This window comes from Cololabis saira, chromosome 6 (genome assembly GCF_033807715.1).
Source record: "Cololabis saira isolate AMF1-May2022 chromosome 6, fColSai1.1, whole genome shotgun sequence".
Lineage (NCBI taxonomy): Eukaryota > Metazoa > Chordata > Actinopteri > Beloniformes > Belonidae > Cololabis > Cololabis saira.
Genome location: NC_084592.1, coordinates 6,724,199 through 6,796,287, shown reverse-complemented (window position 1 = coordinate 6,796,287; position 72,089 = coordinate 6,724,199). Strand labels below are relative to the sequence as shown.

Here is a 72,089-nt window from a genome sequence, read left to right as displayed (position 1 = left end):
ATGCGTTTTGATTACATTTCTAGCAATATATAAATGTAGATAATCTCTCGCTTGCTCGTGGTTGCAACGTTTTTTTCAGATCTCGTCAGAATAATGTAAAACTGGAACGTTTTAATAACGTGAAATGGTTACATTTTTGGTTGCTGGACACGCTGTGAAAAAAAATCAATATTTTGAGTTAGTTTCTGCATAGAAATGCGTTTTGATTACATTTCTAGCAATACATATTTCACTTTCATCATATTCACTCAGTAAATGTATATAATCTCTTGCTTACTCGTGGTTGCAAGGTTTTTTCAGATCTCGTCAGAATAATGTAAAACTGGAACGTTTTAATAACGTGAAATGGTTACATTTTTGGTTGCTGGACACGCTGTGGAAAAAATCAATATTTTGAGTTAGTTTCTGCATAGAAATGCGTTTTGATTACATTTCTAGCAATACATATTTCACTTTCATAATATTCACTCAGTAAATGTATATAATCTCTTGCTTTCTCGTGGTTGCAAGGTTTTTTCAGAAATCGTCAGAATAATGTAAAACTGGAACGTTTTAATAACGTGTAATGGTTACATTTTTGGTTGCTGGACACGCTGGGAATAAAATCAATATTGTGAGTTAGTTTCTGCATAGAAATGCGTTTTGATTATATTTCTAGCAATACATATTTCACTTTCATAATATTCACTCAATAAATGTACATAATCTCTTGCTTGCTCTGGTTGCAAGGTTTTTTCAGATCTCGTCAGAATAATGTAAAACTGGAACTTTTTAATAACGTGAAATCGTTACATTTTTGGTTGCTGGACACGCTGTGAAAAAAAAATCAATATCTTGAGTTAGATTCTGCATAGAAATGTGTTTTGATTACATTTCTAGAAATCACTGGCGTCTTTGCATTAGGGGCCGGTGGGGCACGGCCCCACCAGAGTGCGCTGCTGCGCAGGGGAAGATTATGTGTCATTAAACATAAGTTCATAATAAATTTGTCTCCAATGAAATGTCCGCAGTTTTCATTTGATGCAACTTAATTTAATCTGCTGACACTTTTTGTAGTGTAACTGTGTGTAAATAGTTCGCCCTGCCTGATCCAGCCCCTCTGTTTCCGCTCGGTGGGGCACGGCTGAGATGTCCCCTCTGCCTGTAATGTTGTTAACTGGTGAACTGCTGCGCGCGCCTGCGCGTGTACAGCGCACACATTAGCTTCGACAGTGGGGCCGCGAGCTCAGGGCCCCAGAGCGCCTCTCATTGGCTGCTCTGAACCATGCTCTGAACTGAAGCAGACATGTTAAATCGGCGTCGGCCGGCGCTCAAACAGCTCACTCTGTGATTGGCTGTTCCCAGAATTTCCCAGAATGCTTTTCGCCGTCATTTGCGGACTGAATAAAAAAAAAACTATTTCTAGCGAGAAATAAATATTTTACTTTCATAATATTCACTCAGTGAATGTACATAATCACTCGCTTTTCTTTTTCAAACCGCGCCAGAATAAAGGCTGATTTATGGTTCTGCGTTACACCAACGCAGAGCCTGCGGCGCAGGTTACGCAGCGACGCGCGCCGTACGCCGGCTACGTACTTTGATTGATAGGTGACGTTTCATTGTTTCAAAATGAATGAAGTTGACTATTTGGTGCGTGTGCGATTTAGCACTTTATCAATTGAGCAGAAGTTGGAAATAAAACGTTTGGGACCACATCGACCGGATGATTTAACCATTTGTCAAGCCGGAAAAGACAAAACGAGGACATTTAATAAGGAATGGTTCAAAAGGAAACTCTGGTTAACCGGGAGCTCGTCAACGGTGAGTCTAACAGATTTTTATAGTGGAACTGACCATGTACTTATATTCTTTGAATTATAGTGGACTTTGTGTAATGCGCAACTGGCGATACATGTGTGGGTGTGGGTGTGGGGGGGACACAACCTCACGTGGGCTCCCCGACGCTGATGGAGCTGTTTACCTGTCTGTGGTGCTGAAATGGCTGTTTGGCTGTGGTATACTCTGTGTGGTGGCTTTGTATATTAATTGCTGTGTATTGCATGTGCGCCGTACACGCCATGCTCGTGCACGGTCGTGCTTGTGCATTGTGTTTTTATTGTTGTCACGTTGCTGTTTCGATCTTGAGTATTTGATATGAGCTCTTGAACAGTGCCCATTTGGTAGCGCTATTGATATGATAATATATGTCGTTAGATTGACACTGTTTGTGTGATGATGGCATTATTCAGCTGCAATTTTGTGGTCAAAGGTGCTGTGGTCCCTTCTCTCACTTGATACTGATTGCATAAGATTTTCCAGCATGGCCCCACCAAAATTTACAGACCAAAATCGCCACTGCTAGAAATACATATTTCACTTTCATAATATTCACTCAATAAATGTACATAATCTCTAGCTTGCTCTGGTTGCAAGGTTTTTTTCAGATCTCGTCAGAATAATGTAAATCTGGAACGTTTGAATAACGTGAAATCGTTACGTTTTTGGTTGCTGGACACGCTGGGAAAAAAAATCTATATCTTGAGTTAGTTTCTGCATAGAAATGCGTTTTGATTACATTTCTAGCAATACATATTTCAATTTCATAATATTCACTCAATAAATGAACATAATCTCTTGCTTGCTCTGGTTGCAAGGTTTTTCAGATCTCGTCAGAATACCCTGGCTACGTTGGTCCAAAGTGCAAAAACGTAGAGGGGTTACAATATTAGCCCTTGAAATGTATAACTGTTACATTTTTCTAGCCCTTGAAATGTATAACTGTTACATTTTTCTGCCTATTCGTTTTGCGTCCAAGTCACGTGACTTTTAAGATTCTGGCCGTGATACCAACAAACATGGTGGACATTTTTCATTTTTGAGTGAAAAAAATCTATATTTTGAGTTAGTTTCTGCATAGAAATGCGTTTTGATTACATTTCTAGCAATACATATTTCAATTTCATAATATTTACTCAATAAATGTACATAATCTCTTGCTTGCTCTGGTTGCAAGGTTTTTTCAGATCTCGTCAGAATACCCTGGCTACGTTGGTCCAAAGTGCAAAAACGTAGAGGAGTTACAATATTAGCCCTTGAAATGTATAACTGTTACATTTTTCTAGCCCTTGAAATGTATAACTGTTACATTTTTCTGTCTATTCGTTTTGCGTCCAAGTCACGTGACTTTTAAGAATCTGGCCGCGATACCAACAAATATGGTGGACATTTTTCATTTTTGAGTGAAAAAAAATCTATATTTTGAGTTAACAAACACGGTGGACATTTTTCATTTTTGAGTGAAAAAAATCTATATTTTGAGTTAGTTTCTGCATAGAAATGCGATTTGATTACATTTATAGCAATATATAAATGTAGATAATCTCTTGCTTGCTCTGGTTGCAAGGTTTTTTCAGATCTCGTCAGAATAATGTAAAACTGGAACTTTTTAATAACGTGAAATCGTTACATTTTTGGTTGCTGGACAGTGCTGTGAAAAAAAAGTCAGAATACCCTGGTTACGGTGGTCCAAAGTGCAAAAACGTAGAGGGGTTACAATATTCAACCCAGTCTCACAGGAAAACGTGGTACAGGCTACGTTGGTCCACATTGCAAAACGTGGCCAATGTTACGATTTGCCCTCCTAAAACGTGAGATGTGAACGCGTTCCGTGGCTCATTCATTTTAATAGGTTTCGTTAGGTTTCGTTTCTGTCACGTGACTTTCAAGTTTTCAGCTGTGGAGGAAAAATAAAATTGCTGCCATTTCTTTGATTCTCGGTCTAAATTGCAATATTTTAAGATAGTTTCGCCATGAAAAGCAGATTTTATCATATTCATAGCAAGAAATATATTTTGGTTATTTTACCCTCATTTAATGGATCTTATTGTCGGAAATGTATGAACCATGTGCTTGTTTTACTTCCTTTGAGTAATAAAACCACCAATTCTCTTGCATGGCCCCGTTATTAAAATATATGCCAGGCCCAGTGCTTAATTTCTAAAGTGGGAGGTCCCGGAGCGCAGACGATGAGTGGCTCCGGTGCGAGAGAAAAAAACACACACACACACACACACTGTTGAACTGTCCGTTTTGACGTTAACAGCGATTTTCACAATGATATCTGCAACATTTCTTAAGGCAGAAACACCACTGTATCATTGTTAATTACACAACATTAGTGGGTTAATTTCCTGCACACCAATTTTCATGTTTTTCCCTTCGATTGTGAGAAAAAAAAGGGTTGTTTCACGCTGAGAGCATCATGCCAGCCAATCAGAATCCTGGAAAAAACATCAACAAATGACACGTGTAACTTCCAGGCTGATTTATGGTTCCGCATTACACCAACGCAGAGCGGAAGTGATACTAGTAGCTGATTGGCTGATATGTGATCATCATCATCATCATCATCATCATCATCATCATCATCATCCTTATCATCATCTTTATCATCACCTTCATCGCCTTCATCATCACCTTCATCATCACCATCATCATCATCATCATCATCACCATCATCACCACCATCACCTTCATCATCATCATCATCATCATCACCTTCATCATCATCATCCTCATCATCATCACCATCATCATCATCATCGCTACCACCATCATCATCATCACCATTACCATCATCATCATCATCATCATCATCAGTCAAGTCAAATTGCACGTGCGAGGTCCCGTTCATCGCTGCTTGCAGCTTTAATTTATATACAACTATTTTAGCATTTCTAAACACAAAAACACGAAAGTGTCCTTGATAATTCAATAATACAATAGGTTCATGTTAAGGACATCCGTTTTAATTAGTTCTCCTTCGATTATGAGATGTTATTAATGCTCAGTAGACACAGGAGGTTTGTTATGTATTGTTATGAGGCCTATTTTGTGTCTATTTTTGAACAGTTCACTAATGCTTTGAGCTAGGAAGCTGAAATTCTAGACTCTGTATCAAGAGGTGAATTTCATCCACTGTGCGGATTTTCAGATCTGTGTGACCTTCGGAAGTGTCAAAGGTCACCGCGTCTGTTGCTTTTCGGCCTGCTAAGACTATTTCGTGTCTTTTTTTGCATAGTTCACTAACGCTTTGAGCTAGGAAGCTGAAATTCTAGACTCTGTATCAGGAGGTGACTTTCATCCACTGTGCGGATTTTCAGATCTCTGTGACCTTTGGAAGTGTCAAAGGTCACCGCGTCTGTTGCTTTTCGGCCTGCTAAGACTATTTCGTGTCTTTTTTTGCATAGTTCACTAACGCTTTGAGCTAGGAAGCCGAAGTTCTAGACTCTGTATCAGGAGGTGACTTTCATCCACTGTGCAGATTTTCAGATCTGTGTGACCTTCGGAAGTGTCAAAGGTCACCGCGTCTGTTGCTTTTCGGCCTGCTAAGACTATTTTGTGTCTTTTTTTGCATAGTTCACTAACGCTTTGAGCTAGGAAGCTGAAATTCTAGACTCTGTATCGGGAGGTGACTCTCATCCACTGTGCCGAGGTCCAGACCCATGCGACCTTCGGAAATGCCAAAGGTCACCGTGTGTGTTGCCTTTTTCGTGCCTTTTTTGTGTGTTTTTTGAATAATTCACTAACGCTTTGAGCTGCGAGACTGATTTTTGACTATGTTGCAATGCAGAAGGCCCTTTGCTAGGATCTTTTGGTCTCGTGGCTGTACGACTTCCACAGAGCTAGTTGGCATTGCAGAGGGTTTACAGAGTTGAGACTTGGCAAGCCCAATTTAAGCCCCATATGGAGGCCACAGGTCAAGTTTTACTTGGTTTGGTCAAATATTGTGGCAACGGTGTCCGTTCGAATGTTGGAAAAGGTGATGTTTCAAAGCCCCGCCCATCGAAAAGTACAGGTCTGATCTGCACCAAACTAACGTCTGTCTGATCAGGGGATGCCCCCAAACAACATATAGTGAATATCATGAAATTGAAATATGTATTGCTAGAAATGTAATCAAAACGCATTTCTATGCAGAAACTAACTCAAAATATAGATTTTTTTCCCAGCGTGTCCAGCAACCAAAAATGTAACGATTTCACGTTATTAAAAAGTTCCAGTTTTACATTATTCTGACGAGATCTGAAAAAACCTTGCAACCAGAGCAAGCAAGAGATTATCTACATTTATTGAGTGAATATTATGAAAGTGAAATATGTATTGCTAGAAATATAATCAAAACGCATTTCTATGCAGAAACTAACTCACAATATTGATTTTATTCCCAGCGTGTCCAGCAACCAAAAATGTAACCATTTCACGTTATTAAAACGTTCCAGTTTTACATTATTCTGACGAGATTTGAAAAAACCTTGCAACCACGAGAAAGCAAGAGATTATATACATTTACTGAGTGAATATTATGAAATTGAAATATGTATTGCTAGAAATGTAATCAAAACACATTTCTATGCAGAAACTAACTCACAATATTGATTTTATTCCCAGCGTGTCCAGCAACCAAAAATGTAACCATTTCACGTTATTAAAACGTTCCAGTTTTACATTATTCTGACGATATCTGAAAAAACCTTGCAACCACGAGAAAGCAAGAGATTATATACATTTACTGAGTGAATATTATGAAATTGAAATATGTATTGCTAGAAATGTAATCAAAACGCATTTCTATGCAGAAACTAACTCACAATATTGATTTTTTTCACAGCGTGTCCAGCAACCAAAAATGTAACCATTTCACGTTATCAAAACGTTCCAGTTTTACATTATTCTGACGAGATCTGAAAAAACCTTGCAACCACGAGCAAGCAAGAGATTATATACATTTACTGAGTGAATATTATGAAAGTGAAATATGTATTGCTAGAAATGTAATCAAAACGCATTTCTATGCAGAAACTAACTCAAAATATTGATTTTTTTTCACAGCGTGTCCAGCAACCAAAAATGTAACCATTTCACGTTATTAAAACGTTCCAGTTTTACATTATTCTGACGAGATCTGAAAAAACCTTGCAACCACGAGCAAGCAAGATATTATATACATTTACTGAGTGAATATTATGAAAGTGAAATATGTATTGGTAGAAATGTAATCAAAACGCATTTCTATGCAGAAACTAACTCAAAATATTGATTTGTTTCCCAGCGTGTCCAGCAACCAAAAATGTAACCATTTCACGTTATTAAAACGTTCCAGTTTTACATTATTCTGACGAGATCTGAAAAAAACGTTGCAGCCACGAGCAAGCAAGAGATTATCTACATTTATATATTGCTAGAAATGTAATCAAAACGCATTTCTATGCAGAAACTAACTCAAAATATAGATTTTTTCAAAAATGAAAAAATGTCCACCGTGTTTGTTAACTCAAAATATAGATTTTTTTCACTCAAAAATGAAAAATGTCCACCGTGTTGGTATCACGGCCAGAATGTTAAAAGTCACGTGACTTGGACGCAAAACGAATAGGCAGAAAAATGTAACAGTTATACATTTCAAGCGCTAGAAAAATGTAACAGTTATACATTTCAAGGGCTAATATTGTAACCCCTCTACGTTTTTGCACTTTGGACCAACGTAGCCAGGGTACGTTTTTATATGAGACTGGGTTGTACTAGCAAGGAAATCAACATCTGCAGAGGTAGAACCCAGGTCACTGGCCTTGACTACATCACTATCACTATTTCGCACTGTCGTAAGATAAGCAATGGCCTCCCTAAATTTAGCAATAACTTCATCAGACAAACATCTGCTAAAATAATACCTCCTATTTTGCACTTCAACATCAACCAAATTAAATTCAAACGTTATTAAGTAATGGTCGGATAGAAGGGAGTTTACAGGTGACACCAACAGATCATCAGTTTCAACACCGTAGGTGAGAACGAGATCGAGAGTATGATTAAAACAGTGTGTCGGTTTATCCACTTTTTGTGAGATACCCATTGATTCTAGAAGAGAATCGAAAGCTTATTTAAGATTATCGCTTTCAACATCCATATGAATATTAAAATCACCCACTATGATGAATTTATCTGTACTGATCAATAATCCAGAAAGAAAATCTGAAAATTCAGACAGAAACTCTAGATAAGTACCAGCAGGGGGCCGGTACACTACCACTAACACAACTGGCTTCTCTGATTTCCAGCTCGGAAATTTCAGACTAAGCGTGAGGCTTTCAAATGTATTATAATTGCACTTAGGTTAAATTTTTGTTTGGAGACTGGAGTTACACATTTCTGCAACTCCTCCGCCTCAGCCCGTGCTTCTAGGAATGTGATGATTAAAGTAGCCGGGCGGAGTCGATTCATTCAAACTAACATACTCTTCCTCCTGCAACCATGTTACTGTTAAGCAGAAAATATCACTCCTGCTCTCTGTAATTATATAATTTACTAACAGAGACTTAGAGCTTAACGATCGTATATTTAGTAATCCGCATCTAATTTTTCGGTCTGTAATTGGTTCCAAATGTACATTGGTTTTAATTTTTACACAGGGGTGGACAGTAACGGAGTAAATTTACTTGAGTACTGTACTTAAGTACATATTCATAGGATTTGTACTTTACTTGAGTATTAGATTTCTTTGGTACTTATTACTCTTACTTGAATACATTTCCAAGACAAATATTTTTACTTTTACTCGAGTAAATTTCTAGGAAGGCTGAAAAGTACTCGTTACTTTCAGGTCTGCTCTTTTTTCTTCTTCCCTAAAATCCTATTGGACACAAACTGTTTTTGTCAAAGGACAGTTTGTTATGCTCTATATTGCTATATTGTACTGGTACATGTCCTTCCTGTAAAGTTAAGTGACTTCAACATTGAGTTATTGAAAGCAGAGATGTAGTTTTTTGTAAAGCAGTGGTCTTTGAGGGGGATCCAGACTTAGTTGGATGGTGCAGGTTCATTTGGTTTCAGTTCATGATTGTTAATAAACTCTGCATCATCTGCTGTCCTCTTATGATCCCATTCATTTGATTGGTTTTTGGTGTTTCTGCAGGTTTTATATAACATTGTGGTTCTAAAAGCAGCACATCAGTGCAGCTGGTTTCAAAGAGTTAATTCTCAGAAACAAGAGTGAAAAGATCCTTAAATTAATTTAGAAAAAATATAGTAATTTACTGATGTGGAAAATAAGAAATTTACTCTTACTCTTACTCTTACTTTTACTTAAAGTAAATTTAAAAGCATTTACTTTTGGATACTTAAGTACCTTCAAAAGCAAGTACTTTTCTACTCTTACTCGAGTAATATTTTGACTGAGCTACTTTTACTTGTAACGGAGTAAATTTTGACCAGTAGTATTTGTACTCTTACTCAAGTACTGGGGTCGAGTACTCTGTCCACCTCTGTTTTTACAAGATTATTTTGGTCAACGCCTCTATAACGCCGCACCTGGTGAACTTTTGGAGGGCGGGGAACTGCAACCACTTCTATTTTGCTAGGCACCTGGTTAGAGTGTGCCAATATCATGTAATCCTACAGTTTTAGAGTCGCTAATTACATAATGCAATCCTACAGTTTTATTGGCAGGTGTTGGTCCTCGTGAAGCAGCAGAGAAGCGTGTAAGACTGCAGCTCTGCATCCTGGCCTGGACCCTGGATTGTCAGGGGAGTGTCTAATAACATTGGCCAGATTTCTAGAAATAAGAGCTGCACCATCCCGGGTGGGATGAATGCCGTCCCTTCTAATCAGACTGGGCTTTCCCTAGAACATCTCCCAATTGTCAATAAAGTCCACGTCGTTTTCTGAACACCACCGATACAACCAGCGACGGAGCGAGAGCATGCGACTTAACATGTCATCGCTGGTCAGATTGGGGAGGGGACAAGAGAAACCTACGGAGTCTGACATACTTTTGGCGTAGTTACACACCAAGACAATATTCATTTTAGTGACTTCCGACTGGCAAAGACGGGAGTCATTAGCTCCGACATGGATGATAACTTTACCCTATTTACGATTACCCTTTGCCAGTAGCTTCAAATTTGCTTCAATGTCGCCTGCTCTGGCCCCCGGAATGCACCTAACTATGGTCTCTGGAGTCGGCCTCACATGCCGGACTATGGAGTCGCCAATCACCAGGGTCGGCTTCTCAACTGTTGTGTCGCTGAGTGGGGAAAATCGGTTAGACACAAGCGGGTGGTGGTGTTCCGTGAGCCCTTTAGGACTACGCTTCCTCCGAACCGTCACCCACTGGCCCTGACTGGCCGGCTGCACGGGAGCTGCAGGGGAGCGGCTACCCTCAGCTGCTACAGGCCGGTCCGCCGCAAGCTTAGCCTGGTTAGCTGAGGAGGCTATCGGACTATGGTTTAGTTGGCCGAACCGGACCTCTAACTGACTGAGAAAACAATCTAAGTTTTAGACAAAAAAGTCGGGAGAGATCAGAGCCTGAGAACGCCGTGAGACGGCAGCAGACCGCAACACCAGGAAGTGACGCGATTCTCTCTCCATCCCGGCGAGGGCGGAGAGCGCGGTGCGCTGGTGGCTGTGCGCTGCGGTGCCGTGCAGGCTCTGGAGCCACCAGCCTGCCGCGGGACCTTTTAAATCGACGCAGAGCCAACGCCATAGGGTAAAATTGATTGATTAAAAAAAACCATAACATAAAATAAATGCAGCCTCAACAGGGCACAAGCCAGTGTCCTATTTGTGCCAGTCCCAAGCCTGGGTAAATGCAGAGGGTAGTGTCAGGAAGGACAATTGGGTTGGCATACTGTTGGTCAAAGAAGGAAAAGATAGATGAACTGATATGATGATAGCATAGTTTTCTATGCATTTCGGGGGTTTGACCCCCCAAAATTTTCAGCGTCTCCCACCCGCCATCACCCAGGTGACCTGTACCGGGAAGCCCCAACCCCACCGACCTCCACATATGCTTGTATGATGTTATTAATCGATGAGTATGTTGCCTCTCTGTGCTGAGGTGTTTTTTAGGCACGTTCATACTGTGTCTTTACACCGTGTGAAGATGTTTTTTTTCCCTCCTCTTTCCCAGTGTCATCCTTTCTAAGCTAATGATAAAGGCGGCGCCTACAGGCAGCTGACTCAGCACTTGTCTGCCCATGTCCTATGTTGTCACTTGTTGTGTCTCTTTTTTGTTCTCTTGGACTGGCCGTACTGGAACAAATTTTGCTGTGTCTGGCTGCGGACTCAGTGACAATAAAATTAATCTTAATGTTAATTATATGTTAATTATAGTTATATGTTATATTTAGAGATAAAGACAAATGTCTCTAAGGCCAGGTTTCCACTGTACGATTTTTGATGTTTTATGAGATTAATGCAAGGTACACTGTATAATTTGGACCTGTGCAATCTCAGCTGAGATGTCAAGAATGCTGTCCTCACACTGAACAATGATGTACACTTGTGTCTTAGGCTGTGGCGGGATGCAGGTTGCATCATCAGCAAGCACAGTGGTAAAAAAAAAAAAAAAAACAATTGAAAATGAACCATTCTGTAGTGGCTTGTATGTGTGCTGAAAAAGCTTCAAAATAAAATAAAAAAATCAGTAATGTAGAATGTGTTTCAGGTCATGCATTAGTGGAAGAAACACTCTTGACACTGGTCTGGTATAGGTGCCTCCCCCAGAAAATCTTTAATGAAGTAAACGCCCTTTCCAGCTTTCTGGTGAATTTAATTGGTTGTTAGACATCTAGAGTCTAGAGAGTGGGGACTCTGGGGCGTGCTCATCCATCACCCAAGCCGAGGTCACTGAGGTAGTTCGTAAGCTCCTCAGTGGCAGGGGGTGGATGAGATTAGCCCTGAGTACCTCAAGTCTCTGGATGTCGTAGGGCTGTCTTGGTTGACACTCCTCTGCGACATTGCATGGAGGAAGGGGACAGTACCGCTGGGGTGGCAAACCGGGGTGGTGGTCCCTCTGTTTAAAAAGGGGGACCAGAGAGTGTGCTCCAACTATAGGGGGATCACACTTCTCAGCCTCCCCGGGAAAGTCTATGCCAGGGTACTGGAGAGGAAATTACGGCCGATAGTTGAACCTCGGATTCAGGAGGAACAATGCGGTTTTCGTCCCGGTCGTGGAACACTGGACCAGCTCTATACCCTCCGCAGGGTGCTCGAGGGTTCATGGAAATTTGCCCAACCAGTCTACATGTGTTTTGTGGATCTGGAGAAGGCATTTGACCGTGTCCCTCGTGCCATTCTGTGGGGGGTGCTCAGTGAGTATGGAGTCCGGGGCCCTCTATTAAGGGCTTGTCAGATTAATCAAAGTCTGAATTAAGTTTGTTCTTATGAGAATCAGAATCAAGTCAAGTCAGAGAGCTGACTGTGTTTTAGACATGCTTTGACACACGCAGGAGGTTAAAATTGCTGACTTCCTGGTTGGTCAAATGGACCATTGTCTTTAGGTGCATCAGTTTCAAGACCCCCATCACATGCTCTAAACAGATAACAGGGCAGCCACTTCCTTGGAGATACTCAGGGGGGTCGACTGACAGCCGTCTCATTGTCTTTAAGGGTTAGTTGACCATCTCATGACAACAAAACCCCCTTGACCATCTTTTAAAAGGATGTCTGTTGCTCTGCACACCACAGATAAGTTACTTATTAACTGAAAAGTCATAGGTGTGACTTTTCAACCATCATCTGATCTGTTTGACCATCTGTTTCTGTCCATTGTCCATTCAACTATTTACTATTGGGTGTCTTTTACCCCCAACGTCTGTTATCTATACATTGTTTACCAAATATGGTTTTTCCTGTCATCCTTGCTGAATAAAAGCGCCAGCTCTGCAGAGAGCCAGTTGGGAGAAGGGCTGACGAGCTAAGAGGAGGGTCGTGTTGCCCCTGAAGCTCCTCAGACTTCTCTCCAAGACTTCTGCAGAAGGCCTTAAAAATCATTCCACAAGTCTCTGTGTCTTTCCTAAGTTATTAATTTATGTTGTGATGATTTAGGAACCTAACAGGCTGTCCGGTCTCTATATGATCGGAGCAGGAGTTTGGTTCACATTGCCGGCAGTAGATCAGAATTGTTCCCGGTGCATGTTGGATTCCGGCAGGGCTGGCCTTTGTCACCGGTCCTGTTCATTTTTTTATGGACAGGATTTCCAGGCATAGCCAGGGGCCGGAGGGGATCCGGTTTGGGAACCACAGGATTTCATCTCTGCTTTTTGCAGATGATGTTGTCCTGTTGGCTTCATCGGACCGGGACCTTCAGCATGTGCTGGGGCGGTTTGAGGCCGAGTGCGACGCGGCAGGGATGAGAATCAGCACCTCCAAAACCGAGGCCATGGTTCTCCATCGGGAAAGGGTGGCAAGCCTTCTCTGGGTGGGTGGAGAAGTCCTGCCTCAGGTGGAGGAGTTCAAGTATCTCGGGATCTTGTTCACGAGTGAGGGAACGATGGAGCGTGAGATTGACAGACGGATCGGTGCAGCGTCCGCAGTTATGCGGTCGATGTACCGGACCGTCGTGGTGAAGAGGGAGCTGAGTCAAAAGACGAAGCTCTCGATTTACCGGTCAATCTACGCACCTACCCTCACCTATCGTCATGAACTTTGGGTAGTGACCGAAAGGACAAGATCGCGGATACAAGCGGCCGAGATGAGTTTCCTCATCCTCATGGCTGGACGCTCCTTTAGAGATAGGGTGAGGAGTTCGGTCACCCGGGAGGAGCTCGGAGTCGAGCCGCTGCTCCTTCACATTGAGAGGAGTCAGCTGAGGTGGCTTGGGGATCTGTACCGGATGCCTCCTGGATGCCTCCCTAGGGAGATGTTCCAGGCATGTCCCTCCGGTAGGAGACCCCGGGGAAGACCCAGGACACGCTGGAGAGACTATGTCTCTCGGCTGGCATGGGAACGCCTCGGACTCCCCCCGGAAGAGCTGGAGGAAGTGTCTGGGGATCCCTGCTGAGGCTGCTGCCCCCGCGACCCGGGAACGGATAAGCGGAAGAAGATGAGTGAGTGAGTGAGTGAGTGTTAAGGCCCTGACACACCAAGCCGAAAATCGGCCGTCGGGCCGTCGGTGAGCGTCGGGCCGCGTCGGTCGGGCTAGTTTCCCCGGTGTGTCCTGCACGTCGCCACAGGTTGGGCGCCCGTCGGGACCTTTTCAGCCGATTCGACATGTTGAATCGGCGTCGGCTGTCGGTCAAACAGCTCACTCTGTGATTGGCTGTTCAGGTAGCTAATCAGTGCACGAGAAGAGAAACGGAAGTGACGAAAATAAACAAACGGCAAAGGATAAGAGGACCATGGATGTATTATATCACAAGAGGATCAGAATTCAGCTGTATCAGAATTCGCATCCCAACCTGGGCTCATTTTATCCAAATAACGCCTGAAATTTGATCCGATGTTTCGGGGATCAGAAGAGCCACTGGCCCCGGGCGCACCAGCAGCTCACGGCCAGTGACGTGATCACTGGGTCAAGCTGCCGTCGTCCTGGGGAGAAACCTGCAGCTCTGTGGAGCATTACCGCCGGCTGAAATAAATCATTTAGGAAGATAAATGTTGGTTTAATAGATGAAATCTAACAGTTGTAGCTGCCACATTAGTTTGTCTGAATATAAAGTGAAGCTTCATGTTTTTACTAGATATTATATCTAGTATATTACTAGATAATTATATCTGTGTATATATATATATATATATATATATATATATCTGTATATATATATCTGTATATATATATATATCTGTATATATATATCTGTATATATATATATATATATATATATCTGTATATATATATATATATATATATATATATATCTGTATATATATATATATATATATATATATATATATATATATATATATATATATATATATATATATATATATATGTATATATATATATAGCACTGACCAAAGCACCTGCAGAAATACTGCAGGAATGACATAGCAGCAGTTAAATGCATGCGTCGAGTCGCTCTCTCTGCGGCTCCTATTTCAGTTCCCGGACAACTTCTCTGTCAAAACACAGCAACGAAAAGTAGTTATATCATGAAAATACAACGAGCTCCCGATATATAACGTTGTCATAACACTTAAATCACCTTTATTTACCTAGCAAGCACGCTAAGATAACTAACAAAAACCTAACATACTATTAAAGACCTAACTTTTAGGGCAGCATTTGGCCGCCACTGAAGAGGCTTCGCTGTTTTGTATTGCATTTGTTTTCTCAATAAAGCTTTGAAAAAAAAGCGCTTCCCAGAGCTTCCGGTTTTCCCTTGTTTTTGAGTGAATACAGACTACCGCTGCCTGCTGGTATGGAGGGAAATTACCTCTCACGCATGCGCAGAACGTGCGTGCTAGTCAGGCCGTCGGGTGTCGTCTTTGCAGTGTGTTCAAAGAGCCCGACAGAGCCCGACACAGCCCGACACAGCCCCACACAGCCCGACGCGAGCCGACACAGCAGTCGGCAGAGAGCGGGGGAAGTCGGGTTGGTGTGTCAAGACCTTTAGACATCTATTTTTACGGAGCAGACATGGGCTTATACTTGGCCATACATGAATATGATTGTTTTATGTCATTGTTATATTTGGATGAAACTGAAAAAACTGAATACACACTTACTTTGTTACACAAAATAAAACATAGCAATCTTGTATTTTTAATGTAACCTCAATTTGATGTGACATAGGCACTGGCGGTTCTAGGATTCTTCTGAAACCAGGGCCATTATGGGGCCAAATGTAACCTTCAGGGGCCAACAGTATTACCACCATTTTCACTCAGAAATAGCGCTGCTTGACTGAACATCAATTGGCAACAATGCAATAAGCACATTATAGCAGATGGCGGTAAAACGTGTTGTCTGACTGAAAAAACAGGAAACATGCATCAAGATGACTTGCCATGCCAAAAGGCTGTGACATCCAGTGTTTTATATCTATGGCTGGAGTGTCCATCAACTATACACTAGGTTACATCCCTGAATACTTGATTCCCTGCCATTGAGCATTTTCTGGACTATGAAACAGCACTCTGGTCTGTGGATTAGTGTGAAATTACTGTGGACTGTGTGCCACAAGGCTGGGACTCATTCTTGAACCAATTTGATTCCCATCATAGTCTGACTAAATGTATCTACCCATCATAGCCTTATTGTAAACAATTTTTCTATTAAAAATGCCATATGACCATACCAATTTATTTATTTTAATACATGTACATAAAACACAAATAAAAACTAGATCCATATGGCATCATTACCTACAGGGATTACGGCTAAAGTTGAACATACTTAACTATATAGGCTACTTAATATTTGTATAGTTGTACAAATTATTTTTTTACATGTACGAACTTCGCCCTATGTCACAGAGTCCAGGGGAGGGGCCGCGGAGCCGGCGGAGTCCAGGGGAGGGGCCGCAGAGCCGGGGGAGTCCTGGGCAGGGGCCGCAGAGCCGGCAGAGTCCTGGGAAGGGGCCGCGGAGCCTGCAGGGTCCTGGGCAGGGGCCGCGGAGCCGGCAGAGTCTTGGGCAGGGGCTGCGGAGCCGGCAGAGTCCTGGGCAGGGGCCGCAGAGCCGGCAGAGTCCTGGGAAGGGGCCGCGGAGCCGGCAGGGTCCTGGACAGGGGCCGCGGAGCCGGCAGAGTCTTGGGCAGGGGCTGCGGAGCCGGCAGAGTCCTGGGCAGGGGCCGCGGAGCCATCAGAGTCTTGGGCAGGGGCTGCAGCAATTAAATTGTTCCAAATTTATAAAAGATAAAACATTTGAACAGTTTATAAGTATAAAACACACAGTTAACACTAGAACTTGCATTAATCTGGATTCCTGCCGTGATTCCTGCCGTGGACAGCTCCCTGATACAGTTTCCTCACCTGGATCCTCAGTGCTCAGCCATACACTTGTGTGAATTGTAGTGTGCTTGTGTGTGTGTGTGTGTGTGTGTGTGTGTGTGTGTGTGTGTGTGTGTGTGTGTGTGTGTGTGTGTGTGTGTGTGTGTGTGTGTGTGTGTGTGTGTGTGTGTGTGTGTGTGTGTGTCTGTGTGTGTGTGTGTGTGTTTGGGGGGGTGGAGGCAGGGATTATTAGTAAGTTTTATGTTTTATGTAAAGCGCTTTGCGTTGCATTTTTTATTTGAATGAAAAGCGCTATACAAATAAAGTTTGATCTCATTTGATTGTTTATTTCTGTAATAAATCTCATTTTAATATTCAAGCAATGAAATTGTTCCAAAATGTATAAAAGATAAAACATTTGAACGGTTTATAAGTATAAAACACACAGTTAACACTAGAACTTGCATTAATCTGGATTCCTACCTTTGCTGCTGCTGTCAGAGACTGATTCTGTCTGAGTCTCAGGTAGGAGTCTCTTCCATAATTGTCGTGGGAACCAGTTTCCATTGTTATCAGAAATGCCAATACTATTATTATACTGAGCTAAAGCATCCTGTATTTGGCGGACGGCCTTCCTGTTTTCATCACAGATCAGTAGTCCTGGAACAGTCTCGTGGAAGAGGACATCAACATCCAGGACAACATTCCTGAAAGTCTCAGACCACCTTCTCCCACCGGTTGAGTAGTCGACATCTCGGGTGTGATGCATCACAACCAGAATGATCTTTTTATCATCTGCTGACACCAGAAAAAAGAACAAGAGATGAAACTGAGGCTTCAACCTTGTTTATTAAAATAGTATTTATTCATGTTTATTGTAGCTGTTTAAAGTTTCGTTACAAGACTACTACGTGTATATGTATTTATAAAATTCATCCATGTGTACATTAACATGATGGTTTCATGTGAAAAAAAAAGTCCAACATGAAGTAATCTGTTGCATACCAACAGATAAAACAGCTGGAACACAGTACCTGAAACCTCCCTCATGGCTGCTTCCACATCTGACCCAACACGAGAGCTGATTGGACAGAAGACAATGATGACATCACTCTCCTCTGGGCTTGTGAAATTCACATGTAGCCCATCTGTCATTTGTCTCAGTAGACCTTCATCTGCTCCAAATGTTTCTCCTGTAGTGACTTTATAGACCTTAACTGGTGGTACATGTAAGAAAATATAAATCAGGACAAACATGTACATATCAGAAATAATTCCATTCCATTGTTACACATTCTCTGAAAATATGGTCCAGTGTTAGGACGTATTTTGGTTGGCAGAAAGGCTCTCTGCTCGCCCCTGTCTGTCCCAGCCACCTCTTCTCCCCATCCATTGCAGACCGCGCTTTTGACATTTGGAAATTGAATGGCATAAGGACTATGAAGGCCCAATTACGAATTAAATTTAATTTACCCCAATCCCATTTTTTTCGATTTCTCCAGGTACGCAATTATATTTAAGTTAATACACCTTCATTTCCCGATCTGCCTGATGAATCCACCATGGAATCTCTGTTCTCCTTCGAGCCCTCAAGAAGGGGTGCTATTTCCTTTATATACACGCACTTATCTAGTCTGCAAAACCCATCGCTGGAGTTCATAAAGTCTGCTTGGGAGGGGGATGTGGGGGTGGATTTGACATCGGAGCAGTGGGAGAAGGCCCTGGAGGGGGTTCATACAGCTTCAATCTGTGCTCGCCATGGCCTCATTCAATTTAGGGTGTTGCATCGCCTTCATTATTCTAGAGTAAGACTTTCTAAAATGTTTCCCAATGTAGATCCCACGTGTGACAGGTGTAAGGCCTCTTCGTCCTCCCTAGCACACACATTCTGGCTCTGTCCCAACCTGCACACCTATTGGAGTTAGATCTTTACAACGCTGTCAGAGGTCTTCAAAACTGTAATTCAGCTCTGATAGCTATCTTTGGTATAGCGGGAGGGGAGAACGATAATCTCTCTGGAAATAAACTCAAAATAACCAAATTTGTCACCCTGTTGGCACGGAGACTGATCCTCCTGAACTGGAAGAATCCTCAACCACCGAGCTGGACTCAGTGGCTGAGAGATGTGAGGCAGCACCTTGTACTGGAGAAACTGAGATTTGTGTTGCAAGGCTCCCCAGATAACTTTGAGAGTACCTGGAAACCATTTATGGATTACATTGAAACCAAGCTTTAACTCTCCCACTTTCCGGTATACATCTCCAGATCAGGCCTGAAATTTGAGACCACGGCCCAATATCTAGTTAAACTCTTTTAGCCCATCAAGTTGAGAAAAGCCCTGAACTGCCTGTCTGTCTGAGTCTGTATAGATTTTTTTTCTTTCTTTCTTTTGAATTGAAGTGTCTTGTAAATTTTTGAATGTCTGTTATGTTTTATATGTTTAAAAGAAAAAGCCAATAAAAAGAGTTTTAAAAAAAAGAAATAATAATTGAAAACTGTATATTTGTTTGAGCGAAGACACTCGCTGGATATTATCTTGTGCCACCCTAATAAGAAATAAAGCACTTTTAGATCATATTTAGATGCATGAAATTAACTGATGTGCAACTTGAATTTCCTGAATAAAAAGGTTGAGGAAAATGAAAGGAAATACTTGAGCATTTTATCTAATGTTCACACTTAATTCAGTCTCCCAAATAACTGCAGAATCTATCAAATTCTGTCGTGTTCACAGCAGCTACTTTCACAAAGTCCACAAAAATGTTGAATGTTAACATCAAGAAATGTTGGCCTTCATTTGAGATCTTTTTTTTTTAGGAGCTCTTCTTGTTTCATGTATGGAATAACACGTTTGCATGGTTTTTCTGAGTTTCTTGGGCCAGTTTGTAAAGAACACTGATGTGACACACTTTTAAATAAATGTTACAAAATGCGGAGTACCCGGCCTTCTTGGGGTCCCTGGGAGGAGTACTTGATAGTGCTGCAACTGGGGACTCCATTGTTCTACTGGGGGACTTCAACGCTCACGTGGGCGATGACAGTGATACCTGGAGAGGCGTGATTGGGAGGAACGGCCTCCCCGATCTGAACCCGAGCAGTGTTTTGTTGTTGGACTTCTGTGCTAGCCACAGTTTATCCATAACGAACACCATGTTCAAGCATAAGGGTGTCCATCAGTGCACGTGGCACCAGGACACCCTAGGCCGGAGGTCAATGATCGACTTTGTTGTCGTCTCATCTGACCTTCGGCCGCATGTCTTGGACACTCGGGTGAAGAGAGGGGTGAGCTGTCAACTGATCACCACCTGGTGGTGAGTTGTATGCGCTGGCGGAGGAGGAGGTTGGACAGACCGGGCAGACCCAAACGGATTGTGAGGGTCTGTTGGGAACGTCTGGCTGAGCCCTCTGTCAGGGACATCTTTAACTCCCACCTCCGAGGGAGCTTCTCTTGGATCCCGGGGGAGGCGGGGGACATTGAGTCCGAGTGGACCATGTTCTCTGCCTCCATTGTCGACGCGGCGGTTCGAAGTTGTGGACGCAAGGTCTCCGGTGCCTGTCGTGGCGGCAATCCTAGAACCCGGTGGTGGACACCGGAAGTACAGGATGCCGTCAGACTGAAGAAGGAGTCCTACCGGGCTATGTTGGCCGGTGGGACTCCTGACACAGTAGATAGGTACCGGCAGGCCAAGCGAGCCGCGGCTCGGGCAGTCCTGGAGGCAAAAACTCGGGTCTGGGAGGAGTTCGGGGAGGCCATGGAGGGAGACTTTCGGTCGGCCTCAAGGAAATTCTGGAGGACCGTTCGGCGCCTCAGAAGGGGGAAGCAGTACTCTGCCGGCACCGTTTACGGTGTGGGTGGGGAGCTGTTGACCTCGACTGGGGACATTGTCGGACGGTGGAAGGAATACTTCGAGGATCTCCTCAACCCGACTGACATGCCTTCCACTGAGGAAGCAGAGGGTTGGGGCTCGGAGGCGTGCTCATCCATCACCCAAGCCGAGGTCACTGAGGTAGTTTGTAAGCTCCTCAGTGGCAGGGCACCGGGGGTGGATGTGATTCGCCCTGAGTACCTCAAGTCTCTGGATGTCGTAGGGCTGTCTTGGTTGACACGCCTCTGCGACATCGCATGGAGGAAGGGGACAGTACCGCTGGAGTGGCAAACCGGGGTGGTGGTCCCTCTGTTTAAAAAGGGGGGCCGGAGAGTGTGTTCCAACTATAGGGGGATCACACTTCTCAGCCTCCCGGGGAAAGTCTACGCCAGGGTACTGGAGAGGAGATTACGGCCGATAGTTGAACCTCGGATTCAGGAGGAACAATGCGGTTTTCGTCCCGGTCGTGGAACACTGGACCAGCTCTACACCCTCCGCAGGGTGCTGTTGGGTTCATGGGAATTTGCCCAACCAGTCTACATGTGCTTTGTGGATCTGGAGAAGGCATTTGACCGTGTCCCTCGTGCCATTCTGTGGGGGATGCTCAGTGAGTATGGAGTCCGGGGCCCTCTATTAAGGGCTGTCCGGTCTCTGTATGATCGGAGAAGGAGTCTGGTTCGCATTGCCGGCAGTAGATCAGACTTGTTCCCGGTGCATGTTGGACTCCGGCAGGGCTGCCCTTTGTCACCGGTCCTGTTCATAATTTTTATGGACAGGATTTCTAGGCGCAGCCAGGGGCCGGAGGGGATCCGGTTAGGGGACCTCAGGATTTCGTCTCTGCTTTTTGCGCATGATGTTGTCCTGTTGGCTTCCTCGGACCGGGACCTTCAGCATGTGCTGGGGTGGTTTGAGGCCGAGTGCGATGCGGCAGGGATGAGAATCAGCACCTCCAAATCCGAGGCCATGGTTCTCCATCGGAAAAGGGTGGCATGCCTTCTCCGGGGGGGGGGAGAAGTCCTGCCTCAGGTGGAAGAGTTCAAGTATCTCGGGATCTTGTTCACGAGTGAGGGAATGATGGAGCGTGAGATTGACAGACGGATCGGTGCAGCGTCCGCAGTTATGCGGTCGATGTACCGGACCGTCGTGGTAAAGAGGGAGCTGAGCCGAAAGGCGAAGCTCTCGGTTTACCGGTCAATCTGCCTCAGGTGGAAGAGTTCAAGTATCTCGGGATCTTGTTCACGAGTGAGGGAATGATGGAGCGTGAGATTGACAGACGGATCGGTGCAGCGTCCGCAGTTATGCGGTCGATGTACCGGACCGTCGTGGTAAAGAGGGAGCTGAGCCGAAAGGCGAAGCTCTCGGTTTACCGGTCAATCTACGCACCTACCCTCACCTATGGTCATGAACTTTGGGTAGTGACCGAAAGGACAAGATCGCGGATACAAGCGGCCGAGATGAGTTTCCTCCGCAGGGTGGCTGGACGCTCCCTTAGAGATAGGGTGAGGAGTTCGGTCACCCGGGAGGAGCTCGGAGTCGAGCCGCTACTCCTCCACATTGAGAGGAGTCAGCTGAGGTGGCTTGGGCATCTGTACCGGATGCCTCCTGGACGCCTCCCTAGGGAGGTGTTCCAGGCATGTCCCACCGGGAGGAGACCCCGGGGAAGACCCAGGACACGCTGGAGAGACTATGTCTCTCGGCTGGCCTGGGAACGCCTCGGACTCCCCCCGGAAGAGCTGGAGGAAGTGTCTGGGGTGAAGGAAGTCTGGGCATCCCTGCTGAGGCTGCTGCCCCCACGACCCGGGAACGGACAAGTGGCGGACGATGAGTGAGTGAGTGAGTGAGTGAGTGAGTTACAAAATGCCAGTATTAAAGAGCCTAAAACTGACGATCCAGAATAAAGTTAACCCAAAGATAGTGTATTGTAGGAAGTCCAGATTTCTCTGTGAAACCCCTTTGTCTTCATGTAAATCAGATTCAGAATCTATTTCATTCACCACGTTTGTTCAAACAAACAAAGAATTTGGCCTCTTCCTCTAACGCTTGAATATTTAGTTATATATATGTCATTACTGATCCAGATCTGAGAGCGCAGAGGCCATAAACTCTGCTCTCTTTGCATCGATTGACAGTATTTTGTGCTATTCACAACAATCATTATTAAGTTTTATGTTTTATGTAAAGCGCTTTGCGTTGCATTTTTTATTTGTATGAAAAGCGCTATACAAATAAAGTTTGATTTCATTTGATTGTTTTTTTCTGTAATAAATCTCATCTTAATATTCAAGCAATTAAATTGTTCCAAATGTATAAAAGATATAGATATAAAGATAAAGATACAAGTATAAAACACACAGTTAACACTAGAACTTGCATCAATCTGGATTCCTACCTTTGCTGCTTACACAACCGACGAGTTGTGTAAACCACTTTATCCAGCCCAGGGCAGGGGCCGCAGAGCCGGCAGAGTCCTGGGCAGGGGCCGCAGAGCCGGCGGAGTCCTGGGCAGGGGCCGCAGAGCCGGCAGAGTCCTGGGCAGGGGCCACGGAGCCGGCAGAGGCACTTTCCTGTTGTAGCTCATTCGTCTCTTGGCTGAGCAGTTCATCATCTGCCTTAACTGTGAGTATTTGCAAGAAAATATGAAGCAGGTAAAGTATAAACACAATAGATAAAAACTAAACACTGCAAGAAGGATCTCATATTAGTGTAAATCTATAAGACCAGATGACAACTTGAGAGGTCCTTGACACAAAGGTGGAATTCTTTAAGTTTAAGTTAGTTTATATTTTATTTAGAAAATAATGTGGCCTCTCCTTCTGACACTTGAATATTTAGTTATGAATATGTAATTACTGATCCAGTTCAGAGGAATAAAATGCCACAAACTCTGCTCTTTTTACATCCATTTTGTGCCATTTACCAAAACAACTTGAAAAAATCCCTTCCATACACAAAACCAACATTCCATTAGTAAAGTGCTACTCAACACTGTGTGCTTGAAACATGATGTCAGGTTTCATGTCCATTGCGTGCTGAGTAAATTAAAACAATAATGGTGGAGGAGACGGTGCTGTCAGCTTTCTTCAACAAACAAACATGATCAGAAAGTTGTTGGAAATTCACAAAAAACTTCTCACTTACAGAACATGGGGGAAGTAAACCCTGGAAAGGGTTATCAGACCTTTGCAGCGCCTGACAGGTGTGTCAGTCATCAAAATCAACTAATGCGTTAAAGGGCTATTTAGATTTTTTAAAACTTTTGTCGGATGGATTTAAAAATAAGATAGTTTCACAGTAAAATAGTTGTATGTGAATGTCATTAGATATTACTTTAATGATTCCTAAATTAAATGGGCTACTAAATTATGATTTAAAGGGGATTTCCACCATGCATTTTGAGACTTGAGGGCTTTTAATTCAGAGTCCTAAATAAGAGAGTGTGGTGGACACTAATGGCCCTTTTCCACTAGTATCTACTCAGCTCGCTTCTACCCTCCACGCCCCCGTCTTGCGCTTTTCCACTACGGGCCGAGGCGGGTGTAGGCCTGCCAAGCCGATACTTTTTCTGTAACCATTCTGCCGAGGTTCTAACCGGGCTGAGCTGGCACTATATCTGACGTCATCACCTCCACGCCACTGATTGGTCGGGGGGCGGAGCTGACTCCCGCTTCCTGATTCAAATGAATCGCGGCGATTTTATTATACAGCGCAAACTTCCGTTTGGTGATCCAACTCTGAAGTGCAGATGTTCATAAACATGGTGGCTGACGAGAGAATTTATAAGGGATGTAGACGGGCGATAAGGAACGATCAGATCTACCAGGTGCTCTGTTTTATTCTCAGCCACTCGCAGCCCCAGCTGATTTCTCATCAGCGCCGACACGAACAAAGGAGTTGCGCAATCGAGTACGTCACAGCAGCTTCACCCCAACCCGCCCACTTCTCACTGTCAGGCCTTTGTCAGGCTGGTGTGGTGAGGACCCAGATGCAGGAGAGAGTGGGAGGCCAGAGGCAGGAGTTCTCAAAAAAACAAGGATTTATTCCACAAAAGGCAAAAACAAAGCACTGCTTGGCAGGATCAAAAACAGGCAGGAGACATGGAGGATAACACAGTACAGGACCACAAGGAGCAAGGGGATGACAAGACCAGGGGCCTTTCTCAATACCAAGAACACAAAGTATAGACTTGTGTTCTTGGAGAGTAGGTTCTTGCAAGTCGTTCTTGGAAGAATGAACTCGCAAGAACACGAGCACACGAACAGTTTGAGACGATGCATTCTTGCTGGTATTGCGCAATACCCGACGCAGCCTCCTAGCTGGGCTTTATCATCCAAAATAATAGTTGGTTTTGCGATATGTACACATTATATATATATATATACACACACACACACACACATGTGTAAATATATATATATATAAAACAGTCAATATACAATACTCTGATGCGCTGATGTAGGCTGCCACAAGTGTATACTAACAATGTAATGCCTATTTTTAATAAAGCAGCAACAATATCCTTTCATAGTACATGATATTTATTCTATATTGTTTTGTTTTGTTTAAGTGCTTTTAAGTCTCACGAGCCAAGAATTTTCTGTACATCATGAGCCAACGGCGGGGGAAAAAAAACCCGGTAAAGGTTATTGTTTGTGGATCGCGTTATTTAATAGTATTTAGAGAGCATATTGAATTGCATTGTTGGCAAATATGGAGCGGGCAACTATATCAGCTATCGTGGCCGTCGGCAGCTTCACTGGGAGCAGAAGAGGAGGCTGCTGAGCTGAGAAGAGCCAGGAGGAGGAGTTTGGAAAGATGTCGCGCTATCCTAGCGTCTCTGGCTTTGTAAGTTATCTCACAAAGTTTCCCTAAAGCAGCACTTTGTTTTCCATGATTATTAAAGTTAACGAAATTATTATGAGACAGTTTAGAAATTTTAAGGTGTGAAACATGATTAACATGATCCTCCCCGAACTGTGTAATAGTGATGCTTTAGATCCACCCCTTTCATTCATAAATTTCCAACTTTCAATCCAACTTGACATCTGACATTTGATATGTGATACTGTTGATGATGCCCCAGCACCACCTTGTGGTGAAATCGTGCAATATTAGCGTTTGTCTCTGGCTATGTAAGTTTCTTATAAAGATAACTTAAGATAACCTTCACACAGAAAGGCAGTTCAGAGAAGGATCCCTGCAACCAGGATGGCCAAGAATGATAAAACCAGATTGGTTTTATCTGCAAATGTGTCTGGACTAAAATATTTGTCTTTATACATCTGTACATATTTTTAAATGAAATATAAATAACCAGAGCAGTTGGAACAGACATTTTAATAATAGAGGCAATAGGAATAAAAGATACCTAACGTTTAATGAGACATTCCCATTACATAATATTAAATACATCTAAGTGAAATAATCATGAACAAATACAGTAAACAGTTAAGGACGAATAAATAAATGAATATTGGGACGTTAATTGATAATGAATAAATAATTCATAAATAAGTGGAATATATTAAATATATACATTTCTTTTTTTTTTTTTAAACAGGATCAAACTCCTCGGAGGTACGTGCAAATAAACAACGTGCAACGTATCCTCTGCACGTTCTTCTCTGAGGCCAACCTGAAACCAGCTTTTAGGTTCCAGAGATCCATCAACGTGATGGTCACAGAGTCACAGTTTGCAGGATAGTCCACAATGTAGTGAAGGGGATGATGGCCATCCTTCACTGAGTCATCCATTTCCCCAAGCCAGGAGAGATGGAGGAGGTGGGGCAGGAGAGATGGAGGAGGTGGGGCAGGAGAGATGGAGGATGTGGGGCAGGCTTTGCTCGCCTGGCCGGCCATGAGGCTCCACTGTGCGGCTGGTGCCATAGATGGTTGCCATGTCAGAATCCTCCCACCTGCTGAACCACAAAAGAAGTGCTATTTGAACCACAAGCTCTTCCCTTCGGTGTCAAGGAGTTGTAGAAGGAGTCCTCTACCCACCAGCTGCTGCTTCCTCCCCCTTGCCTGCAGCACCCCGTGACCCTCATGACCCCATACTGCCATCCTGTAGCAAGTAAGAAAAAACACAGAATAAATAGTTTATTACAGTTGTTACTTTGCATTTGCATTCCTGGATTTCCCTCGGGATCACTGAAGTTTCTATCCATCCATTTGAAACACTACATGTATTTTAGTGCTTAAAACCCACTAGAGAGCCATCTTCATCTTCCTCCGGGCTTTGGAGATCCGGCCTCTATTTGCCCCCAAAGTGATTGCTGCATCCTGCACAATCTGTCTGCTGACAGGAGACATCCAGGATCTGTGATGTTAAATTGTTATAAATATTGTTTTGTTGATTAATTTAAAAATATTGTGTATATAGTTAAATGTCCAATGAACACTGTTAAATTAGTTATTACAATCATTATTATAATCATTATATTAGCTGAATTATCTATGATGAAAAGTTATCAATTTGTTTTGTTGATTAATTAAAATTATTATTATATGGCTACTAACTGTTTTAATTTTCTTTTTACATATCTCATACAATGGCAATGAAAATTGAAAAAATGCCTCTATTAATCACCAGCTATTTTAGTTATAAAGAATCATGCCAAATTGAATGTCTGTCTCCAAGTTAAGTCAAAAAGTGTTCTATGTAACAGATGTCATTTTCAGAAGAATTCTTTGCTCTGACCACCATTATAAGCTTTGGTGCCTCACCTGAAGTTAACTATTACGCTAGGCTGAGTACAACTAATGTTACTTAAACTTACATTTTCTCAGAAATCAATGTAATAACAGTGTTACGAATATTAATAAAAATATATCTTACAGTTGTGGGTCTGTCTGCCTTCTGCCATCATGTGACTGTGGGGAAAACCAGACGGGTCTGTGAGCATTGGACTGGCCGACTGGACAGCGAGCTCGCCCCACAGGCGCTGCCTGCAGGCGAGCCACTTTAAGGAGCTTCTCAACTCCGAAAAATGTAGGAGCAAATGTTTGAATCGCCATCAATTTTCGTAAAACTGCTGATATTTGAAATCTACACAGTTGATTTATCACGTAAAGTGAATTCAGAAGTGAATTTAGTAATTTAATAGCATACGAAAATTGTAAACAACTTACAGCTTTTGTCCCCCGGTTCCCCGCTGTTCGCCGACTGCCGAAATGCATGCTGGGATACTTGTGTTGAGAAGTTCATACAAGTTACCCATAGATATATATAAAGGCTAGATGACTCAAGGCGGAGTCTCCAGTGTACGTAAAAACGTACTACTATATATATATATATATATATATATATATATATACATGTTATAAGGTAATAATATATGTATATATGTTATAATGTAAATATAAATATTACTAAGAATACTATTGAAATATTAATTTAATATAAATACCATGTCATACGTATCTGTTTCTTGTTATTTTCATACAAAAGTACGTTTTTCAATGTTTATAATTATTCACAAGTATGCAGTGTCATAACTACATCTCTGACGTTCATAACAAACCAAACTGTTTGAAAATCTGTTGAGAATTGAGCAAGTTAAGGTTGTTTAAGCAGTACAGGCACCATTAAACACAATGTTATGAGTGAGCGAGCTCTCCTGTGGCAAGATGGCCGCCGTGTGACGACGTCGCTCTGCATTGGCAGCAGCGCGGGCGAGTCATCTAGCCTTTATATATGTCTATGCAAGTTACCGAGCGATGCATCCTCGGTAAAAGTGGCGTGTCAAGAACACTTCCGGGAATTTGATCCGTTCTTGGCGAAATGCGAACTTGTGTATTGGGACAGTACTTGGGCGGCGACTGATGACGTTTCACAAGGACACAAGAACACAAGAACGGACAAGAACGCATATTGAGAAACGGCCCAGATATACACAGGGGATTAGGAAAATCCTCTCGCAGAGTGATGCAGAAAAACTAGTTCATGCGTTTGTATCTTCTAGACTAGATTACTGTAATGTGTTGTTAGCAGGATGTCCAAGTAATTTGCTGAATAGGCTCCAGCTGATCCAGAATGCAGCAGCTCGAGTACTGACAGGAATCAGCAGGAGAGACCATGTCTCTCCAGTGTTAGCGTCACTCCATTGGTTACCCGTAAAATTCAGAATCAAATTTAAAATTTTATTACTTGCGTATAAAGCCCAAAACGGCTTAGCTCCGCATTATTTGCAAGACCTGATAGTGCCTTATGTTCCTGTCAGAGCTCTCCGTTCTCAGAGTGCAGGTTTACTCGTAGTTCCTAGAGTATCCAAATGTAGATTTGGAGGGCGGGCGTTCTGCTATCAGGCACCACTACTATGGAACCAACTTCCAATCTGGGTTAAGGAGGCTGACACCACCTCCACCTTTAAAACTAAACTTAAAACATTTCTGTTTAGTAAAGCCTATAGTTAGTGTTTAGTAAACCTCTAGCTGGTGTTGGTAAATCTCTAGGTAGTGTAAACTTTAGTGTGTCAGAGTCGCTCCTGTAGTTTCTTGTGCTGGCCCCCCCTTCTCTTCCCTTTTCTCTCTTTTGTCCATGTTGCAGCATCCTTTGCCGGACACCGGAACCTGCAGTGTGGGAGTGAGGGGGGCAGGGTAACGGCCCCTTTTGGGCGGGGGAGAAGGTTCGTCCCTCAAGACTCCTCTACCTTGCCCTGCCCCTTTTCAACCCTTCCCCGACCCTGCACCCCAACCTGGGACTTGATGATTGGGCCGGAGCTTCGGGAGCTGCGTGCTGGCCTGCGGTCCCCACCCCTGGTCATCCCGTTGCTGCTTCCACCTGCCTGCTGTGCTGTTGCCGTCCCTGACCCACCAGTCTGGCCCTCGGCAGGAGGGTCCCCCCTTACAAGCCTGGTCCTGCTCAAGGTTTCTTCCCTCCTAAAGGGGAGTTTTTCCTTGCCACTGTTTGGCTTAAGGTTTTTCTCCCACTAGGGGAGTTTTTACCTGCCATTGTTTATGTAATAACTGCTCGGGGGTCATGTTCTGGGTATGGGTCTCTGGAAAGCGTCTAGAGACAACTCTGAATAACGAGACACAGGTGCAGACAATCAGGGCAGATGGGACACAGGCGGGGCAAAACAGAAACTGAAAGACTGGGGGGAATGTCAAACCCTGACACTCACCTGGCTGTGGAAAAACAAACGGGGACAAAGCGCGTAGAGGCAGAGCCGGATTAACGCAAAGGCAAACTAGGCTTGTGCCTAGGGCCCGATTGACAGGGGAGGGGCCCAGACAGAGGGACAAAAAAATAAATAAATAAATAAAAGAAATGAATAAATAAAAGAAAAATATTCAAATGTCCTATCTACAATTTATTTCAGTGTTAATATATCAATATTTATTAATTAAAGGAGCTTGAGGCAGGATTGAGGCAGGATTTATGAAAAAAATTTGTATACGTTTTAAGTTTTCTAGTAATAATGTCAGATGAAGCGTTCCAAACCAAAATCCGAATCCGAATTTCCCGCGCTGTCCTGCGGATGTGACGTCACATGTAGGGCTGCAACGATTCGTCGACGTTGTCGACAAAAATCGATAATCAAAATTGTCGACAATGAATTCCATTGTCGACAATTGTCACCAGACGTGTTTTTCCAACGGAGTGAGGCGTCTCACTTCAATACAATCTCTGCCGAGAGTCGCGCATGCGCGATAGCGTCTCTGCCGAGCGTTAGCGGGTAAACAGAAATGACGGCGTCCCGTCCTGTAGCAGCTGCATGTAACAAAACTTCTAAAGTTTTGGAGCCTTTTAGCCTTGATACGGTAAATAAAAAGATTCTAATTTTCTGAGACAGTCCTGTATTTTTCATTGAAGTACCCATCTTTCTCGTGTTTATTATCATTTGCCACATAATTAAAGCGACATACTAAATTTAAGAAAAAATGACTAATTATCCGATTAGTCGACTTATCGTTTCAATAGTCGGTGACTAGTCGACTATTAAAATAGTCGTTAGTTGCAGCCCTAGTCACATGACGCTGCATGCACGTTCTCCCCGTTCTCCCGTGCCGGCTTCACTGTTGGCTGCAGTACCCCCGACAGCCGTCGTGGCAAAGGGTGGCGCTAGAGAGTCTCATTTCTTAAAAGGAGCCTCATGCTCCTTTAACTAAAAATAATAATGTTGTTTACTTTAACGTTACGTTACGTCACATTAACGCCAGTCCGCCCCTCAGCCAGTCCGAGGGGAGGTCGGCGGTCAAGCGGAACAATTAAGGTATCAGGCAGCTAGGTCGTTTTTTGAGTAACATACATTGAAGATGCTTTCAGGTGCGGCAAAACGTAAAAAGAAAAAAAATGAAGAGGAACAAAAGAAGAGACAGCGGGGGACTATACAGAAGTTTCTGTCGGGCAGCCGTCCGACTGTGAACCTGCTCATGTCAGCAGATCCGGAGGCCAAGCCAGGCCCCGAGACGCGGCCCGAAGACGCTGTGGCGCCATCAACATCGGCGCCACAGCCAGTTGCCAGTAACTCACATATTGACAAAAATGATAGAAGAACAGCAGCCAGATATAAGACAGCCCAATATAGTTTTGACGGAGCCTCTAGACCCAGAAAGGGTATTGTCAAGCTATCCATCTGATCCTGCAAAGTGGGTCCAAATTGACGACTGGATGCACTAAACCATCCCAGTCAAAATATTGGAGATTTCTCTGCATCACAGACGATTTGGATTTATATGGATTTTTGAATATGGATTTTGAAGACATTATCGAGGACTTCGCCTCATCAAAACTCAGGAGAAAGCATCTGTAAATGTAAGTTTCTATTAAAAAATCTAAATCTGAATAAGTAAAGTGAATATTAAAATCAAATGTAAAATGCATATAAATTAAATGTAGAATATAGGGCTATACTTTCTACAATAATGAAATGAAATATGAGAAATAAAACCAAGTATATTCAAATCTCAAACAGCTGTCTTTCATCTTATGTATACATTTTATTATTTCTCCACAAGATCGTGATAATCCTGTCATGACGTGTTTCTGCTGCGATGCTGAAAGGCTGAAGATTATCCCTGAGTGGAGTATGTTAAATGGTTTCCTCAGTAAGTGCAGCTGGTTTTATGTATTATTATTTATTGTTGGACAGTTTCTAAATGGTCTTGATAAATGTGAAAGGTTCATGTTTGTCTTCTTGTTCTTGTACTTAATCACAGGTGTGAATATGGGCTCCAGGAGAAGGGACAAGAATTTTTATTCACCCAATTTAGGCCCGTTTTCCTTGGCTGTCTGAGCAGGTTAGTAAAGAAAAGTGGGAAAAAAGTGTTCTTGGTTCAAACATAAGGTATGGATCAAGTTATTTAACGATTGCTTATTTTTCTATGATGTTTCTGTGATTAAATCTGCTTTTATGCAGATTTTTTTTTTTAATGCAGTCTAGTAAAGAACACCGTCCAGAGAAACATCTAGACCAGTGGAGAGAACTGCTGAACAGTCCAGACCAGGAGCTGAGAGGTGACGCTTGTCCATGAAAATAAACATCTTTACCACTACAGCACACTTTGTCTTACTGCAAATTTTATTGATCTTTGTATATTGGACTTCTTATTTAACTATTCAATTTAATCAACACATTTAATTAAGATTTTCTGCAAAATGCAATAGCTTAAAACTTATCTTCTTATCTTATTGTGATGTGATTTAGTTGTAGCTGTATTTTATATCTACCACTAGATGTCACTACAGTCTACGCTTTGTGTTATGAAGCAGGGGCTTCTGGGTAATAGATAGAGACTGCGTTAGAAAGCTAAGTCACGGCAGTTAATGAAGCAATGTTTTGTGTGCTCGTCTGGAATTTAATAAATGGTTGAATTAACCAGCGTGAGTCAGTGGAATTCATGACATGGTGTCAGAAGTGACCATTGTGGCCGTCTGAGTGAGAAGAGACAAGATTGGAGCAGCGAAATGGCGAAGTTTCATGCACCAGAATCGTTTGACTTCACCCAGCCATCGGCGTGGCCGACCTGGAGACAGCGTTTCTCTCGCTATCGGATTGCCACGAAACTGGACCAGGAGAATACGGATGTACAGGTTAATACACTGTTGTATGCTATGGGCAAAGAAGCGGAGCCGATATTCAGCGCCTTCACATTCACAGCGGAAGAAGAGGAGGATGAAGATTATTATGAGGAAGTAGTCAAGAGGTTTGATGAACATTTTGTGCCAAAGCGGAATACAATACATGAACGCGCATGTTTCCAGAGAGTGTCGAAGCGTTTGTAAGACATTTGTACTAACTGGCGGAGCATTGTGACTTTGGAGCAACCAAGGATGAACAGATACGCGATCGCATCGTTATCGGGATTCCAGACAGCGACGTGTCTCAGAAACTGCAACTGGAGCAGGATTTAACCCTGGAGAAAGCCATCTGCATTGCTCGTCAGTCTGAACTCATTAAAGGGGCCCGAACTACAGACACTGAAGTAAGTTACTCGCAGATTCAAGCAATACAGACCGTTTGAGAAGAGACACGCTAAATTCAGTGGAAATCAACAATATAGAGGAGCATCAAAAACAACACATGGGAAGGGCTGTTCAAGGTGCGGGAGGATGCACGAGTTTGGAGCTTGTCCTGCAACAGGAAAACGCTGCCGTAAGTGCAATAAGACTGGTCACTTTGAAAGTGTGTGTAAAACTAAGCTTGTTGGGGCAGTCAAAACTACAAATACGGATAGTGATGAAGGCAGTGAATGGTTCCTGGGAGCTGTTACAGAGGACACAGATGATGAAGACAAATGGTTTACCGATCTGCAAATTAATGGCATTACTGTGCAATTTAGGATTGACACAGGCGCAGATATAACCGTAATATCAGAACGTACATACCGAAGCCTGCCTCAGCGCCCTCTTCTGAGAGAGACCAAAGCAGCTTTCATAAGTCCTGTTGGAAAGCTTGTTTGCAAAGGCAAATTTCTGACTGAATGTGTGAAACAGGGACAGAAATACACATTTTGGATGTATGTGATGAAAGGCCCATTTACCACTAACCTGCTGGGACGGAAAACAGCAACTGAAATGGGACTTGTACGCAGGGTGGATGGACTTGAGTCGTTTGAGGGTGTTTTTGGTGACATTGGACTATTGGACTGTACTCCTGTGAAAATTGAGCTCCGGCTGGATGCTCAGCCCTACAGCATTGCAACACCGCGACGCATCCCTTTTCCCATCCTACCGCAAGTGGAAGAGGAACTGAAACGAATGCAGTCACTGGGCATCATAGAGGAGGTGAAAGAAGCCACTGACTGGTGTGCCCCCATGGTGCCTGTTATTAAAAAGAACAAGAAACCCAGAATCTGTGTTGATTTAACGAAGCTCAACAAAGCGGTTAAACGAGAGAGGCTTATCCTTCCCACACTAGAGGACATTGCACCGCAACTGTCAGGCGCAACAGTTTTCTCCACTGTTGATGCCTCAAGTGGATTTTGGAAAAAATACCACTTGACCCCAGTAGCAGGAAGCTTACCACTTTCATTACACCAGTGGGGCGTTTCTGTTTTACGAGGCTCCCCTTTGGTATTACGTCTGCCCCGGAAATATTTCAGGAAAAGATGAGCACACTCCTGAAAGATCACACAGGCACTGTGGTGGTGATGGACGACATCCTGATTTTTGGCAAAGACAAAAAAGACCACGACCACAACCTCAGTGAAGTGATGCAGACCATAAAAGCTTCAGGACTGAAACTGAATAAAGACAAGAGTCAGTTTGCAAAGTCTGAAATTCAGTATTTCGGACACATTATCGGGAAAGACGGTATCAAACCCAACACTGAAAAGGTCAGAGCCATCACAGAACTGCCCAGCCCCACTAATGTTACAGAGCTGCGCCAGTGCATTGGGATGGTTAACTATTTGGGAAAGTTCCTCCCTGACCTTTCAACTGTTATGCACCCCATTAGCAGCCTCTTAAAGAATGATGCTGTGTGGAGTTGGGGAGAGGCGCAGAAGCAAGCTTTTACAAAAGTGAAAGCCATGTTGACAACTGCTCCAGTCTTGGCGTATTACGATGCCTCCAAGCCAACAGTGGTCAGTGCTGATGCGAGCAGCTACGGCCTGGGAGGTGCTCTGTATCAGGAGCAGGGAAATGGACTCAGGCCAGTTGCCTTTTGCTCACGAACACTGACTGAAACAGAACAACGATACTCTCAAATAGAGAAAGAGTGCCTTGCGTGCGTTTGGGCATGTGAGCGGTTCGTGAGGTACCTACAAGGCATGGAAAAGTTCTGTTTGCAAACAGACCACAAGCCGCTTGTCCCGTTGATGAACTCATACGATCTTGACAAAGCACCTGTAAGATGTCAACGGTTGTTAATGCGCCTGATGAAGTTCAACGTCGAAGCTGTCCATGTCCCGGGAAAGCAGCTCATCGTAGCAGACACCTTGTCTCGTAACCCTCTGCAGGACTGTGTTGTGTCAGAGACGGAGCACGATGTAAAAGCATATGTGCAGGCGGTGATAACAACAAGACCTATAACAGGTGACAGATTGGACATTATTAGAGAGGCTACTAGCCAGGATGCTGACCTTCAGTTAGCTGCTCGCTACACCCACACAGGCTGGCCCGCAGAGCTATCACAAATACCACACGTTCTGCACAAATTCCATGTCGCAAGAGCTCATCTGTCGGAAGTTGAGGGACTCCTTCTGTATGACGACAGGATTGTCATCCCCCTTTCACAGCGGGAGAATGTACTCTCACAGATACATGAGGGTCATCAGGGCCTCACAAAGTGTCGTGGGCGGGCCTGCAAGTCTGTTTGGTGGCCAGGGATTGGACGAGACATCAATGACATGGTAAAAACCTGTGAGTTCTGTCTGAGGAACAAACCCACTCAAAGGAAAGAACCACTTATGACCACGCCACTGCCGCATGGACCGTGGCAGAAAATTGCAGCAGACATTTGTGAACAAAATGGTAAACAATACCTGGTAGTAGTGGATTATTATTCACGTGACATTGAGATTGCACACATGCCTACCATGAGCAGCCAACAAGTTATTTCTCGCCTGAAAAGTATGTTTGTCAGGTGGGGGATCCCATTAGAGCTAATGACTGACAATGGCACCCAGTTCACCTCAGCAGAATTCAGACAATTCAGTGAAGCATACAACTTTGGACATACAACATCCAGTCCTCATTACCCACAAGCAAATGGGGCAGCTGAGAGGGGTGTGGCCACAGCTAAACGGATCCTGAGGCAGCCGGATCCTCATCTGGCTCTGATGAGCTATCGAGCCACCCCAAACACTGCAACAGGTCTGAGTCCTGCACAACTGATGATGAATCGACAGATCCGGACAACAGTCCCCATTTTACCAAAACAACTGCACCCCAGCCCTGTTGACTATGAGAAAGTCAGGCTTAAGGACCAGCAGACCAAAAGTGCATATCGATTCTTCTATAACAGACGGCACTCGGCGCGACCTTTATCTGCACTACAGCTAGGTCAGAGTGTCAACATCAAACTGGATGGAGAGAAAAGCTGGAAAACTCCTGCAAAAGTCATTGCCATGGCACCGGAGCCCAGATCCTATTACGTGCGGACTGAGCAGGGCACGGTTGCCCGCAGGAACAGGAGACATATCCAGGAAGTTCCAGGGTCATCGGTGCAAGATGTACCAAAAGAGACTGGTGACCGAAGCTTTGACTCTCACTGTGACGCGGGCTCCCCTCCTACTCCTCCTGGTGCCCATGTCACTCCAGTTCCTACATCCCCTACATTACCCCGCAGCCTGGGTTCTACTCCGAAGAGGACATTGGCAGGGAGAACGGTTAAAACTCCTGTCAGGTTCAAGGACTATGTTCCAAAGTAGGACTTTTGTGTTGATTTTACGTGTCGTATTTATGTGACAGGTTAAGGATATTTCATTGGTTATATAAAAGAAACCAAAGTTCAGGTGGGTTGTTAAAGAAAAAAGAAAAGAAAAGAGGAAAATAAGAAACAGTTTCTGATATATGTTTGTTTTAAGACATCGCTACGATCAGCAGTTAATAACTAGAAGTTCGCTTTACTTTGTTTGTTTACTACTTAAGTTTACTTGATGCTTTAAGCTACATAGAAATATTTGTTTATTATAGGCCCCTGGGAGAATTCAATAAAAGAGGGAGATGTGATGTGATTTAGTTGTAGCTGTATTTTATATCTACCACTAGATGTCACTACAGTCTACGCTTTGTGTTATGAAGCAGGGGCTTCTGGGTAATAGATAGAGACTGCGTTAGAAAGCTAAGTCACGGCAGTTAATGAAGCAATGTTTTGTGTGCTCGTCTGGAATTTAATAAATGGTTGAATTAACCAGCGTGAGTCAGTGGGATTCATGACACTTATCTTATTTGCTCTGTTTACATAGCAATGCTGACACCTATTGTTGATGTACTGGTACTACTACCTTAACATGACACTGGCAATCGATAAGACAAGGATAATTTAATTTAATAGAGCGGTGTAATAACGTAAAATAATAAAAATCAAAAAATAGTCTGATAGACTGTTTAATATACAACACATGACTTATTTTGGAATACAAACAACCAACTTGACTATGACTATGCTATGTGTGAGGGAGCGGGAAATCATCCCCCTCACTAAGGTGATCAACACACTCTTAAACACATTACATGTGTTCAGTTGGACAAACTGTTTAACATAGGAAGTTCTTTTTTGTTGTTTGTTGTTGTTTTTTGTATTTTTATTTTGGTGACCCTACTAACCACTGTCTCTTTGAGGTCGACTTCCGGGTGGGCGTGTCCTCATGGTGCATACATGAGCATGCAGCCACAGAACTCCAATTGATGGGATCCAGCTGTGTCAATTAACTACCTGGTTAGGCTGTACCAAGTAGACCAGGACCAGAAAGGGGAGGAAGTAGAGGGTTTTGTTGAATTTAGCTTCTGTTGGACATTTATTCAGTTTATTATGTATTTTGTTTAGTCTGTGTTATGCCGTATGCATTTGTAGATTGTTTGTGTAAATATTATTTGCAGGATTTATTGGTAAACATATTTAAACTTATTTGGGTGTGTGTGGGAAATGGTAGAGGCCGTCAGTAGATAGGCCAGGTGTGAGAGCAGGTGGGGTGGCAGAGAGAGGGGCGTCAGGTTGGGCTTCACCTTTGCTGCCAGGATCTGCTGCACCTGTAAGCCTGTGCTTTGTTTGCCCTGCTCCATGTATGAAAGAAACGTGACTTCATGCAACTTAAAGTAAAGAAATCTAGATCTCTGGAAAATCCCTGCTGGTCTCATGTTCTGTCATTGCTCGCTCTACACCTGAATCCCGCAAGGTTTTATCCTGCATGTAAGGGTTACCATCTCCAAAACCTTACACTATGTAAAATGTAAATTAACTTTTATTAGTAACTTTGGTAAGTTTAAGATTTCAATTCATAAATAACATCGATGGAGGGGGGCCCAAAAAACACAGTCTGCCTAGTGTAGTCCATGTATTTAATCCGGCTCTGGGTAGAGGCGTGACGAGCCGTCCCGAGGTGAGTCAGGCTGAGTAGGTACTAGTGGAAAAGCACCATAAGATGTGTGCGTTTCACACCAGAAGGTGGACTCTTATGGCCCTTTTGCACTAGTACCACCTCAGCTCGGTTCTACCCGCCACGGCCCCGTCTTGCGCTTTTGCACTAGGGGCTGAGGCGGGTAGAGCCGCTCCAAGCAGATACTTTTTCTGTAACCATTCTGGCGAGGTTCTAACCGGGCTGAGCCGGGACTATTTCTGACGTCACCACCCTCCGCGGTGGGGCGGGGCCGTCATCACCCTCCACGCCACTGATTGGTCGGGGGGCGGGGCCGGCAGACGTTTGAATCAGGAAGCGGGAGTCAGCGCGAGGGCGACTCGCGGCGATTTTACTATAAAGCGCAAAAATGTTTGGTGATCCAACTCTGAGGTGCAGATGTTCATAAACCTGGTGGCTGACGAGAGAATTAAAAAAGGGATGTAGACGGGCTGTTTTACTCTCAGCCGCTCGCGGCTCCAGCTGATTTCTCATCAGCGCCGACATGAACAAAGCGGTTGCGCAATCGAGTACGTCACAGCAGCTTCACCCCAACCTGCCCACTTCTCCCCTGGCTGTGGAAAAACAAACGGGGACAAAACGGGTAGAGGCGGGTAGAGGCGTGTCGGGATGAGTAAGTACTAGTGCAAAAAGGCCATTATTGTGAAGCGACAGGAGAGCAGATATATAGGAGGGGGTTAAGATGGTGGGGAGAGTTGTCTTGACCGGGTTGAACAGGCGCAAAATAAACAATCGGAAATACCTTCCATGTCTTCTGGCTGACTTCCACAATAGGGTGGATCCAGATGGAATCAGCTTTATTTCCTTCCGAAGCTGGAAGACGGACACAGTCAGAGAAAGTAATGAGGAAGGAGCTGTGTTACTGTAAAGAAGTGATCCTAATCCCGATTTGGTGTGATTAGTTAGGGAAAACAAGGACATGGTCATTGTCCCTTTGTTTGCTTTCCTTATTATAAAGCACCGCGATTTATCATTATGCATTTTAACAATAAAATAACCATTTAACACAAGACTAAGTATTAATCTGGAGTCCTACCGTTGCTGTGTTGTTGCAGAGAAGAACAGACTGAAGCAGCTGAATAACAGCCAGGGGCTGTTTTATAGAGAAATATTTTACTTTCACTTTCGATGTGAGACACTCTCAGCTGCTCTGCTCTGCTGACTTATTTTGCTTTTAATATTCATAAGCTGGGCAGCAAATATGGAGTCAAATCAAGGCAATAAGTTTTGCTAATTTGTAAATGAAATTGTTATTGAAGAACTAATACTTGAACCTGAAATTTAAAGTTTTCATTATGAACTTATTATTTTACAGTTTCAGATCTTTTTTTCAGTATCAGATCTTTTTTTCAGTTTCAGATCTTTTTTTTCCTTTTCACATCTTTTTTTTCAGTTTCACATCTTTTTTTCAGTTTCACATCTTTTTTTTCAGTTTCAGACTTTTGGCCCTGATGTGGCGTAGGGGGCGTGGCATCAACTGAGAGGGGCGTGAAATCATGAGTGACAGCATAACAGAGGAGGCTGGGGACCTTCCTCAGTCATGTTGCCTTCAGGAAACGTAGGTTGCAGAAGTTATCAGTAGAAGTATGATTCAACAGTTTATTATGAGGGGCCGTACAAGCCATAATTCATTCTGACCCTCTCACACACATACATTCTCCTTTCACATACATATATTTTCACTCTCAAAACATACATTCTCCTTTCACATACATATATTTTCACTCTCACACACATACATTCTCCTTTCACATACATATATTTTCACTCTCACACACACACATTCTCCTTTCACATTCATATATTTTCACCCTCACACACATACATTCTCCTTTCACATACATATATTTTCACTCTCACGCACATACATTCTCCTTTCACTCTCACACACATATATTCTCCTTTCACATACATATATTTTCACTCTCACACACATACATTCTCCTTTCACTCTCACACACATATATTCTCCTTTCACATACGTATATACTATTCACACATATACTTTACTTTTCAACACATACATGTATTTTCACTCTCACATATATTTACACCCTAACCCTGATACAGGAAGCTCCTCCTTAAGCAGGAAGTCACTCTTATTCCAGGAAATACGCGCAAGACTTGCTCATCTTATCCTAACCTGATGCTAAATAGCATCATGCATAACAATCATGCTAATAATATTTTCACTCTCAAAACATACATTCTCCTTTCACATACATATATTTTCACTCTCACACACATACATTCTCCTTTCACATACATATATTTTCACTCTCACACACACACATTCTCCTTTCACATTCATATATTTTCACCCTCACACACATACATTCTCCTTTCACATACATATATTTTCACTCTCACGCACATACATTCTCCTTTCACTCTCACACACATATATTCTCCTTTCACATACATATATTTTCACTCTCACACACATACATTCTCCTTTCACTCTCACACACATATATTCTCCTTTCACATACGTATATACTATTCACACATATACTTTACTTTTCAACACATACATGTATTTTCACTCTCACATATATTTACACCCTAACCCTGATACAGGAAGCTCCTCCTTAAGCAGGAAGTCACTCTTATTCCAGGAAATACGCGCAAGACTTGCTCATCTTATCCTAACCTGATGCTAAATAGCATCATGCATAACAATCATGCTAATAAAAGTCATTGTGTTTTTGTATCTAGTGCAGTTTTGCATTTCAGGAGTAAGTAGCAATGAGAATGACATTCGCAATTTTTTTTTTTTTTTTTTTTTTTTTTATCCCCGATTTTTTCCGGCCGAACGTAGCGCGTGGAAGGATCACGTTATTCCGGCCAGATCCTCCCCACCCCATCTGGCGCCCCGGTTGGCCAGAGGGGGCATGTATAGCCCAGGACTGTGTGCATGTTTTTGTGAGGGTAGCTAACATTAGCTACCCAGGGGAACACGGGGAGAACATGCAAACTCCACACAGAAAGGCCCTTTCACCAACCCCACCCATGGTGTGGGCACTGAAGTCATGGGAGAACTAACACGCACTTCAGCACCCACAGCGTCCCCGGCGGGAATCGAACCCAGGACCTTCTTGCTGTGAGACGGCCGCACTACCTGCTGCGCCAAGGACATAGCGCATTAGTCGATGTAACTCATCCAGAAATTATCAAAATCACCCGCGACATCGCGAGAGCCAGCACGGGAACTGCAGGAAAAAAAGCCGTCTCAAGCGGGAGTTCGCGAGTTCGAGCCCAGGGACTGCCGATAACGAGAATGTGTTTTTTAAGAGTAAAAACAAATGAGAGGGTAGAAATAAAGGTTCATTCTACACATTTTGTTCCCTAAGCTATGTCCAATTTGGGACAGTTAGCCTTGTATAGATTCTAAAGGATCTTATCCTTTAGAATCTATAAGTTTATAACAATGGAATAAGAGGAAGAAAGTCATAAAATCACTCATAAACTTACCATTTTATTGAAATAATAACAATAACAAATAACAACAACATAACAAATAATAATAACAACAAATAATAACAATAACAACAATAGAAACAGTAATAACACAATAAATGCTCACTCATATTTATAAACTTCTATTAACTTATATAAATATATATTTACATGGTAAAATAAAAGCAATAACAACAATAACAATCGTAGCTGTAACGTTAAGATGTAGAAAGGCACTCATTTATATTTACAATACTAATATTTTACAATAAGATGTAAAAAGGCATATAATGACTAATATTTAGAAATAAAAAAAGAAAAACACCCATAGCAATAACAATATTCCCAAAAGGATGAAGGTTTAAAAAAAAAAAGCTGCTAAACCCAAACACAAAAACACAAAACAGCAAAAAAGTTACCACCAAATAAACTAAACCCAACTAATTAACTTTTAAGAAGCAGGAGGGTCCTTGCTTTCTGGTTTTTTTGTTGCTTTTTCTGTAGCCCTTTTTCTCCAATACAGCCCTCCATTGATCATATGATTGCGTCTCTGTTTCTCCACAGTACCAGTTGCCGAATTACTGCCTGTGTGATGGCGTTTTTTAGCTTTCTTTGCACTTGCTGCAAATAATCACATCTGTCTTTCTGGTGTATTTTCTTTTTCCTTGGGCTGTGTGCTCTTCTACCTGTTTCCTACGTCCGCTTTCATTGTGTGCTTGTGTCTGGGTGGATGGTGATGATAATGGTATATATGAAAGTATGTATTGTGAGCGTCCAGGTGCAGCCGTCACCTGTGAGGATGCAGCCCCTGACGGGACAACGTAGCCAGGTGGCAGTTGTGACAGGAAGTGCAGCTGTGGATGGGGCTGTGGAGTTGGGAAGATGGCTTGGGGTTGTGGCCTCCCTTTCAGTTGTGCTTCCCCAGCAGTATTTGGTGGCAATATGAATTGATGAAGCGGCAGTAAACTGGCTGAAAACAGGGAAGGACCTTTCTGTAACGTTGAAGGTTTTTCTGGCCAGTCATGAGTGGGTCTGGAGCTGGGACGCCCCGGAGCAGAATTTTTTGTTCCTGTCCCCTGCTGCGCCTGCTGTACCTGTGTAAAATAAATATATAAGAAGATAAGTACTTTCTTTTCAAGGCTTTAATTACCTGGGAAATGCAGGTAAATGTGAGGTAAAGTGAAATCTCTGTAAAGCTGTCAGCAGCAATAAAGGTGAAAGATAACACTTGATTGTTTTCATTGTAAATCCATTGTTTTGGTGCAAAATTGTACAGATTCTGTCATTGTTCAAATTCTTCTGTACTGAACTGTGTATGAAGTATGCTGAGGTACTCACCATTGTGTGAGTGTGGCAGCGTTTACTCCGGGGAGCTGGATGGTGGTCTCACTCATCACTCTACCGTTTGTTATCAGACACTCCCGGATGTGCTTGTATAAACGAGCCACCACTGTGAACCGGGACACCTTTTTCCCATCACAGTGCACAGCATTTGGGTAGAGAGGGTCAGGAAGACGCCTCCACCACCCTGTTACAGTCACTGAGCTTCAGGAAGACGCCTCCACCACCCTGTTACAGTCACTGAGCTTCAGGAAGACGCCTCCACCACCCTGTTACAGTCACTGAGCTTCAGGAAGACGCCTCCACCACCCTGTTACAGTCACTGAGCTTCAGGAAGACGCCTCCACCACCCGGTTACAGTCAGGACACTGAGCTGGACTGTGGGCCCCGATGAAAGATCTGAAAAATACAATCCCATGCATACTATTAAAACACGACTGTTTTCAGTGTTATTATTTTGTAATGAGATATTTTGAATTGTTAATATATTTTTTAAACAGTCAAGACCTTGCTCTTGCTTAGTTTATCTACCTGTTGGTGCTCTGATTCTTCTATGGTGTCAGTTAAGTTCAGGCTTCCATCTGCCCGTCTCCTAAAACACAGCTCCACTAGATTCAAAAATAAATTAAAAGTGTATGAATAAAATGCAACACTTGAACATTTGGAACATTAGTCACACAGACACATGTGTGTGTAACTGTGTCTGTTTATTAGCAAATACAAATGTAAGACTGTAGTGTGGATTATCTCATGCTAAACAGTGAATGAATGCCTGCAAGTACCATCATGATTCCCCCAGGGGATGGAGAGTTGTAGTTTATTCACATTCTACTAATTATATACACTGTATTTACTTATTAATGCTATTGTAGCAACACTATTGTTGTTAATATTAAAAACAGGGATTGAAAATATCTATGGTTTATAACAATAGTTTGTAAAGATTTATTTCCAATTTGGAGGAAAACTTCTTTATGTTTTGTTTGATTGATCTACAAAGCCAAATCATGCTCATCTGACTTACTCCTATATCCGATTTTCAATCATTATAATTCGCCAAGGTTTGTTCATAAAAAGTTGATGATCCTTTGTTCCCTTTTTGCACTGCATTTTATTGTTTATCCGTAACTAACTTTACATTCACATGATTGAGCATCCGTCCCAAAACCACCTTTACGAGTGGTTTTGGCGTCGTTTTGACGCAGAACCATAACTCAGCCCTTACATCACCGTTAGTAGCATGTACGTTACAGAGCTACGGCACAGATCCTCCTATAAAAATGTATTTGCACTTACTTCTGAAACGTCCGGAAAATGTTTTGGGGGAGGATTTGCTGTAGTCGGAACAATCTTCAGGCTGGTTTTTCTGAACAGCCGCAGCGTAAAGCGGAAAAAAACATCCCCAGCAGCTCCGCAGTGGGCGGAGCCTGTACTCGCTCCTGATTGGTCCATTTCTGGATGTCGCCGGGGCATCCAGAAATGTACCGAGCCCTGATTGGTCGGAGCTGTCAATTCTTGGTTAATTCTTGGATAGATGCAGGAACGCGATTGGCTGTCACAACCAGGAATAACCAAGAATAACCTAGATTTACAAGTGGCCAGAGGCGCCACCGTGCCCCCTAATTTTTTTAATAACGTCTTACAATGTATTGAACGACTGCAAAGAGAAGCTACAGATTCTTTTGTTCGTGAGAGGCTGTATGGAGAACTTCGTGACCACTTTCAAACCGTATCTGGATTTCTGTCAATGTCAAGATTTGTTGAAGATTCAAGAAACAGAGAAGCAGTCAATACATTAGAGTCCTTGTTTAGATGTCTTCAGTTTTTTCTGACTGCTCATGAAACCAGACAAAGAACCGACAACAGTTATGTCCTGCTGCCTCCACCTGTCATGACTGGACATCAAGGCAGACCTAGCCTGGCCACAACAGCAGCAGTAAACAGAAAAAAATAAACCAAGGCCTAAATTGTCATGCTAAGACATATGATCCGCATTTTTAGGGTTCAAAGTTTTTTACCCAAATCCAAGTCACTACTGATTATTTACACCACCTGACAGGTACCAGTACATAGGTAGGCTACCAGTGTACCTATGTAATTACATGTCAGCCTAAAACTGTCCTCTAAGTCAGTGGTCCCCAACCTTTTCTGAACCGCGGACCGGTTTAATGTCTGACCATATTTTCACGGCCCAATCTAAAGGTGTAGTTGATAAAAACGAAATAAAATGACAAGATCAGCATTAAAAACTGTGGTATTTTCTCTATAGTAATAATAATAATGATTTTCGAAAAAATAAAATAAAATAATGGAAATTGTAAATTACCTTTAATATGAGTATTTTTATAAATGTGTTTTTATGTTTTTATGTCTCATTAACGTTATTTAAAGCCAGGCTTTTATTTTATTTATTAAGGAGACCGATATTTAGTGCTTTTATTTTGAAGGCGTCTCGCCGAGACCTTGTAAACATCCGGTGCTTCTGACTTTAATGGTAAAAGTTTAACGCCAGTAAAAAGTGTGTCTGAAAGACTAAACTAGTGTCGGGAATGCTAAAGTGGTGCCTAACTGACACAAAAAGCACCTTCTGATAAGGATTTGTTTTCTTTGCAAATGTTATGCCGTATTTATGTACATATTGAGTTTGGCTGTCAGCGGTAGGCCTGATTTATGGTTCCGCGTTAAATCGACGCCGTAGGCCCTGCATAGTTGTAACGCGAACCATAAATCAGCCTGTAGCTGTTATTACCAACCGAGCAGCAGCTGCGTCGGTCTGTATTTAAGTTAAATGAAACTTATATTAATGTAGTAAGACTAACTATATTTTATTGTATTCCTTTATAGCTCTTACAGTGTGTTTGCAGTGTATTTATTGTACATCCAAGGAATAAAAACATTGTGAACCATCAGTTTGAGAGTCATCCATCATCAGGGGATGCTACAGAAATTATTTATTTTCTCTGTGCGGCCCGGTACCAGATGACCCCGTTTTCCTTGACCGGGAGTTCCAGTTGCCAAAGTGTTGCCGAGTCTGATATTGCAATGACTGCCGCCGTAATGCTCCGGTTTGCTCTTGTGTACGGTTAGCTGCTTGGCCTGCCGAAGCGGCTTGGGAGTTGCCAGGTCTGAAAAGTTCTCTCATGTGACTTTCCACTGCGCTGTGAGAAACGTTAGGAGCAGCTGAGCCTGTCCTCTGTCGCTCAAGGGACGAGGACAAGGATGTGACAGTTTCAGGGGATGATAAGATATTTGTCAATACCCCAATGGCTTGCTGCAGTACCCGCGTTTCATCTCCCGCTGCCATGCTTATTGTGACCCGGATGACGCTCCTCAAGCTTCTCAGCCAATCCCAGCGCGATAAATGACCTGCCTTCCGTTTCCACTATACTCCTCCCGTTTCAACTATACTTTCACTCACATACATACATTCTTCTTTTACATACATACATTCTTCTCTTACATACATATATTCTTCTATTACATACATATATTCTTCTCTTACATACATATATTATTTATAGTTGTGCGTGAGAGCAAAATGTATGAATGTGTGTGTTAAAATATATAAATATGAGAGTGAAAATGTATAAATATGAGAGTGAAAATGTATAAATATGAGAGTGAAAATGTATCAATATGAGAGTGAAAATGTATAGGTGTAAGAATGAAAATATACTTATGTGAAAGTGAAAATATATGTATGTGAAAGGAGAATGTATGTGTGTGAGAGGGTCAGAATGAATTATGGCTTGTACGGCCCCTCATAGTTTATATACACCATATTCACGTGATTGACAGTGGAAAAAAACTTATACTAGTGACACATTTCTGTTTAAAAAGCTGTTTTAGACTGTACTTGGAACCAATCGGTGAGGAGAGATGCCGGCGTCTCTCCTCACCATGGTCTATTCACCGGCATCTCCAAATGATGATCAGTTGCTCCTCACACAAAACCTCAGGCACGGCTCTGTCTTCTGGTGTCCACCACCAAATCGTGACAACAGTACAACTTGACACTCCAGTTGTCGATAATTCAAACAGTTTTTGGCTTGAATTATAGAAGCTAAGCCAACGCTTTAAGCCACTGAGGTGTATCTTGACGGAAATCCTTTTTGATGATGAATGAATCTCCACTTAAACTGTCTTTGTGATGCACAATATACATTTATTTGTCACTCACATAATCCAATTTTTTACAAGTTACAGACATACACCAACCCGGTACGGCATGACATTCCTTTTTTTTTTTTTTTTTTCACCTTGTCTGCACACATATTAATGATTGATAACATGACGGTAGAAACCAAAGGCATATATATGTGCATTATTACTATATTTAATATACAGTGGGGAGAACAAGTATTTGATACACTGCCGATTTTGCAGGTTTTCCCACTTGCAAAGCATGTAGAAGTGATAAAATAATTTTTATCATAGGTACTCTTCAACTGTGAGTGACAGAATCTAAAAAAAAAATCCAGAAAATCACATTGTATGATTTTTAAGTAATTAATTTGCATTTTATTGCATGACATAAGTATTTGATCACCTGTCAACCAGTAAGACTTCCGGCTCTCACAGACCTGTTAGTTCTTCTTTAAGAAGCCCTCCTGTTCTCCACTCATTACCTGTATTAACTGCACCTGTTTGAACTCGTTACCTGTATAAAAGACACCTGTCCACACACTCAATCAAACAAACTCCAACCTCTCCACAATGGCCAAGACCAGAGAGCTGTGTAAGAACATCAGGGATAAAATTGTAGACCTGCACAAGGCTGGGATGGGCTACAGGACAATAGGCAAGCAGCTTGGTGAGAAGGCAACAACTGTTGGCACAATTATTAGAAAATGGAAGAAGTTCAAGATGACGGTCAATCTCCCTCGGTCTGGGGCTCCATGCAAAATCTCACCTCGTAGGGCATCAATGATCATGAGGAAGGGGAGGGATCAGCCCAGAACTACACGGCAGGACCTGGTCAATGACCTGAAGAGAGCTGGGACCACAGTCTTAAAGAAAACCTTTAGTAACACACTACGCCGTCATGGATGGGGTGACGACATCCACTTCCAATCCAGGAAGCAGGAACACACGGAGACACACGTCAAGCACTGGAAATCTGCAACAAAAAAACCACAAACAAAACACGAAACCGGCACGGAGCCGACCAAAACACGAACAGCAATCGACCCAAATCTTGAGATCTGATCGCAGTCTGAGCTAAGCTACCGCTACCTAACCCCAAAAACTACAGAGCAAGCATGCAGGTGAACAAGCCAGTGTGTATGTCTATGTGTGTGTATGCGTGTATGTATATGATCATGCGTGTGTGTGTGTGTGTGTGTGTGTGTGTGTGTGTGTGTGTGTGTGTGTGTGTGTGTGTGTGTGCGTACGTACGTGTGTGTGTACATGTTCAGAAATCCATTCTCGCAAAGCGGCCGGGAACCAGGTCGATCGGACCCCGCTTGGGGAACCAGGAAGTCGGGCTGCAGCAGCGCGGAAACCCACTTCAAATAATGATATAATATGACAAAGTCCAACAAACCACAAGAACAACAAAATCACAGCCTAATAAAACGAATACATTTCAGACACAAATTCAACGCATTTGTAGGAGTTCAGCACCACGGATAACCACCAGATAACTCTGAAATCACCAGCTGACATCCACTTCAACTAATCACAGTAGTGTACTAAAATTGGCACGGCGTTCCATAAATTCACACAGGTTCAAGTACAATTTGAAGTATTGTGGCATCGCTGACGCCATCGCTGACGCGTACCTCCCAAAAATTGTAACTACGCGTCGAGGCGACGCAGACCGAGAGGGCTGTGATTGGTTCGCTTGGTAGCAACGCATTTCCGGTTTGAAGCTGTCGTGAACTTTCAACGCTCTTTTCTTAGTGTATGTGTGATTCTTTTTTGTTTTTGTTTTTTTTCACAATAGTTGTCCTTATCTCTTTGATTCACTGTGACCAGAAAAGTCGGATAAACCATTCAGGAAAAGATTGTGACCTGGCAGTCGCGGGGGTACTGCACCGCAGTGAAATGGAGTGACGGAGAAGTCCAAAGGGCTCACGGCGGCGTTACGGTGACGGTGTCACGGTGACGGCGTAGGCACGGCGTCGATTTGACGCAGAACCATAAATAAGCCTTAAGGCAAACAAAATATGCGTCTAGCTTGGGCAATTTGGCTTTTTCTTGCTCCCTTTTTTCTTTTTCTTTGCGTTTTATCGCTCCACTTTGGTGTTTCTAACTCCCGCTCATGTTTAGGCTGTAGGATTACTGTGCTCTGTTGACAAGTGATATATGATGACGTATGACGTTGATAGACGGCTGTTGATAACCAACGATTTTACCCAAAATACATTTAGAGATCCACTTGCAATTTCTGTTTTAATGTTTTAATGTTGTGAGTGTGAAAATCTCAGCACAACATATATGCTTTATACCTAATATGAACCAAGTGGTGCCACAAAAAAATAAATAAATAAAAGAATCTCGCAAGCAGCGGAGCCTGCGGCCCGGGCCCCCTTGGCCCCGGGGAAATACCGCCCCCCCTATCCCCCCTGAAGCCCCGCCCGTGATCTGGATTCGTAGAGCTGCTGTGTTGTTGCTGCTGTTGCCACTGTGTTGATTAACCACATGACTTACAGGAATCCAGCAGCCTGTTCTGGTAAGACTGCTGTTCTGTGTTGCTCCTGCATAGAATCCTCAGATGAACACTTGGCCCTTTTGAATGCAAAACATTATTAAAATGTCACTACCTGGAGCCTCCGGACCTCCCCAACACAACCAGAACCTCCTCAGACAGAACCAGAGACAACCCTGATCTAATCAGAACTGCCCTTAACACATCCAGTACCAGGCAAAACACAAACAGCAAGAGGGGTGAATTTGCAGTCGGGCATGCCCATATCAAAATGTCCTGAAAGTTTCTAGTTTTGAGTGTTATTGTATTATTTCAGTCTTACTCAGATGTTGCTGTCACTTAGTCCTTAAAACGTGTTCATAAAGCTGTATTCAACACTTTTTTACACAATTGTTATAAAATCCTTATTAAATGATTTTGTACTGACTACACCATTTTCTGATGGATGGACAGGATTATAGCCCTGGGGGAAGAAGATGTGTATATTATGTTGTTGTTTTTTTGTTTTGTTTTTTTCAAAAGTCTATGTAACCCTGTGCTGGAACTGTAAATGCATATTTATACTGAAAGAGGTTTTCAATAATTCAAGTTGTGACCTAATATTGCTGAGTCTCTTAGCAAGCCCATTGCTGGACAACAGGTCAACTGGTTCATGACAGTGATTGTTTGTGATGATTAATAAAAAGCTTTAAAGCCGGTTGGGTTTTGCTTTTATTTGCTCTAACACCAGTTCAGATCATTTACAGTTTTTGGAAAATAAATGTGTCCATAATGTGAAAAGAGGAGGACGAAGGGAAAGAACTAAGATGACTTCAGTGACTGCTTGTGTTTGTTTGTTTGTTTGTTTGTTTGTTTGTTTGTTTGTTTGTTTGTTTGTTTGTTTGTTTGTTTGTTTGTTTGTTTGTTTGTTTGTTTGTTTGTTTGTTTGTTTGTTTGTTTGTTTGTTTGTTTGTTTGTTTGTTTGTTTGTTTGTTTGTTTGTTTGTTTGTTTGTTTGTTTGTTTGTTTGTTTCTTTCTTTCTTTCTTTCTTTCTTTCTTTCTTTCTTTCTTTCTTTCTTTCTTTCTTTCTTTCTTTCTTTCTTTCTTTCTTTCTTTCTTTCTTTCTTTCTTTCTTTCTTTCTTTCTTTCTTTCTTTCTTTCTTTCTTTCTTTCTTTCTTTCTTTCTGTCCCTTACATATGCAGTTTTTGCTGCAGCTATGGGAGATACCCTTTCAAAACGTAAATAAAATGAATACGACCATGTATTTAAGATGCGTGTGCCAACAGTTTCACTGCTATTCTTGTAATTTTTCCCTTCCAAATACAGTTAAATACTGCATGTTTTTTTTTAAATAAATGGAAAACCGTTTTTTAGGAATTATCTGACTAAATCTTTGCATTTATAAGCAGCAGCACCGTTCCCTAGTCCTCCCCCACATAAGTAGAGAGCTCGCTTCTCCCTCCCTCCCTCCCTCCCTCCAATGCTCCAGGAAACATGGCCCACCTTTAACTCTCTGAAGCTCCTTCCTCTCCTCCTCCCCCGTTGCATGTGCACGAGCATGAACCCCCCTCCTGTTGATCCATATTTGGTATGGTTTTTGGCCACAGCTGCTCTGCTCTGCTGGCTTAATTTTCTTTTAATATTTATAAGGTGGGCAGCAACGGCTTGGTAAGGAGATGTTAAGCAAATGTGACAAAATTGTGATTGAAATTGTGTAGAATTTTAACCCAAATTCAAATGAGTACTCATAAGATACTTTATAGTGAAACTGAAACAGCGTAGTTTGATATTTTTTCCTACCTAAAAGTCTTACATCTGTCTTGTGTTTAGGTCCGAGAACCCCACCACCTTCCCCATGTAAGTGATAAACATCTCGGTCCATGCAGCACACGCACACACACGCACACACACACACACACACACACACACACACACACACACACACACACACACACACACACACACACACACACACACACACACACACACACACACACACACACACACACACACACACACACACACACACACACACAAACTGAGTGTGTACTATGTTTATTTCTAAAAAATCAAAACAAAAAAAGAGTCATATTTTCAGCTCCAGCAGTGTGGCTCACTGGCTGGCCCTGCCGTCATGTTTCACCGAAATATCCCATAGTGTTAAAACTGACAGAAACCATGGAGTGAGAACTCTTGGATGGATCTGTTTTAGTGCACAAAGGAAAAAACAACACGCCTCTGACTCTGACGCACAAGCAGACACTTTGAGACAGGATGTGTTACGCCCCTGTAAGGGGAAACAGAAAGAAAATGAAGCAAGAAACGCTGTTGGCTTCAGGTTAAGACTGAGTGAGAAGCTAGCAAGCATACGACTATCCTCAAAAAATGCATAATACACAAAAATATATATTTTTAAATATTATCACATACCCTTATTATTTGAATCCTTATTTAAGTTAAAAAGCATATTTCTGGACTGTGAGAGGAAGCCAGGGTACCTGGATAAAACCTACACATTGATGGGGAGAACATGCAAACTAAACAGAAATATTCCTGTCAGGCCTCAAAAAGCAGGAACCCTCTTCCTCAGAGGCATCAGTGAGACCCATGTTCAAAACTGTTTTATTAAATGATATTCTTTGTTCCTGCATGTCAACAGAGACAATGAGAAAGATCTGAAGTACGTGAAGGACTATCAACCAAAACATGATGAAATCAGTCATCTCAGAATTTTGCTGTACGGACCAGTTGGTCCTGGAAAGTCCAGCTTCATCAACTCTGTCAGCAGTGTTGTCAGAGAGAGACCAGCCATCCCAGCGTCAGCCAACGGTACCAGCTCTGACAAAAGTCACACTAAATATTCCTTCTGATCTGGATATTTTCACCATACCTGTATAGCTAATTTACCTAATTTAAACTAGAAACTACAACAGTACTTTTATATACTGTCATCCACCCTAAACAGCATTATTGTTTGAAGATAGACTGGATCTTTGGAGCTGCTCTGATGTGCACAGCCAGGACTTTGTTTGTTAAAAGAATTTACATCATTTACTGTCTGATTAAGACAATATGATACTTTTATGCAAAACTCAGAAACCTTTCATCTCTTTTGATCCTACGTTTCATTATGTGAAAGTATGTTAAAAATAATTTTATCTTACTGAGTTGTTACAACCTCAGAAGACATCGAACTTGTTTTCACTGTGGTATGATTTTGTTCAATAAACAATGAAGACAAAAAAAGGAAAATAAAAAAGAGGTTAGAAATATTTAATATCTTATTCAATGGGGATGCGTCAGATTATTTTCTTTCAGTGTCGGAGTTTAATAAGAAGGTATTTATATCGTTCTCTGTGTTTGCCTCACTCAGATTAGTTGCTGGAAGTAGATTGCTACATCTAACCTCTGTGAAAAACACATCTTCCTAATAACTCTAAAATGGTTTACATTTATGACTGTTATCTTGTGTAGAAGAAATTATATAAAATTCCAAAATATTATTATTATTATGTATAATGTATTTAACTGGCAGAATATTTGCCTCCAGCAATACTGTTAATGTGCAATCAGTGTCATAGATTATAATAGTCTTTGAAAATCCTGCATAATAACATTTTTATGATGAGTTAAAGGGCCACTGTCCAGCACGTCTACTTGGTGTAGGGTGGGGTTTTTTTTGTATGTTTTGTCACACTGGGATGAAGGATGTGAACTGCTCCAGCACCTAAGGCACAGAAGTGAGGAGGTTGTCACAAATTTGATCTCTAATGAAAACAATCTTATCTAAAAAGATCTTTTCTGTATTAGTCGATTTATTATTCGGTGTGTTATCGGAATAAACATGATGTTGCCAGTACTAACACAAGTTTGTGGTAGTTGCATCATATGTTGATTTTCTAAATTTCTGGTTGATCTTACAGTATGAAACCCATAAAATCCAGAAGGAAGGAAGAGGAATCTTCTACCCCTTTGTGTTCAATGACATCATGGGTTTGGAAGAAGGGGCTGCAAACCAACAGTCTCACTCCAATAGGGTCCAATGTAATCCCGTCTGCGGCTATATGTGACGCCAACCCAGTCTCACATAAAAACGTACCCTGCCCACGTTGTTCCAAAGTGCAAAAACGTAGAAGGGTTACAATAATAGCCCTTGAATTGTATAACTGTTACATTTTTCTGACTATTCGTTTTGCGTCCAAGTCACTGACTTTCAAGATTCTGGCTGTCACACAAAAAAACATGTCAGACATTTCTCATTTTTTAGTGAAACAAATAAATATTTTGAGTTAGTTTCTGCATAAAACTGCGTTTTGATTACATTTCTAGCCAGAAATATATATTTTACTTTCATAAAAACTGCGTTTTGATTAAATTTCTAGCGAGAAATATATATTTTACTTTCATAATATTCACTCAGTGAATGTATATAATCACACGCTTCCTCGTTGTTGGGAAGTTGTTTCAGATCTCGCCAGAATAATGTGAAATTGCAACGTTTCAATAATGTGAAATTGCAACATTAGACCACTGGAGGCTGCTGGTGGGGCTGCTGGATGCTGCGGAGAGCTGGCTGCAGCAAGAGACCACTGGAGGCTGCTGGTGGGGCTGCTGGATGCTGCTGAGAGCTGGCTGCAGCAAGAGACCACTGGAGGCTGCTGGTGGGGCTGCTGGATGCTGCTGAGAGCTGGCTGCAGCAAGAGACCACTGGAGGCTGCTGGTGGGGCTGCTGGATGCTGCTGAGAGCTGGCTGCAGCAAGAGACCACTGGAGGCTGCTGGTGGGGCTGCTGGATGCTGCTGAGAGCGGGCTGCAGCAAGAGACCACTGGAGGCTGCTGGTGGGGCTGCTGGATGCTGCTGAGAGCTGGCTGCGGCAAGAGACCACTGGAGGCTACTGGTGGGGCTGCTGGATGCTGCTGAGAGCTGGCTGCAGCAAGAGACCACTGGAGGCTGCTGGTGGGGCTGCTGGATGTTGCTGAGAGCTGGCTGCAGCAAGAGACCACTGGAGGCTGCTGGTGGGGCTGCTGGATGCTGCTGAGAGCTGGCTGCAGCAAGAGACCACTAGAGGCTGCTGGTGGGGCTGCTGGATGCTGCTGAGAGCTGGCTGCAGCAAGAGACCACTGGAGGCTGCTGGTGGGGCTGCTGGATGCTGCTGCTGAGAGCTGGCTGCAGCAAGAGACCACTGGAGGCTGCTGGTGGGGCTGCTGGAAGCTGCTGAGAGCTGGCTGCAGCTGCTGGGATAAGGGACCACTGGAGGCTGTTGGTGGCGGACATGGGGTGGAAAGTCCAAAGACATCTGCGGCGATCAACCCGTGCAAACTTGGGTCTACCACCAGCTCGGTATCGTTGATTGTTGGCAGGGACTGCCAACGGTAAACTGTAGGGAGGTGTCATGCTGAGTGTCAGGCTGTGTTTAATTGTTTTATTGTTTTGGAATTTTTGTGTAACATTTTATTTGCATGCATGTTTTTGTTGCTTTGTTTAGTTACTGTTGTTTGAAATGTAACCTTTTGTGTGTTTTGAGTTTGGCATGCAATTACCTTTTTTTGAGTTGATTAGACACAGCTGAACACTATTAAGGCAGGAACCGGATCCTGACTGACAGCTGCAGTGGCCAATGAACCACTGCAGGCTGGCCCCCCCAGACCAATGCTGAATCAGGGGAGGGTTCCCTTCCCCCTAGATATTCGGAGAGAGACATTCAAGCTGGGGGAATGGACTGAGGAGGATGGACTGATGGACAAAATGAAACGAACATACCAGATTATTCTGACGAAAGGAGAGCCTTTTTGTCCCCCTAAACGTGCCCAAAAAGTCACCAAATTTTGCAGGCAAGCCAGGCCTGGCGAAAAATTTGATATTTAATGGTCTGCATTATTGGGCGTGGCAAAATGGCTCAACAGCACCCCCTAAAAAACTTTGTGTCTCAAGCCCCACAATACGGTTTGACGTACAAGAAAATCGGTACACACCTGTGTCATGGCGCAACTTAAAGAAAAGTCTCTTGGCGCCATGGCCGAAACCGAACAGGAAGTCGGCCATTTTGAACATTATGAATTAATCATGTAATTTTGGAGCAATTTATGCTATTCCTTCGACAGTTAATTCGGCCTGAACCGTAACGTGCACCCAGGTGTGTTATACATCAAAATATGCGTCTCCATCCTGTGACTACGCGCATTACTTTTCTCTTTCAAAAGTGTTACCGTGGCGACACTAGACGCCAAAAAGCACGCCCCCCCCCCTTCATCTGATTGGTCCATATTTGATAGTTCCCCAAAAGTCACCAAATTTTGCATGCAAGCCAGGCCTGGTGATAAATTTGATATTTCATAGTTTGCATTAATGGGCGTGGCCTAACGTCTCAACAGCGCCCCCTAGAATACTTTTCTCTGCCATAACTTTTGAATGGTTTGACATAAAGAGTCGTGGGTGGTGTCATTGGACTCTGTATTGAGTCCTTGAGCTTCATTGGCCTGAATTAGCTCTGCCCCTTCTTCTGATTGGTTGTCCCTATTTTCTGCTATAACTTTTGAATGGTTTGACATAGAGAGTCGTGGGTGGTGTCATTTCTGATATGCTTATGGGGGGCGGTGGCCATGATTGCGAGGGCCCGTTCATCGCTGCTTGCAGCTTTCATTACTCTTGAGATTTCTAAAAATGTAAGACTTTTTTTTCAATACTGAAAGACCGTTAAGATTACAGCAAAAAGATCCTAAATAATATTTGTTACCTTAAAGAAAATATAAGAAAAACACAACAGTGTATGCATAAAATGTCTGAAACAAACTCCTAACAAATAAAAAAAACCTTCATTGAACATTTATTTTGAAATATATGTAAAGAAGGTACCATATACACACTTTTGCTGATTTAATTTTCGGCCTCAAATGGCTTGCAAAACTTTATATCAGACATTTTCATAATTACATTGTAAGTATGTATAATTACATAATACATTATTCATACTTCTGTCTAGTCTGAAAGCATGGTAATGCTCATGTTGAGCAAGTATTCATGCTAAAATAGACAAAAATACACCTCCTTATCTGCAGGTATTCCTCAACTGGCTGTTCTCACCCACATTGATAAGGCGTGTGGTGAAACTGAAAAGAGCCTGAGGAACATCTACAAGAGCAAATATCTGAAGAAAAGGGTGAATTTCAGCTGCAGTCTTTTATAATGTGAGCTCAGACCCACAGAGGTAAACATTGAAGTTACAATAAAATGTTTTTCATTTTAATTTTAGATGTCAGACTTCAACTCCAAACTGGGGATTTCAATGAACTGCATTCTCCCTGTGAAGAACTACAGTCATGAAATCAGCTCAGATGAGGATGTCAACACTCTGATCCTGAATGCGCTGAAACTGATGATTGACTTTGGCGATGACTTCATCAACAAACTATAAAGAGGCAGCGTGTTTTTTTGACGAGTGTCACTGCATGAATTATGGCTTTGCTTACCTACTCTGTCATAAGGAATCTATCAAACCAGCAACACCCACCACAGTCCCAATCTTTCACAATGTAAATATTAGCATTTTACCTCAGTAGCTTTCAGGTTATGTGATCAATTAACTCAAAATCAGTGTGGGATACTGTCCTGGCTGCATGACATACACCTCTTCTTGTCATATTTAAAATCTCTTCATAATTATAACATTGTATATGTAATTAAAGCTGCAAGCAGCGATGAACGGGCCCTCGCACCCTTGTGCACGTTTAGGCGTGCTGCAGTGGAAGCGCTTGTATGACTTGCATGTAGATTCTTCAGGGCTGGACATTTAGCGGATGACACCAGCCACTACTCTCTAAATCAAACCATTCAAGTTATGGCAGAAAGTAGGATCTATCAAATATCGGCCAATCAGAAGAAGGGGCGGGGCTAATTCAGGGCAATGAAGGTCAAGTACTCAATACCAAATCCGATGTCACCACCCACATGTCTTTATCACAACCCTTTCAAAAGTTACGGTAGAGAATAGGGACTATCACATATTGACCAATCAGAAAAAGAGGCGGGGCTAATTTGCATCAATTATGTTCAAGGACTCAAAACCGAGTCCGATGACACCACCCACAACTCTTTATATTAAACCATTCAAAAGGTATGGCAGAAAGTAGGAACTATCAAATATGGTTGCGACATGATGTGTGTACCGATTTTTGTGCATGTACGTCAAACCGTATTGTGGGGCTTGAGGCACAACGTTTTCTAGGGGGCGCTGTTGAGCCATTAGGCCACGCCCATTGAGGCATCATGAAATATCAAATTTATCGCCAGGCCTGGCTTGCGTGAACAATTTGGTGACTTTTGGGGAACTATCAAGATGGACCAATCAAATGAAAGGGGGGCACGCTTTTTGGCATCTAGCGTCGCCACGGTAACACTTGAATGAGAAAAGTAATGCGCATCGTCGCAGGATTGAGACCGCATTTGGATGTATAACACACCTGGGTGTACGGTTCGGGCCATATTAACGGCGAAGAAATGGCATAAATTGCGCCAAAATGACACAATTAATTCAAAATGGCCGACTTCCTGTTCGGTTTTGGCCATGGCGCCAAGAGACTTTTCTTTAAGTTGCAACATGATACAGGTGAGTACTGATTGTCGTGGATATACGTCAAACTGTATTGTGGGGCTTGAGGCACAACGTTTTCTATTATTAATGGCATTAATTCAAATACACGGATATGATAACTTAGTTAGAACATGATTTTACTGCTTTTTGGGATATCTATTTTGTCGTCTGGTAGAGTCCCCCCCTAGGAAAAACAACACCAACCGCCACTGGGTTCGTGTGCAGTTTCCCATTGAAATAATATCTCACACTACTGAGGTTAGATGAAAAACATTAATTAGATGAAGTTGGTAATTAAAGATTACAATATTTACATATCACTCATCACACCAGTAAACAGGAGAAACCACAATGGTCAATTCTCGCCAAATACAGTAAATTCCAATTGTCCCTGAATGTACCTGTGGATGAAAGATGCAGTGGATGAAGAAATAATCGTAAATTTATATAACCCTAAATTAACTATACTGGAGTTACAGAGTTACAGTTACAGCCAGCACACGCAAGAAGCTGCAAAACAGTTCTTTTCCAAGGGTTTTAGCTCCCCAGCCCCACTTGCAAGCCTAACAGGGTAGTATAAGACCCTGGAATGACCTGGATTTATTTTTATAGATTATATTAGATTTATAGAGTATAGACATTTATTGAGGGCAATAAAAGAAAAAAAAAGATTTACAATAACAATAGAAATCAAACTGTGTGAAAATCTGGTAAAAATTCGGGTTTATGGATGATTGTAGTCGGGGACAAAACCTTCCTCAGTATAAATAAATGGACTGAGGGCCAATGGAGACCCATCCAAGATGGCGGGCGCATCAGAGACCCATCCAAGATGGCGGCCGCGCTGAACGGCTCCAATGCCTCGCCCCCCCCGCTACCTCTAACGGTGACACCCTTTGATAAAAAGTTACAGTTTTCACTGTCAGCCATCGTCAATGTCTTACCTATTATGTGACCAGCTTTGAGATCCATCCGCTCATCTCGCTTGGAGCACAGATGCATACTAGAAGACATGACAATTCCTGGTGCCAACAGGTGGCGCTACAACCGATCCTCAATATTCCACCATAGATGTCTTCAGGCTCACTCTACAATCGGGCACATACGTTTTCGGCCACATAAAATAATGTATTGCTGAGTTACAGCCAATTGATGTTTCATGGCGAGCCCTTAAAAATGACCTCAAACTTCGCCGAATCACTACGGTCAAGCCCTCACCTAAAAACTTAAAAGCTTCGCAATTTAGCGTCGGCCATGTGTCTAGATTGTACAAACCAAGTTGTGAACCAATCCGATAAAATATCTAGGAGGAGTTTCTTAAAATACGAGGCCTGGAAATGACCAGAATTCATGAAAAATGACATTTTCTGTTAAAAATGCCGGACTTCCTGTGTAACTTAGAGCATGGGTCTGTGAGGAACCAGAGCGGCCTCCCCACGTACAAGGGGACAAGGCAAAACTGGACCTGGGTGATGAGGTGTAAAAAAAGCCTCGCAGAGCGTAGAATGCCAAAAAAATAAGGCTTTTTATTTTATGTAAAAAAAAATGCGTACAGGCGGAGGGCAAAATCAGTATTCTAAAAAAAATGGCACATGGGGCATAGCCTGTCAGCCAGCTACCTCCATTCAGCAGACCCCTCTTCTGGTATGCAGCTGCTGCTTATAAACCCAGGCAGGGTGGGGAGGTTGATTGGACACAGGTGTGCCACAATCAGTAGAACCAGGCACACCTGTGTGCTGCTCCCACGCAGACCACGCCCAATCCTCCACTCTGCCACACACATTAAAAAAAAGTCCGGTGATGGTGAGAAGGGGAGGGGTTGCTCACTTTCTCACACTTCCCTCCCCCTCTGGAGTCTCGCCAACCACGTTGCGAGACAGGAAATCCGCCACTTCCTCCGGTTGCTGGCCGCTTCCTCCCGGTTGCCGAGGACGCTTCCTCCCGGTTGCCGAGGGCGCTTCCTCCCGGTTGCCGAGGGCGCTTCCTCCCGGTTACAAGCCACATCCTGGTCACCGGGTCTCCCAGACTCCTGGTCACCGGGTCTCCCAGACTCCTGGTCACCGGGTCTCCCAGACTCCTGGTCACCGGGTCTCCCAGACTCCTAGTCACCGGGTCTCCCAGACTCCTAGTCACCTGGTCTCCCAGACTCCGCCAAAACCCACGGCCTCGCTTCCCACCTTTTCTCTCCAGTTTTTCAGGTGGCGCCAAAGATCCCACTCCTGACACCAAATGTGAGGAACCAGAGCGGCCTTTCCACGTACAAGGGGACAAGGCAAAACTGGACCTGGGTGATGAGGTGTAAAAAAAACCTCACAGAGCGTAGAATGCCAAAAAAATAAGGCTTTTTATTTTATGTAAAAAAAAACGCGTACAGGCGGCGGGCAAAATCAGTATTCTAAAAAAAATGGCACATGGGGCATAGCCTGTCAGCCAGCTACCTCCATTCAGCAGACCCCTCTTCTGGTATGCAGCTGCTGTTTATAAACCCAGGCAGGGTGGAGAGGTTGATTGGACACAGGTGTGCCACAATCAGCAGAACCAGGCACACCTGTGTGCTGCTCCCCCGCAGACCACGCCCAATCCTCCACTCTGCCACACACATTAAAAAAAAGTCCGGTGATGGTGAGAAGGGGAGGGGTTGCTCACTTTCTCACAGGGTCCAAGACACTTTTTCGTAGAGCTTTGTCTGATACAATAGACACATAAAGGTCATTGCTGTAAGTCCAACCATATTGTGGGGCTCTTCGAAAAACATAAAATAGGTGGCGCTATTTATTTATTATTTATTGGATCCCCATTAGTCCGCATAAATATGAAGACTATTCTTCCTGGGGTCCACATTAAATCATACAATTAATCAACAATACAGCATTTATACAAAGAATTACATAGATCAATTAACCTGAAAATATTAACATAAATTTCTCAGTGCATATGAACAAATACTAATAATAATAATATGAACATTGAAAAATTAACATGAATGGATTCCTTTAACGTAGTTTTCTAATAAACTATTGTAACAGAATATTATGTCGAAACACAGCTTCTCTCAGTTTAATTTTGAAACTAGCCATTCCTGTGGTTGAAATCAAGTGTGGGGGGAGACTGTTCCAGTGAGCTACAGCCCTGTACATAACAGACCTTTTGAGTGCGTTAGTTCTCGGTAAAGGCAAGGTGAAGTTGTTTGCTGAGGCCTGTCTAGTTCTATAATTATGTTTCTCGTTTGTCGGATGAAGTTGTAAATTAAAAAAAAACAGGTTTCTGTAAGGTGTAAGTCTTTTTCAAAAACATTATGAGACTATAAGCCAGTCTTTCTTCCACCTGCATCCATGTGAGTCTCCTGTGCATACTCACTTTCACTAATAGAGCACCTCAGAGCTAGGCGTGCTGCCCTGTTTTGAGTTAGCTGCAATTTGGAAATATCTTTCTTCGAGGCACTGGACCAAACTGTTGGGCAGTAGTTCAGATGGGACAGAACTAAGGAGTTAAGTAACAATTGATGGTTGATTCATTCAGCAGGTAGGTGATTCTTCTAATATTAGAAATATTGTAACTCATTTTAGACACTATACTATTGATATGATTTGACCAAGACAACACTTCATCCACTATTACTCCCAACAATTTGGCTTTTTTGACCTGTTCTATAGCAGTAACATTCATAAAAAGATGCAGTTTAGGTTCAGCCCTCAGTGCATGATTAGATCCAATAACCATACATTTTGTTTTCAATACATTCAGCTTTTGCCTATTCTCCATAATCCACTCTGAGGTTACCATTAACTCCTGCTGCACCGGTCCGGTCCAGTGAGTGGCCCCGGTGTGTGGCCTCCGGTGCTCCGGAGGTAAGCTAAATACTTAGCCCATGCAAAGATCATACCTGTAGACAAATATAAATAACATTAAAAAAATAACGTCACTTACCGCTGACTTGTGTGCAGACTTGATGCTGACTTGTGTGCAGTTGCCGGGTCCGTCAATGCAAAACCTAATTTTTACTGTCCCCTCGCTGTGGAAACAGTCACCGCTTCCAAACAATGGCAGACGCTCCGGCCGGCGGAGAGAGTTGTGGGCGTGGTTTCAGCAGCGGAGGACGACCTATGGAAATCAGCGCCTATCGTTATGTAACGATAGGCGCAGATTCTGAACGGCTGGTAGAAATCACATGACACTGGAAGATTCAGCCGGGCGGGGTGTACAGACCCTGCAGAATTTCATGGCATTTCATCTTTCCTGTGTTGGCAGGGTGAGGGGAGACCACTTTATATATGTTAAAACAAGAAAAAACGTGTCTTTCATAATAGGTCCCCTTTAAGTTGCGACATGATACAGGTGTGTACTGATTTTCGTGCATGTACGTCAAACGGTATTGTGGGGCTTTAGGCACAAAGTTTTCTAGGGGGTGCTGTTGAGCCATTTTGCCACGCCCATTAATGCAAACCATTAAATATCACATTTATCACCAGGTCTGGCTTGCATGCAAAATTTGGTGACTTTTGGGGCACGTTTAGGGGGGCAAGAAGGTCCTCCTTTCGTAAAAATTCCTACAGATACAATAGGGCCTTCGCACTGTAAGTGCTCGGGCCCTAATAAAGAATAATTCCTACAGATACAATAGGGCCTTCGCACTGTAAGTGCTCGGGCCCTTACGAGATAAAGACAAATGTCTTGAAGGCTGGGTTCCCACGGTATGATTTTTGCTGTTTTATGAGATTAATGCAAGGTACACTGTATAATTTGGACCTGTGCAATCTCAGCTCAGATGTCAAGAACGCTGTCCTCACACTGAACAATGATGTACACTTGTGTCTTAGGCCTGATGTGGAAGCAAGCACAATGGTAAAAAAAAAACAAAAAAAAACCCCGATTGAATATGAACCATTCTATTGTGGCTTGTATGTGTCAGTAATCAGTAATGTAGAATGTGTAAGAATGTGGAATGTGGAAGAAATACTGTGGACACTGGTGTGGTAGGGGGCCTCCCCCAGAAAATCTTAAATGAAGTAAACACAATTTCCAGCTTTCTGGTGCATTTTAATTGGTTGTTAGACATCTATTTTTACATAGCAGACATGGGCTTATTCTTGGCCATACACAACATAACAACCCCTTCCTTTGTTACACAAAATAAAACAAGGCAATCTTGTATGTTTGATGTGAAAGATCCTTAGTCTTCGTTTGTCTGGTGCACCATAAGAAACCAGTGAAATAGAATCAAAGTTAATACAAGCTTTTATTATGTCATGCACAATGTTTTCCGGCCGAAGGTACACTTGGTGGTCATCGATCCAGCCCTATTTATACTAAAAACAAGGAGTTTTTTACATGAACCCCATCTGTGGAGCCAGCTGCGTGGAAAAACACCCAAACATGTCACACCTTCAGACTTATATCTCTGTTGACTGCTTCCTACTTGAGGTGTCAACCCAGATAACAGATAAGACCCCTCAATGTTAAAACATCTGTTTTTCCCCATTGTCTTCACTTAACGAAGAGTAAATATCTGAACTATCTAAACCCTGCAAATAAAGAAAACAGTCGAGCCATAACACAAGGGTTGACTCTGCGACTAGAGAAACCAGCTGAACTCCTGAATAGGGATTACTTTGCAAATACTGAGAAAAACCACCGGTGTAGAATCTTGTAGGAAAACCCTTCAAACTCTTTTCATGAAATCCTAACAAATGTAACCTCAATTTGATGTGACATAGGGCGAAGTTCGAACACGTAAAAAAAAATAATATGGTTTTGCATTTAACATAGTGACACTGGCAATTAAACCGACCTTACCCTTTCCAGTTTTGAGCAGTCTGAAATGATATCGTAAATTTATGCCAGAGACAGTTGGTGAACCGGAATATAAACTAACTTTGTGCAACCGTGGAGCGAATTGCTGTAGTAACCAGAAAAACTGTCAATGGTATGAATATTCTCTTATTGATCAGGTGGAATAGATTCTTTGGTATTGGGTGGACTAATATGTTTTTCTGGTAACAGTGTTCCCAACTCCTCAGTAAGGAAACCAGCCTGCCCTAAAGTCTCTACGTGACATCATCTATTATTTCTACGAATTCAAAGTCCTCGTCAGAATCCTGGGCAGGTTGTGGAGCCGGCAGAGTCCTGGGCAGGGGCCGCGGAGCCGGAAGAGTCCTGGGCATGGGCTGCAGAGCCAGGGGAGTCCAGGGCAGGGGCAGCAGAGCCGAGGGAGTCCTGGTCAGGGGCCACAAAGCCGGGGGAGTCCTGGGCAGGGGCCACAAAGCCAGGGGAGTCCTGGGCAGGGGCCGCAGAGCCGGCAGAGCCGTGGGCAGGGGTTGCGGAGCCGGCGGAGTCCTGGGCAGGGGCCGCGGAGCCGGCGGAGTCCTGGGCAGGGGCCGCGGAGCCGGCGGAGTCCTGGGCAGGGGCCGCGGAGCCGGCGGAGTCCTGGGCAGGGGCCGCGGAGCCGGCAGAGTCCTGGGCAGGGGCCGCGGAGCCGGCAGAGTCCTGGGCAGGGGCCGCAGAGCCGGCAGAGTCCTGGGCAGGGGCCGCAGAGCCGGGGGAGTGCTGGGCATGGGCCACAAACCCGGGGGAGTCCTGGGCAGGGGCCGCAGAGGCGGCAGAGTCCTGGGCAGGGGCCGCGGAGCCGGCAGAGTCCTGGGCAGGGGCCGCGGAGCCGGCAGAGTCCTGGGCAGGGGCCGCAGAGCCGGCAGAGTCCTGGGCAGGGGCCGCAGAGCCGGGGGAGTGCTGGGCATGGGCCACAAACCCGGGGGAGTCCTGGGCAGGGGCCGCAGAGGCGGCAGAGTCCTGGGCAGGGGCCATGGAGCCGGCAGAGTCCTGGGCAGGGGCCGCAGAGCTGGCAGAGTCCTGGGCAGGGGAGGCGATGCTGGCATAGTCCTGGGCAGGGGCCGCAGAGCTAGCAGAGTCCTGGGCAGGGGCCGCAGAGCCGGCGGAGTCCTGGGCAGGGGCTGTGGAGCCGGCAGAGTCCTGGGCAGGGGCTGCAGAGCCGTCAGAGTCCTGGGCAGGGGCCGCAGAGCTGGGGGAGTGCTGGGCATGGGCCACAAACCCGGGGGAGTCCTGGGCAGGGGCCGCAGAGGCGGCAGAGTCCTGGGCAGGGGCCATGGAGCCGGCAGAGTCCTGGGCAGGGGCCGCAGAGCCGGCAGAGTCCTGGGCAGGGGCCGCAGAGCCGGCAGAGTCCTGGGCAGGGGCTGCAGAGCCGTCAGAGTCCTGGGCAGGGGCCGCAGAGCCGGGGGAGTGCTGGGCATGGGCCACAAACCCGGGGGAGTCCTGGGCAGGGGCCGCAGAGGCGGCAGAGTCCTGGGCAGGGGCCATGGAGCCGGCAGAGTCCTGGGCGGGGGCTGCACAGCCGACAGAGTCCAGGGCAGGGGCTGCAGAGCCGGCAGAGTCCTGGGCAGGGGCCACGATGCCGGCAGAGTCCTGGGCAGGGGCTGCAGAGCCGGCGGAGTCCAGGGCAGGGGCTGCAGAGCCGGCAGAGTCCTGGGCAGGGGCCACGATGCCGGCAGAGTCCTCGGCAGGGGCCGCAGAGCCGGCAGAGTCCTGGGCAGGGGCTGCGGAGCCGGGGGAGTCCTGGACAGGGGCGGCAGAGCCGGCAGAGTCCTGGGCAGGGGCCGCAGAGCCGGGGGAGTCCTGGGCAGGGGCCGCAGAGCCGGGGGAGTCCTGGGCAGGGGACGCGGAGCCGGCGGAGTCCTGGGCAGGGGCTGCGGAGCCGGCGGAGTCCTGGGCAGGGGCTGCAGAGCCGGCAGAGTCCTGGACAGGGGCTGCGATGCCGGCAGGTTCCTGGGCAGGGGCCGCAGAGTCGGCAGAGGCACTTTCCTGTTGTAGCTCATTCGTCTCTTGGCTGAGCAGTTCATCATCTGCCCCAAATGTTTCTCCTTTAGGGACTTTGAGTACCTTAACTGTGAGTATTTGCAAGAAAATATAAAGTAGGTAAGGTATAAATACAATAGATAAAAACTAAACACTGCAAAAAGGATGTCATATTAGTGGAAATCTATAAGACTAGACGACAACTTGAGAGTTCCTTGACACAAAGTTTAAGTTATATTTTATTTAGAAAATAATGTGGCCTCTCCTTCTGACGCGTGAATATTTAGTTATGAATATGTAATTACTGATCCAGTTCAGAGGAATAAAATGCCATAAACTCTGCTCTTTTTACATCCATTTTGTGCCATTTACCAAATGATTTGTCCAGAATAATAACAAGATACCAGTAACCTGAAGGAGATTCCTGTACTATCAGGGCTTTATATACTCTCTATGTTTAAGAGTTAAGAGTTATTAGAATAAGATTTCAGGCTTTCCTGGCTAGACAAAAGCAAATTATTTTAATTCTGGTCAATCTGCTTAAGTACCAACATTAATGAGCATTTTACTGGAAATACATTTTCCGGTCTCAATAAAAACTACCAACTCTATTATTATACTGACCTAAAGCATCCTGTATTTGGTGGACGGCCTTCCTGTTTTCATCACAGATCAGTAGTCCTGGTACAGTCTCGTGGAAGAGGACATCAACATACAGGACAACATTACTAAAGGTCTCAGACCACCTTCTCCCACCGGCTGAGTAGTCGACATCTCGAGCGTGATGCATCACAACCAGAATGATCTTTTTATTATCTGCTGACACCAGAAAAAAGAACAAGAGATGAAACTGAGGCAGAGCCGTCTGGGAGATTTGCGAGGCCCTGTGCGAAATGGTGTGGGGGGGCCCTCGCGCGCTCGCTACGCTCACGCGCGCAAAATTTTGGGGTTTTTTGGGTTGGATCGGGTGTCTATATGCGCAATTTTAACTCTCCAATTAGCAAAATACTGGATACCTTCCCCTGCCTCATCATCATTTGACTTGCCTCGACGTGGGGCCCCACGGCTGCTTGAGACCCAGTCGGATCGGTGATTTTTCTAACAAATTTATCAAACGAGCCTTTCAGAGAGGCATTAAACTCTTCCATTTTCTTTAGTTTTTTCTTTTTTCATCCCCTGATGGAAATTTCCTGAATCTTTCTTGTTCTCTCGACATTGTGTGACAGTTTGTTACACACTCCACCGTCTGGATCAGAGCACCTTGTGTCTGCGCTTGGTCTGACGCAGTTGTATTGAACAACTGACACGCGCATCATTGCACATATATTTTATTGATATGCACAGACTAGTACACATTTAGGTCTGTAATGGAATGTGACTGTTGATATTTATAAGGGAAAAAACGAAAAAAAAAACGAAAAAAAAAAAAAAACTTTTTTTTTTTTTTTTTTCAAAAACGGCCCATAGCGCGAGGCCCCTTGGGGCGCGAGGCCCCTTGGGGCGCGAGGCCCCTTGGGGCGCGAGGCCCCTTGGGGCGCGAGGCCCCTTGGGGCGCGAGGCCCCTTGGGGCGCGAGGCCCCGTGGGGCGCGAGGCCCCGTGGGGCGCGAGGCCCCGTGGGGCGCGAGGCCCTGTGCGGTCGCACGGTTCGCACACCCCTTGCGGCGGCTCTGAACTGAGGCTTCAACTTTGTTTATTAAAATAGTATTTATTCATGTTTATTGTAGCTGTTTAAAGTTTCATTACAAGACTAGTACATGTGTTTATGTATTTATAAAATGCATCCATGTGTACTTTAACATGAGGGTGTCATGTGACACATCAGTCCAACATGAAGTAATCTGTTGCATACTGAAGGGTTTTATGCCGTCCACTAGGGGGCAGTATGAGCCTTACCGTCCTGTAGAGGGAAGTAACAGGCATCGTTGTTGTGTGTGGGGTTCATGTTCTTTCAGAGATGCACGTGGTGTTGGTTGGGAGCTCTCACATTATAGTTGTAAGTTTACAATATATTGCTCATTGGTTATATGAAACTATATGGTATAGTTTCCGTTACTTTATTTTGTTAATATTTTATTTCAGGATCTGCTTACTTATATGTTATATAAACAATACAATGATTGAAATATATTATAATGTTATTTAAGCAAATTCCTATATTATTTTCATGTGAGATTCAGCCTGCTTATGTTTATTGTTTACTATTTCTGCGGGGCTTCTTCATCTCTGTCATTAAACAAAATAATTGACATTGAGGAGTGTATTTCTTCACATAGCAAAAGATAAAACAGCTGGAACACAGTACCTGAAACCTCCCTCATGGCTGCATCCACATCTGACCCAACACGAGAGCTGATTGGACAGAAGACAATGATGACATCACTCTCCTCTGGGCTTGTGAACTTCACATGTAACCCAACTGTCATTTGTTTCAGTAGATCTTCATCTGCTCCAAATGTTTCTCCTGTAGTGACTTTATAGACCTTAACTGGTGGTACATGGAAGAAAATATAAATCAGAACAAACATGTACATATCAGAAATAATAATTGCAAACTGTATATTTGTTTGAGCGAAGACACTCGCTGGACGTTATCTTGTGCCTCCCTAATAAGAAATAAAGCACTTTTAGATCATATTTAGATGCATGAAATTAACTGATGTGCAACTTGAATTTCCTGAATAAAAAGGTTGAGGAAAATAAAAGGAAATACTTGAGCATTTTATCTAATGTTCACACTTAATTCACAGTCTCCCAAATTACTACATCAAATTCAGTCGTGGTCACAGCAGTTACCTTCACAAAGTCCACAAAAGTGTTGAATGTTAACATCAAGAAATGTTGGCCTTCATTTGAGATCATTTTCTTTTGGTGCTCTTCTTGTTTCATGTATGGAAGAACACATGTTTCCAGGGTTTTTCTGTCTTTCTTGGGCCAGTTTGTAAAGACCAATGATGTAAAACTGGTGACACACTTTTACATAAATGTTATAGAATGCCAGTATTGAAGATCCTACAACTGACGATCCAGAAGAAAGTTAAACCAAAGATGGTGGATTGTAGGAAGATTGTACTCTTTGTCTTAATGTAAATCAGATTCAGAATCTACTTCATTCACCACGTTTGTTCAAACAAACAAAGAATTTGGCCTCTTCCTATAACGCTTGAATATTTAGTTATACATATGTCATTACTGATCCAGATCTGAGGGTGCAGAGGTCATAAACTCTGCTCTCTTTGCATCTATTGACAGTATTTTGTGCCATTCACAACATGACCTGTACAGACGTACAATGAGATAGCAGTAAACGGAAGGAGATGTCTGTACTAACAGTATTTTCATACACTTTCTGTTTGTTTAAAGAGTTCAAATCTAGGCAGTTTGTTGAAACTCAATCTTGAGAACTACTTTTATATAATATAATGTCAGGCTTCCCATAAATTATTTAAATGTTGGTCAAACGGCTTATGTGCCAAAATTAATTTGTATTTTTCTGGAAATGGATTTTCCAGTTTCAGTAAGAACTGCATCAACACATATAGTCTTTGACCCTAACAAAAGATTAAACTCCATGTTTTCCAATAATTCTTCTATGGTGGTTCAAATAAATAATCTCCCTCAAATGTTCCAATTTAAAAGATCTATAACTTAAATGATAAAAGTTGTAGAAAGTGAGTCCCATGACATGGAAAACAAAGTTACTTTCTTTGTCGAACAAAACAAATTCATCAATTACGCCTTTATTTTTGTTTTTCTTTGATCTGCATTTTTCATTTAATTTTGCAAACTGTTGATGTTTTTAAAAGCAGGCTCAAGACTCACCTTTTTAAATTGGCTTTTAGCTGATTCCTTTTAGTCTTTCTCGTATACCTTTGTTTTAAGTAGCTGTTCCTATTGTTCTTGTTGTTTTAACCCAGGTTTTATGGTTTTAAGTTGTTCTTATGCTCATTTTAGCATGTCTTGCTTTCTAGACCTACTTTTAGGATTTTATGTTATGCTTTTAAACTCTTTTAGTGTGTATTTTAAGCTCATAGCCTATCTTATCCTGCTTTCTTGTAGCTTTTAGCTCCAGTGTTTCCTCATGGGGAGCCTCCATGCTGGGAGTGACTCTGGCCTGCAGGGGTGTCGTCCTGGGGGTGGTTCTGGCCTGGATGGTGGTGGAGCTCTGCACCACGGCTTGACCGCTGTGGTGGGGACTCCTCTATCCGTCCGGGCCGGGAGGGTCTGTGGAGACCCCCCCCCCCTGTGGTTGGGATGGTCTCTGTGGAGACCCCCCCCCCCCCTGTGGTTAGGCCAGCCCTACGACATCTAGAGACTTGAGGTACTCAGGGCGAATCTCATCCACCCCCGGTGCCCTGCCACTGAGGAGCTTACGAACTACCTCAGTGACCTCAACTTGGGTGATGGATGAGCACGTCCCCAAGTCCCCACTCTCTGCTTCCTCAATGGAAGGCATGTCAGTCGGGTTGAGGAGATCCTTAAAGTATTCCTTCCACCGTCCGACGATGTCCCCAGTCGAGGTCAACAGCTCCCCACCCACACCATAAACGGTGCCGGCAGAGTACTGCTTCCCCCTTCTGAGGCACCGAACGGTCCTCCAGAATTTCCACGAGGCCGACCGAAAGTCTTCCTCCATGGCTTCACCAAACTCCTCCCAGACCCGAGTTTTTGCCTCCAGGACTGCCCGAGCTGCGGCTCGCTTGGCCTGCCGGTACCTATCTACTGCGTCAGAAGTCCCACAGGCTAACATAGCCCGGTAGGACTCCTTCTTCAGTCTGACGGCATCCTTTACTTCCGGTGTCCACCACCAGGTTCTAGGATTGCCGCCACGACAGGCACCGGAGACCTTGCGTACACAACTTCGAGCCGCCGCGTCGACGATGGAGGCAGAGTACATCGTCCACTCGGACTCAATGTCCCCCGCTTCCCCCGGGATCTGAGAGAAGTTCTCTCGGAGGTGAGAGTTGAAGATGTCCTTGACAGAGGGCTCAGCCAGACGTTCCCAACAGACCCTCACAATCCGTTTGGGTCTGCCCGGTCTGTCCAACCTCCTCCTCCGCCAGCGCATCCAACTCACCACCAGGTGGTGATCAGTTGACAGCTCAGCCCCTCTCTTCACCCGAGTGTCCAAGACATGCGGCCGAAGGTCAGATGAAACAACAACAAAGTCGATCATTGACCTCCGGCCTAGGGTGTCCTGGTGCCACGTGCACTGATGGGCACCCTTATGTTTGAACATGGTGTTTGTTATGGACAAACTGTGACTAGCACAGAAGTCCAACAACAAAACACTGTTCGGGTTAAGATCGGGGAGGCCGACTATCTCTAGCCGGTATCTCTCAACCTCAGCCACAAGCTCCGCCTCCTTCCCTCCCAGCGAGGTGACATTCCAAGTCCCTACTGAAAGGGTTTTGGTCCAGGGATTGGGTCGTCGAGGCACCCCGCCACGACTGCTACCCAGTCCACATTGCACCAGCCTCTCACGGTCCTTCCTGCGGGTGGTGGGCCTACAGGAAGGCGGGCCCACGTCGCCGTTTCGCGCTGAGCCCCGCTGGGCGACGCAATACACGATACGGAAAAATGGCGGAAGCTCCTGCCGGCGGAGTTACACCGCGTCCTACACCGTGTCCTAACTGCATGCGATGCGAGCGAGCGTCAGTGACAAAGTCAATTCCATTGCTTTATTTTCTATTGGACTGTCCTAACTGGCCGCAGCGACGCAGCGACGCAGCGACGCAGCGACGCAGCGACGCAGCAACGCGCCGTTTTGAGCTGAACATTTGTCGGACGCCCTGCTTCTATTTTTTTCCTGTCGCTCGCGTTGAAAGCCGGTTGAAAGCGCTGTAGAAAACAGTCATGGATGAGGAATGGCTGATCCAGTTAGTTGAAATAATAATTATAATTATAATAATAATAATAATAATAAGAATAAGAATAAGAATAAGAATAAGAATAATAGATTTTATTTGTTGGCGCCTATCTGAGCACCCAAGGACACCTTACAAAAAAACATAGAAAATACGAATAAAATACAACAGGAAATAAAATAAAATACAGAAAATTAGACTGGATAGGCAAGTCTGAACAGATGGGTCTTAAGATGTGATTTAAATTTTCCAATGGAGTCAATCTGACGGATGCAGGGGGGAAGAGAGTTCCAGAGTCTGGGTGCAGAGCAGCTGAAGGC

The 72,089-nt window shown here is 43.6% G+C and overlaps 1 protein-coding gene across 2 annotated transcripts; it reads right to left on the bottom strand.

The window, feature by feature from the left end:
- Nucleotides 1–15,566: 15,566 nt before the first annotated feature.
- Nucleotides 15,567–68,615, bottom strand: LOC133445734 (mucin-1-like). 2 transcript variants are annotated; one of them, XM_061723123.1, is made up of 6 exons: nt 39,119–39,178; nt 38,825–38,895; nt 22,949–23,173; nt 17,728–17,910; nt 17,177–17,488; nt 15,567–16,584 (listed from the first exon to the last, which is right to left on the bottom strand). In XM_061723123.1, the coding sequence occupies exons 2-6, from the start codon at nt 38,829–38,831 to the stop codon at nt 16,229–16,231; spliced, it is 1,083 nt and encodes a 360-aa protein (XP_061579107.1). In that variant the 5' UTR covers nt 38,832–38,895; nt 39,119–39,178; the 3' UTR covers nt 15,567–16,228. The 2 variants fall into 2 exon arrangements, with proteins under 2 accessions (XP_061579107.1, XP_061579108.1); XM_061723124.1 differs by lacking the exons at nt 17,728–17,910; nt 22,949–23,173; nt 38,825–38,895; nt 39,119–39,178 and adding an exon at nt 68,208–68,615.
- Nucleotides 68,616–72,089: the final 3,474 nt, after the last annotated feature.

What these genes read in the sequence shown, in the direction of transcription:
- LOC133445734 (XM_061723123.1), bottom strand. An exon ending in AGCCATGAGGGAGGTTTCAG is followed by an intron (nt 17,489 to 17,727) that starts GTACTGTGTTCC and finishes TGGTGTCAGCAG; the next exon opens with ATGATAAAAAGATCATTCTG. An exon ending in CTCTGACAGCAGCAGCAAAG is followed by an intron (nt 16,585 to 17,176) that starts GTAGGAATCCAG and finishes TAATTGCTGCAG; the next exon opens with CCCCTGCCCAAGACTCTGAT.